We start from the raw sequence: 60,948 nt of genomic DNA, 5'->3' as shown, positions 1-60,948 counted from the left end.
CTCCCTTTGTGCCATTATGCGAATCCCCGCGGGTAACTTTGTCGTTGGTCCAAATAATTAGCTAAGCAAGGGAAATTGGCAACGTACGTCTCTTAGCCCTCGCTTTGATCCAGTTTGCGAGTGTACAATTATGTTCACTCCGGCTCTGAAACGCCCCATATTTCAATTCGTGACAATTGTACTAAGAAACGTCCGTCAATTTAAAACCAACATTAATATGGCGAAGTCAACATAGAAGTGTATATAAAAACGAATAGAAATAAGTTAGAAATGGTGCTACTAATGATCATGACGGCTCAAATACGTATCATAAAAGTAATGATGTTTCTGTTTGGTAAGCTTTTGGAAACGTTAACTTGCGCACATAACTTTTTTTCGATTTACCTGATATGGTAGGATGGCTAACATTCGATGTCTGCGGATGCGTTGTCTTCAAGCCAAGATATGAAATGCAATCATAATTGACTGTAGCCATATGAGGCACACAACAGTTTCATGATGACTCAAAACACAACCGTGGGATGAACGAGTGACAACTTTCCGGATTAGCGGACCGCATTAGCGGACCGTTTAAAATGAATTAATTATTCCCTCGTCCTGCAAGTGTCAACACGTCAGAAGTGTCCACTTAATTTGAGGGGAGAGGGTAACTATTTTAAGAGTTTGAAACGCAGCCCTCGATTGAGAATCCAAGCGTCGAATACGTACGTCAGTGAAAAAGAACGGCGGATATATTTTTGAGTGTCTGCGCTCAGAGTGTACAGGAAACCAACACTCCGCCGATTTACAAATAAATATAGCTACGTTTTGGTTACGTTTGTTGACAAATTGTTTATCTCAGATGGAGAGCCACAGTGGTGACAACATCCCTGCATCGAAATGCAGCTCAGTGAAATATTACACAACGTTACCCTCCGAGACTACACCAACTGAAGATGGCGAGCATTCTTCCGAGCAAGCTGATGGTACGGAGACGAGACCGAGAAGTGGAACTTCGACGCAATATATTCCAAAAGCGGGGGACCACTTACACTTTCAGATACCGAGAAAGAACAAAGAAAAGATAGGTACTTTCTCAATGGCTAAATAATTTAAATTAGCTGTAACAGTTGGCTCCCGAGTGGCGCAGTGGTCCAGGGCACTGCATCTCAGTGCTAGAGGCGTCACAACAGACCCTGGTTCGATTCCAGGCTGTATCAGTCCCATAGGGTGGCACACAATTGGCCCAGCGTCGTCCGGGATAGGGTTTGGCCGTGGTAGACCGTCATTGTAAATAAGACTTTGTTCTTAACTGATTTGCCTGGTTAAATAAAATAAATAATTTAAACGTTAATATGCCAGCTGATGTTTTTGGTGCTACTGTTACTGCGAAAGTTGTCTGGAAGCTAACGTTACTTTGGAGCGGTAGGTAGCCTAGTGGTTAGAGTGTTGACAGGGGTCAAAATCTGTCGTTCTGCCACTGAGCAAGGCAATTAACCCACTGTTCCCCGGTAGGCCGTTATTGTAAATAGAAAATTCGTTTTTAACTGAATTGCCTAGTTAAAGGTTAAATAAAATAAATATTTTACATTCCAATGGCTATATATTTTACATTCCAATGGCTATATATTTTACATTCCAATAGCTATATATATTACTTACTTGTAAACAGTGTTTCAGCTATCAGATCATTAATTTTGACCAGGGTCACTGTTCAGGTAGACTATTTAGCATGTTTTTCGCTGCTTAGTTAGGTCACCTGCTTTTATTGCACCTGGAAGGGAAACATGGTTTACTTGGCCAGGTAGGTAGTTATATAGCCATTGGAATGTAGAGTGGTGGTGAGCATTGTGTACAATAAACTTTAGAAGTGTATGTAGATAAACAGAAATATTGTGTAAAATGTGATATGCTGGTAGATCAGCACACTACTGTCGGCTAGCTACATCTTGCACACTGTTTCTGCAGGTTGATAACAGTGTTAATCTCTCTAGGACAAGGTGATTTTATTCAATATATTTGCCTGTATTTACCCCCCCCCCCCCCCAATAAAAAAAAAAATAATAATAATATGAAATGCTAATGTAAAGCGAAGGTATATCATAAAGAACTATAAATGCCATAATGATTTGGACGAGACTGCCGAATCGAGACAAAGGTAAGAATCTCTGGATTAACTTCCTGTTAGCAGTTTTTCATATGTTGTATATTATATATTGTGGTATTTATTATTATTATTATTATTATTTTTCCATCGCCAACCACCAGAACGATAGACAAATCAGGGAGCTACCACTCTCCATGATTGCTGTTGCATATCCTTCCCCACAAACTTTGTTCTACAGGACACAATTTATGCAGATGTGTCCATGTCATGAGCCCCAATGTCGTAAATGAGTGCACTGCCAAAATGTTCTTGATGGATCTATGAATATTGTAGAGGAAGTGTTATTCATGTCAACCAACACAGATGATACTACATTTCATAATGTGGTTTAATTTGTGTAAGGCCTGCATCCCAGCACATCATACATTGTGGTGCACAGTGGAAGATGTTACCACATTGAGACAGGCTTCCTGTTATTTGAGTCACTTTTGAGAGTGTGGTTTTTCTCACTTCTGTAAAAGTAGACTTCACAATGTCTCGTCAGAAATGGCACCCAGTCATATTTTCCTGTTATTTTGGCCAATGTAGCTTTATATAAGCCTAGCATCTGTAGTTGCATTTCTGGGAGAGAGAGAAATGGTTGAAAAAACACTGACTTGCTAACACGGAGGGGGTGTTCTTTGTGTTGCGTGATGGCTTACCAAGTTTGTTTTTGTGTGTGGGTCAATATAGATTGGGATTTGGGAAAGAACTGAACTGACCGACCTGACTGTCTCTCGTCTCTGTCCCTGTAGCGTTGTTCCAGTATGTGTCCTCAGAGTCCAGGGAGTTTGAGGACATCTTGACTATTCTGTCTTCCAGCCGCATAGAAGCCAGCTCCAACGGGACGTTCACGTACACCAAGCTAAGAATCGTCCACAACGAACTGCTGGAGAAGAATGTAAGCAATGCTTTAGGGTGACATTTTCGTGACACAAAAATGCCACTCATCCGCAGCAGCGCTGATGGTTAATCTTTTTGATCGTTGTTTGATTGACAGTTTGTAGAGAAAAGGAGGGAGCTGAAGCTGGATGGGAGGACAGAGAAGGAGCTGGAGGAGACCCACTGTTTCCTGACTGCTGACTCCATCAAGGTGAAGGACCTATAGTATCGCCACGTTTATATGTGTATTGAATGTACATATTACGTGTAATAATACTGTTACACGCCTGGTTATAGCTACCATGGATCTGTGAGAATGGACTTCTTGTGGGGCACAGCTGGATCACCGCTCTGGGAAATCCAGCTAAGGGTAAGGTCATCATCCGAGCCATAGTGGGCTATTTAAACCTGAGTGTTGAAGTGTTGGCAGATGCTAGTTTATCTTTGGTGTAGTTATTGTTTGTATGTGTATATAGGGAGATCTAAGCTGAAGTGAGGATTATACCTAAGTGTTGTGATATCATATTGAAAGGTCCCTGGCAATTCCCAGCTCAAGTAAAAAATGGTTATGAGGAGGAATAAGACTGAAATGTTTCCGTTGTATCTTCCAGGTGTTTATTTGTCTAAATACTCAGACTTACTGCAGATCAATCCTTTTAACCCTGGAGTCATGGGAGAGATCATCATATTCAAGGTTATCAAGGTAAGAAAACCTTGTTGTTTTTCGTAAAAAAGTGGTCAGAATATGAATGAAAGTAAACAAGCAAATCTCTCTCTCCAACAGGGTAAAGTAAAGAGCATCTATGATAACATGTCTAAGAACCTTTTGGATCCCACACTCAAGTTTGACAGCCATTTATCGAAGAATGCCAGCATAGTCACATCTCTCACCTCCTATAGAGCCTATGAGCTCACTCAGGTACTGGTACTAACTACATTGCATGTAGAGGATAGGTCTCTCATTTGGATTATAATCGATTATTATACCGGCAATATTTGTAAATATTAAGAGGGAAAATCAAACTAAAATGCACGTGTGGCGTAGAGGTTTCTTGTATTTACTGTACGTCTCATTCTGGCCACAGGGTGTGGGTGTATGTGATGAAATAAAATTTGATTTGATTTGACAGCAATACTTCTATGAGTATGACTTTGATGAGCTGAAGGCTCGGCCGAGGCATGTGTGCCCCTATGCAGTGGTCTCTTTCCAGTTCAAAGGCAAAGATGCTCCGTTACAAGCCAAGCCCATGGCTCCCCTAAGGTACAGGTCTATGTCAATTATGTATGAGTGTTGATGTAGAAATGTCAACCAATCCACAAAATTATTTTGTTTATGTTCTCTAACAGGTCAAACAGCCAAACAGGAAGTAAAGGTAATGTCATAATTTGTTATGTGGAAGTAGGATTATGATATTATTACCATGTGTAATTTACATTTTAATCATTAAGCAGATGCTGTCATTCAGAGCAACGTACCAGGTAAGTACTCTCATGGTGTTCATGTTATCTACTGATGGATGTTTTTGACTGTCATGCCCTTGTCTGTGTCTACAGGCAGGAGTAAATACACAGTGTGGAGTGGAGAGCTTGTGAATGAGGGTAGAGTAGTGTCCCAGGTCTCCTTCTGCTCCTTCTCTCCCCCCTTCCTGCCTTTCAAACTGTGAGTCATGTGACCTTTTTACATATCAATGTCGACTTGATAATGAAGTCACTATTATTTTTATTGTTAAAAAAATAAATAAAAAATCACCGACACCAAAAACATACAAACAACAATTTACAGACGCACACAAACAACAACTACATCGCCTCTGCCCAGACCCTCATGCTCACATTTCCATCCCTATTGCTTATGTTATTGTTTGCCACATGGCCTTAAATTGTACCAATTTGTTTTTCTTTGTTGCCCTTGCTATTTCAATAAGAAACCATTTGATTTTTCCATTGATTTAATGATGGCAGATTAATTAATTTCCAAGTTTTAAAATAACCTTTTTAAAGATCAGTGATGAGAAGATAATCATCCAGCCCATTGGGTATCTCACTACACCCCCATATGCCATGTCTTGAAATATGCAGACAGACGGATTAAAAATATGTTTACATTGCACATTGCATTTGGAAAGTATTCAGACCCCTTCCCTTTTTCCAAATGTTGTTATGTTACAACCTTATTCTAAAATGCATTAAATGATTACTTTTCCTCAATCTACACACAATACCCCATAATGACAAAGCGAAAACAGGTTTAAGAAATGTTAGCAAATGTATTAAACATTAAAAAAACATAAGTATTCAAACCCTTTGCTATGAGACTCAAAATCGAGCTCAGTGTCACGCCCAGGGGCCTGTTGCACAAAACTAGGATAAGGGATTAAGCCAGGATATCTTGGTGATCCTGGCTCAATTGATCCGTAATCCGGTTGCACTAAAGATGGATAGGGGGCAGGAGGATATGTTATGGTATAAATTACCATGGAGATTTATTCTGTGGAGCTAGCCTGCTCCAGACCAGGCTAAATTCCAGGATCTATTTAATCTCATCCCTAATGTCAGTCAGCAGTCACCACAAATGGAAACCAATAGTTATTTCACTGCTCACTATACATTGTTATCACATATAACTAGACCCACTGTTATTTAAACGTTTGTGATCATTAATTTCAATGATTTTGGATAAAAAATGATTTTTAGATGATGTTGCTATCATTAGATAATTTACAGTTTCCCATAGACTATAAGGCTATATATAAAATGCTAGAATATTAGGGCCACAGAGGGGAAAAAAACACAAGTCATAATATTGTAACCAGTTGTTTTAAAGGAGGACAGTTGTTAAAATGACAGATGTGGGGCATTTCGTGAAATTGTACTTCAGTATGGTTTCATAAACAAAGACATGCTGATGTGCCAGAATATTAAGTATCACATTGTCATAAGTATCAAAACTGTAAAAACAATATGTAGCTTTTCTGCAGAAAGAACCAGCCTCATAAATTTATGACTTTATCCTTTTTCTTCAGTGTGGCCCTAGTACTCTGTCATATAAACAAATACACATTCCATATGAATATAAAAACACAATGTGTAACATTATGTTCCTTTATTGAATAAGGACAAAACAAAGCAGGTAAACCATCAGCTCCTTTCAAAACTGAAGTCACAGTGACTCTACAAGATGGAAAGCACAGAATCTAAGCATATTATACAAAATGATACATATACAGACCTTTGAATGTGTATAACACACCCTGCATGTCTGCACACTAAAATAAATGCAGGACAAATCCATACACATCAACTGAACAGACAAATGAATGGATGCAGTAGCCTCCCTGCAGCCTTGTATTACACACAGTATACCGCACAAACATCATAAGAGGCCAAATTCGTCAAAAAACGAACCCAAAAAAAACCAAATTCCTCTGCCACCGCAGGACATATTTAACCAAAATTGAAAGCACACATACTAACTAAAATAATTCAACACATATTGGTCCCTCAGCAGCCGACCACTGTCGTCATCAGGGAAGATTGCCGGATTGTCCCAGTCCATGGCTGGTGGCACTCTGGGGGCCCTCTCCTTCCTCAGGCAGGCCACATTGTGAAGGACAGCACAAGCCACAGTAATATCACATGCCCTAACAGGGCTGACCCTTAATTTGTGAAGGCAGTGAAAGCGTGCCTTCAGGAGGCCAAAGGTCATTTCAACTCTGGCCCTGGTCCTGGCATGGGCATGGTTGTAGGCCTGCTGTGCTTCCTGGGGGTCTGTGAAAGGTGTCAGGAGAAAAGGCTGGCAGCCATACCCCCTGTCTCCCAGCAACACACCAGAGAATTCACCTGTCAACACAAAATCTCATCATTACTACCTCATAAACACAGTGATATTCTTGACACAGCCATGATGGTTATAAATAGGGGTTGTGTGGCTTACCTTGTGATAGGCACTGATAGATTTCAGAGGCCCGAAAGATTCTGGAGTCATGGACTGAGCCAGGCCATTTTGCCACAACATTGCTGATCACACAGTCAGCATTGCAGACCATCTGAAATCATAAGATGAGGAATATTACACCAATCAATGCACATCACTGGCAATGCAGAGTGTTCGTCAATGGACAATATCAAAAAGTTATGTTCACCTGAACATTAATGCTGTGAAAGGATTTCCTATTCACAAAATCGGCCTCATGGGCACCTGAGGGGGCTTTTATCCTTATGTGTGTGCAGTCCACTGCACCAATGACATTGGGGAAACCTGTCACACAAAGTAATGAGTATCCTACTATGTGTTAACAGTTGTCCTGTAATTTGTAGATCCTCTTACCTGCAATCCTATAGAACTCCTCTTTGATGTCACAGAGTCTTCTGTGGCCAGGGAAGGAGATGAAGACATCTGCTAATGCTTTGATAGCCAGACACACACTCCTTATTGTGCGGCAAATTGTGGCCTTGTTCAGCTGTTCTGCATCCCCCACTGAGTACAGGAAGGCTCCACTAGCAAAAAAGCGCAAGGCCACACAAACCATTTGCTCCACACTCAGTGCATGGCTCCGTGCAGTGCGGTGCTTAATCCTGGGACCCAGTAGTCTGCATAGATACCTGATGCCATCTGCAGAAAACCTGTATCTTTCATATAGATGGTCATCAGGGAAGGCCAGTGGGTCCAACCGGTCCCTGAAGACCCTTTCTCACCTGAAGGCTCTCCTCAGCACAAGTGCTTCTTCATCCACCACATCTCGCACGAATGGGCATGCCATTGTCAGAGCAGAAAGGAACACACAATTTTGGGCCTTCATATAGGCTAGTGGCCACACCTGGTGCTGGGGGGGGTGGGCAAAAGAGGGCGATGCCTTATAACGATGACTTGGTTGTACTGATTGCTGGGAAAATAAAAAAAACCTTAGAAAGATGCCACCGTCCTGTGTGCTCACAATAAGAGCTCATATGTCATGGCTCACTTGACTTTACGAGAATATACCTAATTTTTATTTTGAGCTGTGTCATCTTCTTGGAGCTGGGGGAGGAAAGAAAAATAATGATTAATACATTTGTGTTACAGTTAGCATACAGTGTACATTGAAGGCATATCTCACCTCCCTCTCAAGTTTTTTTATTTCAAGGTCCAGTTTCCTAATTGTCCTCTTTTTTATTTCGAACTCCAGTGCAAGATTTTCCATCTTTTTCTTCTTGTACTGAATGTCTATGTCTGCCAGTTCTATTTGGCACCGGAGGTGGTTGCCATACAACTTTCTGATAGCTTGTGAGCTCTGTGAACACAATACAATTAGCGCAGCTGGAATTTGGCAGGATGTGGTGTCCTTTTATTAATACGCACTATGTTGCCAGGCTGGTTTTCCCACTGTATAGCATCTGGGTCCTGTAAAAGAAATTAGATTTTTTGATTTTGATGAGGACTCCTCACCATTGTAGAGTAAATAGTACTTTCACAGTCTTAACATGATACCTCATGCCTTCTGGAATCCAGAGAGATGGTCTCCTCCTCATCATCGTCTCCATCATGTGCTGTTGCTGCTGCACTGGGGCCTTCACCCTATCACATTTAATCGGATTCATATTGAAGCTAGTAGACAAGACATGCCAGGCCTACAGTATGCCTTTGATGGAGTACTCACTGGATCAGCATCGTCTGGTGCTTGTGCTGGTGGCTCTAACAGGAACACAGTGCTGCCAGACACTGCAAGGCAATAGGTAAACCAAAGTCAGACAGTCCAAATTGATTCAATATGAATGTGGTTGTATCCCATGTAGAGATGGAAGGACATACCTTGAATGAAGCGGGTGGCATCTTGGGAGGAACCTATGCTCGTCTCTTTCCCCCCAGGGATCCCCTCTAAGACGGGCCTGCCTTTATTTAGCTCCAAGGCCATGTCCTCTGCTGGGGTAAGGTCAGCCTTTGGTGACCCACCACCCGTGCCTTGTCTGTGGGTATTCTTTTTCACTGCTAAAACAGTACAGACAATGTGTGAGCAGGCACCTTCTGGGTACAATATATGCTTGTGCTTTGTTAAATATTAGTCAGGGACCATACCATTCTGCAGAATGTTCTTGTATTTGATTTTGACCTGCTGCCATGTCCGTTTTGGCCCGTTCATGTTTAATCTACACACACACACACACACACACACACACACACACACTTAATGGAGTCACACTGCAAAAAATTACTTGGTATTTTTGTCTTGTTTTCAGTAAAAATATCAAAAATTTTATCATAGCTTTATACAGTGTGATGGAGTTACTTTACACAATTTCACTCATATCTGCAGTGCATTTCAATAAAAAAAATTAACCGTTTCATAATTACAGTACAACTGCATTTTTGGAGATGTGAATTAAATATTTGAATTGTAATTGTGATGTTTCAGCGGAGCGGTGAGTGTGTAATTGTGCACTACTTACGCATTCAGGCGGTCTGCAATACTTTGCCACGCTTTTTCTCTTTGCTTTATCACTGTGGCGGTGTTGCCTTTCTTCTTAATTATATCTTTTACCTCCTCGTATGCCTCCATGAGGATTTGTGCTTCCGACGGGGAAAAGTACGCGGCTCTAGTTGCCATGGTAAATCAGTTAATCTGTGATCTGTGGCGGGGTCTATTTGAGTGAGCCGTGAGCGCGCACCTATCCAGGATTGGTTTCACCTGGCTTAATGAATCCGTGTCTGCTCATCCTGGCTTGGTCTTTGTGCAACCAATTAAGCCTGGACGCACATGTTTTGGCTTCATTGAGCTCAGCTGAGTCATTTATCCCGGATGTCTTAATTCTACTTTTGTGCAACAGGCCCCTGGTCTAAGTATTTTGTGTTTTTCTTCATGTATTGGGTCAGGCCAGGGTGTGGCATGGGTTTTTGTATGTGGTGTGTATGTATGGGGATTGTAGCTAGTGGGGTGTTCTAGCTAAGTCTATGGCTGTCTGAAGTGGTTCTCAATCAGAGGCAGGTGTTTATCGTTGTCTCTGATTGGGAACCATATTTAGGCAGCCATATTCTTTGAGTTTGTCGTGGGTGATTGTCCTTAGAGTCCTGATGTCCTCGTTCTGTGTTAGTTTACACAAGTATAGGCTGTTTCGGTTTTCGTTACGTTTATTGTTTTGAAAGTGTTTGTGTTTAGTGTGTTTTTTCATTAAACATGAATCGCAATCGACACGCTGCATTTTGGTCCGACTCTCCTTCTCACCAAGAAAACCTTTACACTCAGGGGCATCCTGTTTCCATTTATCATCCTTGATGTTTCTACAACTTGATTGGCATCCACCTGTGGTAAATTCAATTGATTGGACATAATTTGGAAAGGCACACACCTGTCTATATAAGGTCCCACAGTTGACAGTGCATGTCAGAGAAAAAAACAAGCCAAGAGGTCAAAGGAATTATCCATAGAGCTCCGAGACCGGATTGTGTCGAGGCACAGATCTGGAGAAGGGACACCAAAACATTTCTGCAGCATCGAAGGTCCCAAGAACACAGTGGCCTCCACCATTCTTAAATAGAAGAAGTTTGGAACCACCAAGACTCTTCCTAGAGCCAAACTGAGCAATTGGGGGAGAATGGCCTTGGTCAGGGAGGTGACCAAGAACCCGATGGTCACTATGACAGAGCTCCAGAGTTCCTCTGTGTAGATGGTAGAACCTTCCAGATGGACAACCATCTCTGCAGTACTCCACCAACCAGGTCTTGAAAGTGGAGTGACCAGACAGAAGCCACTCCTCAGTAAAAGGCACATGACAGCCCGCTTGGAGTTTGCCAAAAGGCACCTAAAAGACTGTCAGACATTGAGAAACACGATTCTCTGGTCTGATGAAACCAATAAATAACTCTTTGGCCTGAATTCCAAGCGTCACGTCTGGAGGAAGCCGGGCACCATCCCTACGGTGAAGGATGGTGGTGGCAGCATCATGCTGTGGGGTTGTTTTTCAGTGGCAGGGACTGGGAGACCAGTCAGGATCGAGGGAAAGATAAACAGAGCGAAGTACAGAGGTCCTTGATGAAAACTTGCTCCAGAGCGCTCAGGACCTCAGACTGGGGCAAAGGTTCACCTTCTAACAGGACTATGACCCTAAGCACATAGCCAAGGAAACGCAGGAGTGGCTTCAGCACAAGTCTCTGAATGTCCTTGAGTGGCCCAGCCAGAGCCCGGACTTGGACCCGATTGAGCATCTCTGGAGAGACCTGAAAATAGCTGTGCATCAACACTCCTCATCCAACCTGACCGAGATTGAGAGGATCTGTAGAGAAGAATAGGGGAAGCTCCCCAAATACAGGTGTGCCAAGCTTGTAGTGTCATAATGCAAGAAAACTTGAGGCTGTAATCGCTGCCAAAAGTGCTTCAACAAAGTACTGAGTCAATGGTCTGAATACTTATGTAAAAACTTGTTTTTGCTTTGTCATTATGGGGTATAGTGTTTAGATTGAGGGATTGGTCCTATTAGTCACATGCATGCGATGCTTACATGTTTCACGTAAAGAGGGTTGAGGGAATAGCCTTTCGCTGGAGTAGGGAGTAGAGTGAGACGACGTGCGCCATATAACTAAAATGCTTGATTGCATTTCAAAGCATGATAGTCTCGTGTGCTGTGTAATTGCATGAACTAATTAATGATTGATACAGTATCTTGTATATTGAAATATAGGCCTAAGTTTGTTCCGGTATTAAGACTGAACAGGACGCACTGCACTCTTAGTCCTACAGCTCTCGATGGTGCTTATACAAGGAAACTATACAAAGCCTACTAATGATAGACATGAGTTATTACTATAATGATGATCATAATAGTTGTAATAAGAAGGAGATCAAGAAAAAGGAGGGTAAAAGAGCAAGCTCTGCATGCATATTATGTGTGGCAAACCGGCGCTGTTAGATTACAATATAATTGTTCTGCCTGTTTGGAACAGTGTAAACAGCAATAAATAAATGAGCAATACCACTGATCTAACTTTTTGTTGTTGTTATAAAGCCTTTATTAGACCATAGCAAAGAATAAAGGCAGCCGAACCTTTGAAATTGCTTTATCTGACATTTTGCTGTTGCATGAGGCTTGGTGCTCACGGAATCCGTAGGCTATTAAACAAACACTCAAACAGGCAACAGAAGCAAGAGCTGTCTTATTTCTGTAGATATATAAATGGATGATTTATAAAGCCAGGCACATTTTAACAGTTAGGCTATTGATTATAGACCTAGTTAAGTTGGTTTCCTCTCTCCTCAATTTTCTTGGACAACTAGGAAAAGGCAAGGGCTGTTTCCTCGTCTCTGGTGCTACCTCCGCCGCATTGTTCTCCATCCCAATATGCTGGTTAATTGAGCTATTATGCACATAGCAACATAGGGAAAGGTGCCATTTCTACAGCCCACTGAAGATTGTTTGAGAACTGCGGACAGTGACCGTATCGAACGCGGGAGAAAGCACGTTTGTTATAATATTAGATTTTTCTTTTAGTGTTTCACCATTATTTTTGCATAACACAAGCATATATCATTTCAGTATAACATGTCAGAGTGATGGACTGTGCCATCCCCATGGCTTCTGCAAAAGATTAGTCCAGTGGTTCCCAACCTTTTTTAGTTACCGTGGCATCAACTGAATTTTGCTCTGAAGTACCTCCTTGTGTGGATTTTACCAGGAAGCCTATGGTCTCATGAATCTTCTCAAGTGGGAACCACTGGATTAGTCTTCCGTCAAATCAGACGGATGCACCTTGAAAAATAATATTGTGACTGCTCGACTAAAGGAAACATCGGTCGACCAACAGCCTATCGACCAAACAATAGATCAGTCGACTAAATGGGGTCAGCCCTACACACACAACTTTTGGACTTTATAGCGTTCCCAGAAAGCATGGACTATTGAATCATTGCTAGTTTTACACTTAAGACATGACTCTTCCGTTGTGCTGTAGAATTTAGTCAATTTTGTCTCTAAATCCGATACCTTTGTTTATACTGGATTAAGCATACATTTTCTTTAATTAATTGAATTAGTTATGTTCCAACTTTCTCTCCATCTTGTACCAACAAGTCATTTTTAAGTCTTAGTTCCCAATAGTTTATATTTTTCTAAGACAGTGGTTCCCAAGCTTTTTATAGTCCCGTACCCCTTCAAACATTCAAGCTGTGTACTCCCTCTGGCACCAAGGTCAGTGCACTCTAATTTTGTTTTTTTGCCATCATTGTAAGCCTGCCACACACACACTTTACGATACCTTTGTTAAACATAAGAGTGTGAGTTTTTGTCACAACCCGGCTCGTGGGAAGTTGTAAATAGCACTTATAGGACCAGGGCACAAATAATAATAAAACATTTTGCTCTTTATTTAAACATCTTACGTATAAAACATATTTGTACAACGAAAATTGGGAATAACTCACCACAGATTAATGAGAAGGGTGTGAAAGGATGTACATAACGCTGCAATGTTGGGTTGTATTTTTTTATTTAACCTTTATGTAACCAGGAAGGACTCATTTGAGATTTTAAGTCTCTTTTTCGTGAGCATCCTGGCCAAGATAGGCAGCACCAAGTCATTAGACAAATACAGACAGACATGAAAAACGACAAGTAATCTAGTAAAAACCATAAATTCACAAGAGTATAACAAAATCCTAAAACAGCAAATTAAAAACATTAACAGGTCAGGGAATCAGTCAAAATCCTTCATCAGTGATTTAAAAACACCAATTGGGACAAGAGGTTTGGAGGTATTGGAGAGAGGCTCAGTCTTAAATTATTTTCCACACAGTCTGTGCCTGTATTTAGTTTTCATGCTAGTGAGGGCCGAGAATCCTCTCTCACATAGGTACGTGGTTGCAAAGGGCAACAGTGTCTTAACAGCTTGATTGGCCAAGGCAGAATACTCTGAGCGCAGCCCTATCCAGAAATCTGGCAGTGGCTTCTGATTTAAATTACATTTTCACAATTTCGATGAGGCTCTCTTGTTCAGATATCGGTAAGTGGACTGGAGGCAGGGCATGCTTGTGTCACCCGTTTCGGGAAAGTACCTGCGTAGTTGCACAACCAACTCACTCAGGTGCATCGCTATATCACATTTGATATTGTCCGTAAGCTTGAGTTCATTTGCACACAAAAACCATACAATGATGGAATGACCTGTGTGTTGTCCTTGTTAATGCAGACAGAGAAGGGCTCCAACTTCTTAATCAACCTCAATTTTGTCCCTCACATTGAATATAGTTGTGGAGAGTACCTGTAATCCTAGATTCAGATCATTCAGGCCAGAAAAAAACATCACCCAGATATGCCAGTCGTGTGAGAAACTCATCATCATGCAAGCAGTCAGACAAGTGAAAATTATGGTCAGTCAAAACTTTAAGCTGGTCTCTCAATTTAAAAAAAGAAAGTGTCAATACTTTGCCCCTAGATAACCAACGCACTTCTGTATTGTAACAGTTTTCTTCCGTTGAAGGAGAGGACCAAAATGCAGCGTGGTTAGTGTTCAACATGTTTAATTAGGACAATAAACATGAACACTACAAAATACAAAACAATAAATGTGAAAAAACCAAAACAGTCCTATCTGGTGCATAGACAGAAGACAACTACCCACAAAACCAAACACAAAACAGGCTACCTAAATATGGTTCCCAATCAGAGACAATGACTAACACCTGCCTCTGATTGAGAACCATATCAGGCTAAACATAGAAATAGACAAACCAGACATACAACATAGAATGCCCACTCAGCTCACGTCCTGACCAACACTAAAACAAAGAAAACACAAAAGAACAATGGTCAGGACGTGACATGTATGCTGTAAAAGTATTACATGGTTGCTGCCCATATCATTGCATAGTGCAGAAAATACACAAAAGTTCAGGGACATTGCTTTAACAAAGTTAACAATTTTCACTGTAGTGTCCAAAACGTCTTTCAAGCTGTCAGGCATTCCCTTGGCAGCAAGAGCCTCTCGGTAGATGCTGCAGTGTACCCAAGTAGCGTCGGGAGCAACTGCTTGCACACGCGTTACCACTCCGCTATGTCTCCCTGTCATGGCTTTTGCGCTATCAGTACAGATACCAACATGAGCAGCAGCTACGTTTGGCTACATATGTACTGTTAGTGGAATTCCCGCAAGAGAGTAATGGTTAATGTGATTGGATGTCATTTATTTGACTAGGCTACCTGTATTTGACATTGTGTTGTTATTTCGCTGAACACTAGATGGTTTAATTTGATTTTTGGCAGTGAAATGAGGCTACTCAGGCGAGGGGGAAAAACCACCCAAATGTAAAGGAAAATATAAATGGACTGTTTTGAAAATGTGAAGAGAAAATTTGTTAATTATTGTTTTTTTTAACTGTGAATCACATTTTTATTTGGCGTACCCCTGACGGCATTGCGCGTACCCCAGTTTGGGAATACCTGCTCTAATAGTTTGTCAGTTGGATATGCTCTCCGCAAGGTTTTGTATATCTTCTCTATCATATGAAAAAAAAATTCTGAATCAAATAAGATTCCCTCAAGGTTGCTCTGATGTCCAAAAGATTTCAAATAAAAATGTTGTGATATGTAACTTTTTTAAGTTGCATGTATTTGAAACTATCTACATTGGACCGTTCAAAATTACTTCTTAGTACTTTCATGGAAATACATTTATTTCCTGTTACCAAGTCATTTACAGTTTCTATGCCTTTCGTTTTCCATGTGGACCAATTCATTGGTGAATTCTGATGCACCTCGACTAAAGACATCTTTTTACGTTGTCTATTTTCAAAAGATAAAGTTAACACATTAACAATATTGTTGAAAATGAAACATATTCTACAAGAACCAATATCATTCCATAAAAACACAACCTTTTGGAACAATCCTTGGATACGTTTCATTTTCAACAATATTGTTTAGTGTTCTTAAAACTTCTTCGAGATAGGGGGCGCTCTTTTAATTTTTGGATACAAAACGTTCCCGTTTTAAACAAGATATTTTGTCACGAAAAGATGCTCGACTATGCATGTAATTGACAGCTTTGGAAAGAAAAAACTGACATTTCCAAAACTGCAAAGATATTATCTGTGAGTGCCACAGAACTGATGCTACAGGCGAAACCAAGATGAAACTTCAAACAGGAAGTGAGCAAAATTTGAGGCGCTGTTTTCCATTGTCTCCTTATATGGCTGTGAATGCGCAAGGAATGAGCCTACACTTTCTGTCTTTCCCCAAGGTGTTTGCAGCATTGTGACGTATTTGTTGGCATATCATTGGAAGATTGACCATAAGAGACTACATTTACCAGGTGTCCGCCTGGTGTCCTGCGTCGAAATTGGTGCATAATCTCCAGCTGCAAGTATTCTTCCATGTGATTCAGAGGAGAAACCAGACTTCCACGAACGATATATCATCGAAGAGATATGTGAAAAACACCTTGAGGATTGATTCTAAACAACGTTTGCCATGTTTCAGTCGATATTATGGAGTTAATTTGAAAAAAGTTTGGCGTTTTGATGACTGAATTTTCGGGTTTTTTTGGTAGCCAAACTTGATGAACAAAACGGAGCGATTTCTCCTACACAAATAATCTTTTTGGAAAAACTGAACATTTGCTATCTAACTGAGAGTCTCCTCATTGAAAACATCTGAAGTTCTTCAAAGGTAAATGATTTTATTTGAATGCTTTTCTTGTTTTTGTGAAAATGTTGCCTGCTGAATGCCAGGCTTAATGCTATGCTAGGCTATCAATACTCTTACACAAATGCTTGTTTAGCTATGGTTCAAAAGCATATTTTGAAAATCTGAGATGACAGTGTTGTTAACAAAAGGCTAAGCTTGAGAGCAAATATATTTATTTAATTTCATTTGCGATTTTCATGAATAGTTAACGTTGCGTTATGATAATGAGCTTGAGGCTATAAATAGGATCCCGGATACGGGATTGCTCGTCGCAACAGGTTTTAACTATGAAGTTGTTAATGTTCTTAGCTTGCAGAGTATGAGATTGCATCCCCCTAAAGTACGCTTTAAAGGCATCCCAAATTAGTTGAAGTTAGAAGTTTACATACATTTTGTAGGAGCCATTAACTTCTTTCAACCACTCCACAAATTTCTTGTTAACAAACTATAGTTTTGGCAAGTCAGTTAGGACATCTACTGTGTATGACATAAGTCATTTTCCCAACAATTGTTTACAGACAGATTATTTCACTGTATCACAATTCCAGTGGTTCAGAAGTTTACATACACTAAATTGACTGCCTTTAAACAGCTTGGAAAAGTCCAGAAAATGTCATGGCTTTAGAAGCTTATGATAAGTTTATTGACATAATTTGAGTCAATTGGAGTTGTACCTATGGATGTATTTCAAGGCCTACCTTCAAACTCCGTGCCTCTTTGCTTGACATCATGGGAAAATCAAAGGAAATCAAACGAGAAATAAATAAATTAAGACTTAATCTATGGGTTTCACATGACTGGGCAGGGCTGCAGCCATGGGTGGGCCTAGGAGGGTATAGGTCCACCCATCCACTGGAGAGCCAGGCACAGCCAATCAGAATGAGTCTTTCTCCACAACAGTGCTTTATTACAGAAAGAAGGTAACTAGTGTCATTGTGTGTCCGTTCTAGGCCAGAGAAGCTGGAGCTGGGTCTGGTGATGAGTATGGACCAGGTAACTCAGATGATCCCCTCGGCTCTGTTCTCCTGGAACCTGTACGCAGGCAGCCACCAAGGTACACATTACAAGAGGATCACATTACACAAGTGCTGGAGATCAAAGAATATATACGCAGTACTGTATGCTCAGCGAAAAATAAAAGACTGCATTGTCACACTGTGATCTATGCTCCCATGTTGTACGACATGGGTACCTTTTGTCATTCTTACTTGTGACTACACTGGCCACACGTGCTTGTATGCCATCATGCACATTGATTGATGTTGATGATTTTCACCAGGCGTGATCATGACACGCATGTTAAAATACCCAAATAAATTATGATAATTTCGGGGCAGGTCGACACACACATGAACCATTCATGGACATTTAGCTAGCTAGCGGTCGCTAGTTTGCTAGTTTGTCCTGGGAGATGAACATTGGGTAATTATTTTGCCTGTCATGCATATGGTCCTCTTTTTAGCTGGTTCTTTGTGGAATTTTGATATACAAAGTCATGTTTCTTTACACTGACAATTAATCCAATTTAGATTTCATGTGTCTATACATGTGCCAATTTCTGCGATTTGAAGAAGACTCACTGATACAGGGCTTCAAACGTCTCTAATGGTGTGTGTGTGTGTGTGCGCGTGTGTGTGTTATTGTAGTGTTGAAGAGTGGGACACACTGCAGTCTGCTGGAGGTGGTGGATAAGAGCAAGTCAGGAGACTGTCTGGCAGCACTGCTTCAAGGCATGGAGACACAGCGACTGGTAGGTCCAGGTCCAGCACATCTTAACTAGACCAACCCTCCTCCTGGAGAGCTATTGGGAATGCAGGCTTTTGCTCCAGCCCTGCTCTAACACCTCTTCTATGTGCAGGTTCTTGTCCACATGTTGGCTGACAAAGGATTCCTGTTCCTCCTGTCTTCAGTTCAGATGGCCACTCCAACTGGTAAGTCAAATCACTTTACATTTAAGTTGTTCTATGCCTGTGTAGTAACTATGTAATAACTTAGTATTAATGTGTGACATAGTTATTCTCTAATTATTTACTATTTTTATTTTTCAGAAAGAAGAGATGGGTTGAAAAAATGCCTTCGAGCGTTATTTGTTTTTCAGGAGTCCAGGGACGTGGCAAAATACAGTTCAAAGTGTCCAACTACGCAGGAGCCTTTACAGACGTCCTCCCGTGACCCCGCCATGCCCCAGCTGAACAGCTTTGTCCCAGCCCTGCATCACGCCCTGGTCAAGGTGCGCTGCAACCCGCCCGCTGACCTCTCGGCCGGGGTCGAGCGCCAGGCCAGGGACTACCTCAGTGGACTCCACCATGGAAAGGTATAAATGTGTGATTATATGATAATATAAGCATATTGATGACATGTTTTGTGTTTTGACTAGTCAAACTTTTAACTCGATTTTGACTAACCATATGTGTATGTTATTGACATGTGTTTTGGGATGATGCGTTGAATGTTATGTGGTGTTTTACTTTGTACCTTTTTTGTGTGACATGGAGCTTATTTCCATTCAAGAATACAGAAAAGTTTTGTATCATCTCCTCTCTAGCGCCGCCACATCCCCATGACTGAATATGACACCAAGCTGGATGACCGGGGGAAGCTGTTCCCGGCTCCCAAACACCACAAACTCAACACGGAGGGCTACCTGCGCTCCTACATCTACAACCCCAACCTCTACACCATGCCTGTTTTCCAAGCCAAGAAGATGGTAGAGAGTTACTGCACTGTGCCCGATGACAACAGCCCTGTAATGGGCTGGGAGGGCAGTGGAGCCAAGTCAGTGGTAGGATCAGAGGTAAATCCTTATGGTGCCACTGCTGTCCAGTCCCCGGGGGTCCAGGTCAACCACTCTCTCTCTCAGTTTCCCACTGATGCCAAACCTCAGAAGTTGAAGGAGCTGATTAACCTGATACTGTGTTGGAGGAACATAGAGGGGGACGTCCGGAAGAAGGGAGTGCCGCAGGGAGGACAAAAGCAGGGGGCAGGTGGGTTGGACCCCCGAGGACTGAAGAGGAAGACTGCAGAGAGGACTCTGAACTACCGGAAGAAGGCCTCACAGGAAAGAGGCAGAAGGGATAGGAGAACAGGTATGGAAAACCTTACTGAGGATTGGCCTTACACAGAACCAAAACTGGCTGCGCGCGTGCATCACCGTGCGTACATTTATATTGTCCCCCCACACCAAACGCGATCACGACACGCAGGTTAAAATATCAAAGCAAACTCTGAACCAATTACATTAATTTGGGGACAGGTCAAAAAGCATTAAACATTTGCACTTGCTAGCCTATTTGTCCTATTTAGCTAGCTTGCTGTTGCTAGCTAATTTGTCCTGGGATATAAACATTGAGTTGTTATTTTACCTGAAATGCACAAGGTCCTCTACTCCGACAATTAATCCACACATAAAACGGTCAACCGAATCGTTTCTAGTTATCGCTCCTCCTACCAAGCTTTTTATTCTCTTGACTTTATATTGCGATTGGCAACTTTCATAAATTAGGTGCATTACCACCACTGACCTTGTTTGTCTTTCAGTCACCCACATGGGTATAACCAATGAGGAGATGGCACATGGGTACCTGCTTCTATAAACCAATGAGGAGATGGGAGAGGCAGTACTTTTGGCGCGCGCGAGCAGTGTGGGTGCAATAATTGAATAACAGAGATTTCTAAATGTATTTTGCAATGCTCGCGCACGCGAAGCGAGTGGTTTAGTCAGCCTGTTAGGTATAAGTAGTGGAAACTAGATTAAATTAACTTGAAATCCAGTCCTTCAGATGTTCAATCCAGTTCCTTAAATGTGTTTCATGGATAGTTTGCTGGCTCACCTAGCAAAAGAGTTCCACAAAGTGTTAATGCAGTAAATGTCTCTTTTTTTCTCTTCCTTTTCTCTCCCTCCCAGCAGCAGCTGCTGAAAAGGGCCAGAGCCCTTCTTGTCTGTCCTCTGTGATGCTGCAGAGTGTTGGTCTGAGAGATGTGGACCTGAGGAGAGACCGCTCAGAGGCTGCTTTCAAGTTGTCTGAGGGGAGAGGAGGAGGAGGATGGTCAAGAGAGGGGACAGAGCAGACTAAAGCTCTGCTGTTTGATAGGATGATCAAGCTGGGCCTGCCGCCCAATCAGGACATTGACCTGAGGAAACGACATTCTGGGGGCCTGCAGGTCAAGGCTGACTTCTTGGAGGTAATAAATCGATACCTTTGTTTCCTAAACCTTTCCTAAACCTTTCCTCTGCTCAAGCCGTACCACTTAGAACCAGTTCAATGACTGTGAAAGTGCGGTAGAACGGCGTTGGAGGCGAAGGCTGACGTTTTACATGCTCCTAACCAACTGTTATTTTGTTCGTTTTTTTGCGTTGTTTGTAACTTATTTTTAACTTATTTTGTACATAAAGAACAGCAATTACTCACCACAAACTAGTAGAAGCTTTTTCCTTTAACCCGTCTAGGACTGGGAACCCCCCCTGCAACAGCCAGTGAAAGTGCAGGGCGCCAAATTCAAAACAACAAAATTCTCATACTTAAAATTCCTCAAGCATACATGTATTTTACACCATTTTAAATATAAAATTATCATTAATACAGCCACAGTGTCTGATTTCAAAAAAGGATTTACATCGAAAGCACCACAAACGATTATGTTAGGTCACCACCAAGCCACAGAAAAACAGTCATTTTTTCTAGCCAAAGAGAGGAGTCACAAAAAGCAGAAAGAGATAAAAATGAATCACTAACTTTTGATGATCTTCATCAGATGACACTCATAGGACTTCATGTTACACAATACATGTATGTTTTGTTTGGTAAAGTTCATATATATATATCAAAAAATCGGAGTTTACATTGGCACGTTACGTTCAGTAGTTCTAAAACATGCGGTGATATTGCAGAGAGCCACATCAATTTATAGAAATACTCATAATAAACATTGATAAAGATGGAACTTTAGATAAACTTCTCCTTAATGCAACTGCTGTGTCAGATTTCAAAAGAACTTTGCGGAGAAAGCAAACCATGCAATAATCTGAGTACAGCCTTTAGACAACAAAGCAGCCAAAAAGATACCCGCCATATTGGGTAGTCAACATTACTCAGAAATAGCATTTTAAATATTCACTTACCTTTGATCTTCATCAGAATGCACTCCCAAGAATCCCAGTTCCACCATAAATGTTTTGATTTGTTCGATAATGTCCATCATTTATGTCCAAATATCTTCTTTTGTTAGGGCGTTTGGTAAACAAATCCAAAAGCGTGTTCAGGTCGCGCTGAACGTCGGACGAAAAGTTCAAAAAGTTCCGTTACAGCCCGTAGAAACATGCCAACCTAAGCATGGAATCAATCTTTAGGATGTTTTTAACATAAAACTTCATTAATGTTCCAACCGGACAATTCCTTTGTCTGTACAAATGAAGTGGAACGTAGTTATCTTTCAGATCAACCTCGGATTTCCCACTTCAATACCATTATCCCAGAAACCCTAGACCCAGTCCAATTTGGATACTGCCCAAACAGATCCACAGATGATGCAATCTCTATTGCACTCCATACTGCCCTTTCCCACCTGGACAAAAGGAACACCTAGGTGAGAATTATATTTATTCACCACAGTTCAGCGTTCCACACCATAGTGCCCTCAAAGCTCATCACTAAGCTAAGGACCTTGGGACTAATCACCTCCCTCTGCAACTGGATCCTGGACTTCCTGACGGGCTGCCCCCAGGTGGTAAGGTTAGGTAACAACACATCCGCTTCGCTGATCCTCAAAACGGGAGCGTGCTCAGTCCCCTCCTGTACTCCCTGTTCACTCATGACTGCACGGAAAGGCACGACTCCATCACCATCATTAAGTTTGCCGATGACAACAGTGGTAGGCCTGATCAACGACGAGACAGCCTATAGGGAGGAGGTCAGAGATCTGGCCGTGGTGCCAGGACTACAACCTCTCCCTCAATATGATTGTGGACTACAGGAAATGGAGGACTCCAGCATGCCCCCATTCTCATCGATGGGGCTGCAGTGGAGCAGGTTGAGAGCTTCAAGTTCCTTGGTGTCCACGTCACCAACAAACTAACATGGTCCAAGCACACCAAGGCAGTCAGGAAGGGGGCACGACGAAATCTATGGGGACTGAAAAGATTTGGCATGTGTCCTCAGATCCTCAAAAGGTTCTACAGCTGCACCAAAAAAAGATGAGGCCTGTAATTTTCATCATAGGTACACCTCAACTATGACAGACACAATGAGAAAAAAAATCCAGAAAATCACATTGTAGGATTTTTAATGAATTTGCAAATTATGGTGGAAAATAAGTATTTGGTCAATAACAAAGTTATGACAGAGGTCAAACGTTTTCTGTAAGTCTTCACAAAGTTTTCACACACTGTTGCTGGTATTTTGGCCTATTCCTCCATGCAGATCTCCCCTAGAGCAGTGATGTTTTGGGGCTGTTGCTGGGCAACACACACTTTCAACTCCCTCCAAAGATTTTCTATGGGGTTGAGATCTGGACCTTGAAATGCTTCTTACGAAGCCACTCCTTCGTTGCCCGGGCGGTGTGTTTGGGATCATTGTCATGCTGAAAGACCCAGCCACTTTTCATCTTCAATGCCCTTGCTGATGGAAGGAGGTTTTCACTCAAAATGTCACGATACATGGCCCCATTCATTCTTTCCTTTACACGGATCAGTCGTCCTGGTCCCTTTGCAGAAAAACAGCCCCGAAGCATGATGTTTCCACCCCCATGCTTCAGAGTAGGTATGGTGTTCTTTGGATGCAACTCAGCATTCTTTGTCCTCCAAACACGACGAGTTGAGTTTTTACCAAAAAAGTTATATTTTGGTTTCATCTGACCATATGACATTCTCCCACTCTTCTTCTGGATCATCCAAATGCTCTCTAGCAATCTTCAGACGGGCCTGGACATGTACTGGCTTAAGCAGGGGGACACGTCTGGCACTGCAGGATTTGAGTCCCTGGCGGCGTAGTGTGTTATTGATGGTAGGCTTTGTTACTTTGGTCCCAGCTCTCTGCAGGTCATTCACTAGGTCCCCCCCGTGTGGTTCTGGGATTTTTGCTCACCGTTCTTGTGATCATTTTGACCCCACAGGGTGAGATCTTGCGTGGAGCCCCAGATCGAGGGAGATTATCAGTGGTCTTGTATGTCTTCCATTTCCTAATAATTGCTCCCACAGTTGATTTCTTCAAACCAAGCTGCTTACCTATTGCAGATGCAGTCTTCCCAGCCTGGTGCAGGTCTACAATTTTGTTTCTGGTGTCCTTTGACAGCTCTTTGGTGTTTGCCATAGTGGAGTTTGGAGTGGGACTTTGAGGTTGTGGACAGGTGTCTTTTATACTGATAACAAGTTCAAACAGGTGCCATTAATACAGGTAACGAGTGGAGGACAGAGGAGCCTCTTAAAGAAGAAGTTACAGGTCTGTGAGAGACAGAAATTTGCTTGTTTGTAGGTGACCAAATACTTATTTTCCACCATAATTTGCAAATAAATTCATTAAAAATCCTACAATGTGAATTTCTAGATTTTTTTTTCTCATTTTGTCCGTCATAGTTGAAGTGTACCTATGATGAAAATTACAGGCCTCTCATATTTTTAAGTGGGAGAACTTGCACAATTGGTGGCTGACTAAATACTTTTTTGCCCCACTGTACATATTACCTCAAGTATCCGATACCCCCTGTATATAGCCTCGCTATTATTTTACTGCTGCTCTTTAATTATTTCTTACTTTTATTTCTTATTCTTATTTTTTTTTAACTGCATTGTTGGTTAGGGCTTGCAAGTAAGCATTTTACTGTAAGGTCTACAGCTATTGTATGTGACAAAGTTTGATTTGAATATGTGTACATAACTTTGTATTGTTCTCTCTCTCTCTGTCTCTGTGTGTGTGTGTGTGTGTGTGTGTGTGTGTGTAAGAGCAGACAGCAGGGAGCACGAACAGTCTGGAGGGCTTCAGCCCCAGTTCCAATGGTGAAATGCCCAGAAGATCACAGTCCCAATATCAGGGGGAAGAACAGATGCCATGGGTCCTCATCCCCATCACAGGTATGGACCCTCACTGCACATACAGCAGAACTCGGGCCGGGCAAAAGTTTTTCCAATTACGATCACATAGTTAAAGCTATATGTTCCCATAGTATATCCCCACAGGTATGGACTATCACATAGGCTTTCCCTGTAATGTGCACTTGTTCCTTTGAAATATGTTTGAAGAAATGTATGCACATACAGTACCAGTGAAAGGTTTGGACGTACCTACTCATTCCAGGGTTTTTCTTTCTTTTATACTATTTTCTACATTGTAGAATAATAGGGAAGACATAGAAACTATGAAATTACACATATGGAATCATGTGGTAACCAAAAAAGTTTAACTAATCAAAATGTTTTATATTTGTAGCCACTTTTTGCCATGATGACAATTTTGCACACTCTTGGCATTCTCTCAACCAGCTTCACCTGGAATGCTTTTCCAACGGTCTTGAAGGTGTTCCCACATCAAATCAAATCAAATGCATTTATATAGCCCTTCGTACATCAGCTGATATCTCAAAGTGCTGTACAGAAACCCAGCCTAAAACCCCAAACAGCAAGCAATGCAGGTGTAGAAGCACGGTGGCTAGGAAAAACTCCCTAGAAAGGCCAAAACCTAGGAAGAAACCTAGAGAGGAACCAGGCTATGTGGGGTGGCCAGTCCTCTTCGGGCTGTGCCGGGTGGAGATTATAACAGAACATGGCCAAGATGTTCAAATGTTCATAAATGACCAGCATGGTCCAATAATAATAAGGCAGAACAGTTGAAACTGGAGCAGCAGCACAGCCAGGTGGACTGGGCACAGCAAGGAGTCATCATGTCAGGTAGTCCTGAGGCATGGTCCTAGGGCTCAGGTCCTCTGAGAGAGAGAGAAAGAGAGAATTAGAGAGAGCACACTTCATTTCACACAGGACACCGAATAGGACAGGAGAAGTACCAGGAGAAGTACTCCAGATATAACAAACTGACCCTAGCCCCCCGACACATAAACTACTGCAGCATAAATACTGGAGGCTGAGACAGGAGCGGTCAGGAGACACTGTGGCCCCATCCGAGGACACCCCCGGACAGGGCCAAACAAGAAGGATATAACCCCACCCACTTTTCCAAAGCACAGCCCCCACACCACTAGAGGGATATCTTCATGCTGAGCATGTGTTGGCTGCTTTTCCTTCACTCTGCAGTCCAACTCATCCCAAACTTTCTCAATTGGGTTGAGGTCGGGTGATTGTGGAGGCCAGGTCATCTGATTCAGAACTCCATTCACCAGCAAAGCACCATCACACCACCTCCATGCTTCACGGTGGGAACCACACGTGGAGATCATCCGTTCACTTACTCTGCGTCTCACAAAGACACGGCGGTTGGAACCAAAAATCTCAAATTTGGACTCATCAGACCAAAGGACAGATTTCCACTGGTCTAATGTCCATTGCTCATGTTTCTTGGCCCAAGCAAGTCTTTTCTTATTGGTGTCCTTTAGTAGTGGTTTCTTTGCAGCAATTCAACCATGAAGGCCTGATTTCATGCAGTCTCCTCTGAACAGTTGATGTTGAGAAGTGTCTGTTACATGAACTCTGAAGCATTTATTTGGGCTGCAATTTCTGAGGCTGGTAACTCTAATGAACTTATTCTCTGCAGCAGAGGTAACTCTAGGTATTACATTCTGGTGGCGGTCCTCGTGAGAGCCAGTTTCATCATAGTGCTTGATGTTTTTTGCGACTGCACTTGAAGAAATATTCGAAGTTCTTGACATTTTCCGCATTGACTAATCTTCATGTTATAAAGTAATGGACTGTTGTTTCTCTTTGCTTATTTGAGCTGTTCTTGCCATAATATGGACTTGGTCTCTTACCAAATAGGGCTATCTTTTGTATACCACCTTGTCACAACACAACCGATTGGCTCAAATTCATTAAGAAGGAAAGAAATTCTACAAATTAACTTTTAACAAGGCACATCTGTTAATTGAAATGCATTCCAGGTGACTACCACATGAAGCTGGTTGAGAGAATGCCAAGTGTGCAAAGCTGTCATCAAGGCAAAGGGTAGCTACTTTGAAGAATCTCAAATATGAAATATTTTGATAACACATTTCTGATTACCGCATGATTCCATATGTTATTTCATAGTGTTGATGTCTTCACTATTATTCCAGAAAAACCCTACAATGAGTAGGTGTGTCCAAACCTTTGATTAGTACTGTATATTTTCATTTCTGTGAGATAATTTGGCTGATATGTGAAACTATTATGATATTTACTAATACCTTTTACTCCTGTGCAGGGCTGAAGTCAAACAAGTACTGCCTGAGCCAGAAGGACAACCTTCAGGACCCACGCTTTGTTCCCCAGATCCCCATGGCAAACAGAAGCTACCCCCCCTGTGTCCCGGAACGACGGGAAAGAAGCATCAACTCTACGCTAGAGGAGCTCCCACAGCATAGCCTCAGTACTTCCCTAGAGGTGTCAGAAGAGCCCAGCCCCTACTCCAGTCCCTGCCCAAGCCCCTGCTCTTGCTCCAGTCCCATGGTGGATGAGCAGCAATTAGCTGAAACCCCCTGTGACCCCACAGAAATAAGCGGCAACCATAAGACGAGCACAGACAAGAAGACAAGCACAAACCAGAGCTTCTTTCAAATCCCTGGTGCTCCAGCGAGCACCAGGCTACTAGACAAGTGCTGCAGCCCCTCACCTGAGCCAAAGCCACATGGAGAACCTAGCCCTGTGGAGGCTGGGCAGGAACAGGTTGAAGGCAGCACAGGAAAAGTTATATCTGGCGTGGTTGCTGAAGATCCAACCACAATGGATGTTGGACAAGAAGAGGGGGAGGAGATAGAGGAGGAAGAAAAAGAGTTGGAGGAGGACGATGTGATTGAAGTGGTAGATGAAGAGGTGGAGACGGTTATAAAGCAGACAGAGGTGTCACCACCCTCTCTTGACCTCAGTTCTCCTGAGCAGATTCCCGTCCAAAATCCTCCCCCCATCCAGAACACTCCTCCTGTCCAGAGGCCCGTGCTGAGCAGAGTGAACTGTGTCCTGGACCAGCAGTTCAGCGACTTCTCTACAGAGATGCAGATCCTCCTGCTCAGAGAGAGTGTCCACTACAGCTCCCCGCTGATCCCTAGCCAGAGTCCTCCAGGCCATCCCCCCATTCTGCCCTTCTCTGAGTATGTCTCCTTCTACAACTCCTCCCCGCCTATGCAGGACTACGTCAGCTCCCTGAGAGACCGCATGGGCACCGTCATAGACACACAGGAGCAATGGATTCCTAGCATGGTGGCCACTGACTCTCCCCTGGTCTTTTCTAACAATAACCACCACCATGCTAGCCACGTTCATAGAACTACATACAACTGGTACCCTTCTTCTCGTGGCCCTGTTTCTCACTCTGTCCCTGTCTGCCCCTGGTCGTGCTAGTTCAGACTCTTACAGTTCTCTACCTGTGTCTCATTCTGTCCCCAACTGCCACTCTCCTGCCTCTCCTTCTGGCCCCGGCCTTAACCTTGCTAGTTCATCCACTTACAGTTCTTTATCAGTTTCTCAGTTTCCCTCAGCTGTGTCTCAGTTTAATAGTAATAATAACAATCATGTTATTATTCGCTCTTCATCCTTCCCCGGTCCTGGCACTGCCTCTCCTTTTACCCCTCCCCTCTACAACAACCCAGCCCAGACAGAGCTGCCTCCATCTCAGCTGCACTCTAGTCTAGCGCCCCTCCCCATCCCCATCCTCCTTCCCTCAGCCAGGGCTTTGAAAATGGGTCGTGTATGGGTATTCCAGCATGACAATGACCCAAAACACACGGCCAAGGCAACAAAGGAGTGGCTCAAGAAGAAGCACATTAAGGTCCTGGAGTGGCCTAGCCAGTCTCCAGACCTTAACCCCATAGAAAATCTGTGGAGGGAGCTGAAGGTTCGAGTTGCCAAACGTCAGCCTTGAAACCTTAATGACTTGGAGAAGATCTGCAAAGAGGAGTGGGACAAAATCTATCCTGAGATGTGGCCAACTACAAGAAACGTCTGACCTCTATGACTGCCAACAAGAGTTTTGCCACCAAGTACTAAGTCATGTTTTGCAGAGGGGTCAAATTCCCTCATTAAAATACAAATCAATTTATAAAAATTTTGACATGCGTTTTTCTGGATTTTTTTGTTGTTATTCTGTCTCTCACTGTTCAAATAAACCTACCATTAAAATTATAGACCGATCCTTTCTTTGTCAGTGGGCAAACATACAAAATCAGCAGGGGATCAAATACCTTTCGCCCTCACTGTATGTATTTATTTATTTAATGGCACATGAGACACCTGTCTGATTTGCACCTGTCTAAGTGGACTAATCCATTGCGTAGGCCACGTGGATGGCACACCAGTATCACCAGAAGTACATTTAGCCTACCGTTAATTCACATAATTTCTCATCTACAATGTTTGTTTGGTTATGGTCATTTCTGTTAATGCATTCAATATATTATTATTAAGAGTATATTACTGTTCTCATTGTCGGAGTGGACATGTTAGGGGAGCGCACAAGCTATGCTACACTTGTGAGAAACAAGTTTTGGTTTATTTCATTCCATTTACGAGTTTTGTCAATTTTCTTCATTGTCTTTTTGTTTGAAGCGCTCATGTCAGTGTTGCGCACCTGATTACGCATAGAAGTAGGCCTAGGCTACCTGGCCTGCGTGCTAATGTTGGCCAATAAATGTGCCCATTTGAGGATCTGATTGTCTGATAGTACCCGCAAAACATTAGTCACAACGTCAACAGTGAAGAGGCAACTCCGGCATGCTGGCCTTCTAGGCAGATTTCCTCTGTCCGGTGTCTGTGTTCCTTGGCCAATAAAAAGAAAAGATTAAGATGGGCAAAGGAACACAGACACCGGACAGAGGAAATCTGCCTAGAAGGCCAGCATGCTGGAGTCGCCTCTTCACTGTTGACATTGAGATTGGTGTTTTGCAAGTACTATTTAATTAAGCTGCCAGTTGAGGACTTGTGAGGCATCGGTTTCTCAAACTAAACACTTCATTGTACTTGTCCTCTTACTCAGTTGTGCACCGAGGCCTCCCACTCCTCTTTCTATTCTGGTTAGAGCCAGATTGCGCTGTTCTGTGAAGGGAGTATTACTGAGTGTTGTACGAGATCTAAAGTTTCTTGGCAATTTCTCTCATGGAATAGCCTTCATTTCTCAGAAATGTCTTTGTTTCTGGCCATTTTGAGCCTGTAATTGAACCCACAAAAGCTGATGCTCCAGATCTTCAACTAGTCTAAAGAAGGCCAGTTTAATTGCAAAAGGGTTTTCTAATTATCAATTAGCTAATCCAAGTTTATCATTTTAAAAAGGCACATTCACAGTCACAGATGGCTCGAGGGAGGGAGTTCAAGAGCCTAGGAGCAACCCTGGAGAAGGCACTGTCACTGAAACTCTGGAGCTTGGACCTGGGGATGACAAGGTGGGCAACTGTGGTTGAGCAGAGAGAGCATGAGGGCTGGTACTGTAGGAGAGAAGAAGTTCAGAGAGGCAAGGTGGAGGAGAGCTTTTTAGGTCAGGAGGATCTTGTAATTAATGCGGTGGGAGACAGGGAGCCAGTGGAGTTCACAGAGGATGGGAGTGATATGCTGCCAGGATGATTTAGTGTGGGTTAGAAGATGGACTGCTGAGTTTTGAACCATTTGGAGCTTATCGAGGGAGTTTGTGTTAGTGAGTTGCAAAAGTCTATTCGGGAGAGGAGATGAAAGCATGGATTAGAGTTTCGGCCGGCAGGAGAGGGAGGGGCTGACTTTGGCGGATTTGCGTAAGTGGAATAATTTGTTTTTTACAATCTGATGGATGTGGTGGTTGAGGGATAGGGTCTTAAGGTAGACAAGCATACATATTTCTGTCCAAATACTTTTCACAATTGCCTCATACATCATACAACCTTTGGATTGCTGCCATTGAGTTCTGATTCATCATACCACTGTGAGGACAGTGCCGTTGACGACAAAATGTTATCCCTCTTCCTCTTCCTGAGTAGTAGCAGGGGGTACACTCCAACCTTGTGGAACCTATGTACCTGGAATCATTAATGACAAAATAACTTCCAGAAACACAACAAATATCAGTCAAATAATGACATTTAGATTTACAGTCTTAAATGAGACAACAACAAATAAGTGCATAGGGCCTATCATTTCCCTAAGCTAGAAATGCAGAAATCTTTTAAATGGAAAACATAATAAAGCTCACCAGCTTGTTTGCTGCATTAACCAAGGTTGCATATCTTCCATGTTTCATTGTCTTATTTGCCCATTCATCTGTTGCCTTCATTTTTTGGGCCTCTAACTTGACCTTTAGCTGTATTTTTGCACCACAGAACTGGCACTTCTTTGATGCTCCTCCTATTGCTGTTTTACAACTAGGACACAGCTTACGGCTGGAGCCAGGAGCCATTCTGCATGAAAGGTGGATATGAAAGTGTCTGAAAAAAATAGCCCTATACACATAACTTTGACTGATGTTGCACCAGGGAGGTCCACTCTGGCAATGGGGCTTGAATTGCCAATGAGAACTAGAGATTGTGAGATAAAAAAACTATACTAACAATAGCAATGAATAAAGAGAGTTTGGCCAACTAAGGAGCTGACGACGAGTTCACATTAAACATCAAGCCCGACCCTTCTCAAACCCATTAAAGAAGTGCTATGTGTGTGTTTGACGGTAATGTGGGTTTCAATGACTCAATCATATGGGTCAGATCTGATAATGGACCTCACCTGGTACTTAAACAAAGCCTGAGACTTTAACATTACCCCACATGCCACACTGTAATGGAAAAATGTGCCATACTAACTGTTGTAACCTAGATATAGGCTGCCTGCCATAGCCTCAGGAGCATAGTGCAATGAGTGTCGTTAGTTGACAGATGAAACAGTACCTGGGCCAGTGAGATTTGTTTACTTATTTTAAGCTACACATTTTGAATAATCTCCTCCAGTTGGTTTGCATGTTTAAACTACAACCTGGTTTGGTTTTTGAAAACAAAATAAATGGGAAGAAAGATGACTTAATTAAAAGTGAAAAAGTCTCCACTTACTTAAAATGCAGCCAGAGGATGGATCAAGAGGATGGAGAGAGAGAGCAAGAGACTAAAGGTGTCAGCCGTAGGTCTGAATAGAAGGGTGGTAGGTGTGAAGGGTCTTTATTTGGAGCTGCAGTGTAAACAGTTTAGAATTGTATTTGACTGTGTATGTAGGATACTTATTTTAATAAACATGTTTACTTGAGCATTAAGGTGTACTTCATCTGAAAGTGGATTACATCACAAAAACTACAGGTGATGTACAAAAATGTAAAGAATGTGAATGGTGGATAATAAGATGACCATTGGATAGATACACATTCACTGTGGATGGGAGCATTGCTGTCTGGTGGGCCCAATTCATCCATCGTTTGCCGTTTTAGATCTTGTGGAGCAAACAATTGTCTTTAGAAAGGCTTTGAAAAGACAAGTTGAACTAGCTGATAGACGGGGGTGTCAAACTCATTCCACAGAGGGCTGTGGGTTTTTGGTTTTTCATTTCAATGAACACCTGGACAACCTAACCAGGTGAGCGGAGTTCCTTGGTCATTTTTGACCTTCATTTATCAATCAAGGGTGGTGTCACGACTCCCGCAGAAGTCGGTTCCTCTCATGTTCGGGCGGCGATCGACGTCACCGGCTTTCTAGCTATCGCCGCTCCATTTTTCATATTCATTTGTTTTGTCTTGACCCATACACACCTGGTTTTCATTCCCTAATCATTCTACATGAATTTAGCCCTCTGTTTCCCATCATGTATTTGTGTGTAATTGTTTGTTTGGTATTGTGGATTATTGTCGGGCGCTTTACTTTTGTCATGTTCCGTGTTTTTGGCATGTTATTGTTTTTAAGTGCTGTGTATTTTGGAGCGGAATTAAAGTGCGCCTGTTTACGACACTCCGCTCTCCTGCACCTGACTTCGCTTCCCGTACACACCTTTGACAGGTGGAGCAAAAACCTGCAGACACTCGGACCTCCAATGGTAGGAGTTTGACACATGTGGATTAAAGTAATTAACCACTCAAACGATTTTAATCCGGTGTGTAGATGTTGCCCAGAACAAAACCCTGCGCCCACCATGAAACTCCATTGACTGCCTAGCTCGCTCTAGCTAGCTAGCTGAAACTGTTGAGTAGGCCTATAGCTAAAATGTTCATTGAAAACCTTAACAGATCAGTGAAAATGCATAGTGGTTTGAGAAATGTCGTAAAAAGCTAGACATCAATCTCCATAACATTACATACTTGCGATTACAACCACATTGTTATATTGCATACTTCACTTACCGGAAAAGAGAATGATCGGGTACGTTCCAAGTTGCCTTTGTTGTAGTCATGATGCGCAGTTGTGTTGTAGGTCAACATACACGGATTCTGCACAGACTAAGAATATACATTCAACTACCTGGAAATGCGTTTTTTTTTTCATTAATTGTACTTTTTTTTATATAATCCGAACAACGCATAAAGTAACCTCCCTTGTAGCCGACTGTGTTGACGTGCTGGCACTGTCCTGAGCCGTCTCCTCTTGAGAGGTCTCACCATGGAATCTCTTCCTTTTCCTCTGGCGGCTGTGTTCCTTGCTAAATTGAGGTGCAACATCATTTGCGTAGCAATCAGTGTTTCCTCAGACAGGAGAGACTCCCATTCATCTCCAAGAGCCTGCATCTCTTCCTTTAAGGCTCTGATATTGGCTGCCTCTGTGTCAAGTGCGATTTTTTTTCAGAGAGGCTCACTGGATGTTTACTTTTGTCAAAAACAAGAAAAGAAACCGTTACTTTTACTAGTACATTGTAAATAAAATATTCTTAATAATGATAGGTTAATAATTTAATATTTAATTTTTTTTTACCTAATGTTCTAATATTTCTTTAGGGCCCCTGTCAGTCATAGGCCCTTAGACTCATCCTAACTTTCCCCCCCATATGGTGCCCCTGTGTACTATGCCAATTGGCACTGCCCTTTCTCTCGGTTCTTGAGATTATTTGATCTTAACAAACCGTGCCTTGCCTATGTCGATAAGATCTAGCCGATAATGTGGTTAACATATTTATCAAACGTGATATCTTTGTAATTAAAAGTCTAATTTCATATCAGCATCAGTCTCATCATAGTAGAGCTACATTTTATACTCATTCAAGTCACGAGTGTGTCCCGAAGTTGAAGGGTTTATTCATCCCCTTGCCAATGGAACAAGTTGGTGGTGGCAAGGGGTTCGTTTGGGATTCAACAAAAGTCTGCTGGCAGACTTGAACCGACAGCCTGTTTGGGAGAGGGAGACAAACAATGACTTATTATAGATTGGTATATGAGAAGCTACATCTCTGCTGTAGCTTGAACAGTAGGTCTAAATTTAATCACGTTCTTGTTCTGCTCTCTTCCATTAGTCCACTGGGCCTTATTTCGCCTCCCTTTTGCTCTGTCTTGGCTCAGCCGGAGCAAATTTAACAGGTTTCTCTACATCAGCCTCTGTCATTTCTAACAGAGCTGCATTTCGAAGAACTGACACTAGAAGGGAAAATATTAGCAAAAAAGTATCAGTACATTTCGATTCAACAAGAGTGGTGATACATCCCAATTCTCCACACTTTTCCTTAAGTATGCACTTGTACACTCCTTCTCATGGGTTTTAAAGGCATTTAATATGTGTGGGTATTGGCTGGAGGGATTGATGGATTTAATTGACAATTAAAAAAGTACAAGGCTGCTCCAGCCAGAGACAACCGAACATGCACAGCAAAATGATTGAGGATAAGAAGAAGGCAAGGTGGAATATACCACATTTGTTGTGGTTGTTAGAACAGTGGGTGCTGTGGGTGGGCTCTCTCTGTTGTCTTTACACTAGCAGATTTCTAAGAGCTTCTGTATAATAACAGCCATTTCATTTACAAAAGGTCTTTGCTTTCATTTACTAAATCATAAAACAGAAAAATATCACAGTAATGGTTGAACCTACCCACTATGATGTCCTTCACATGTTGCGTCTTGATGCCCTCTCCCGCACCAATTTAATTGGGTGGCTAGGTCAGATCCGAAAATAATAACGGAGATCGGAAAAGAAAATGTTAATGCAGACAATTGGGTGGGCAATTGTCTTTCAAATCTGCCTGTTATACTTTCAGAACATAAAAGTTCAAGTCTTACCAGACATGTTTCTGCACACTAATACAGTTCCAACGTAGCACTAACACCAGACTCAACTAGTCAACTCATTTTAGTTGAATGAGTTGTGTTTGAGGTAAACTAGAATAATTAACCCATTCCATCGGGGCACTGCAGCCAATTCCTATTGTATTCCAACACTATACACACTTTAACTGCTGCTGGGTGAGCTCGTGACGGTAGATCAAATATAAGGAACAACTGATGGGCTAGAACACAAAGGTTATTAAGAATTATACTGTAACACAGTTCTTGTGAATCCCTCTATGTAGCCCATGAAAGGGTTAGCAAACATATTTTAAAAAATGTTTAATGTGCCCGGCCAAGTCTCTCATTTGAAGTCATAGCGCTCCTACAATGTAAGTTGTGGCAGTATGGGTTCCCTGTCCTCCTCATCCCTCTGTGGTTCTTGGCCCGGTAGAGCGGTTGCAGTTGCACTTCTTACTTGTACAAGTTTAGTCAGATGCGCCACCTTGAGCTGAAGCTCCCCCAGCTTTAAGGTTGATCCTTTCAACTGCTTTTAGATGAAAACGTTAAATTCCATTAGTACTAATACAAAGCAGTTTTCTGATTTCAATAGAAAGATGAGGCCAAATATACCAGTGCAATTTGATGGGATAAGCCGTTGGGTGACCTAGGGAAAGTTGAGAGACCGGTGTGAGTACCATTGTGAGAAAGGGAGTAAAGAGTATTGTTGTTATTTTGAATTTCATTCATTAAATAGCTTACATTCAAGAGAGTCTTCCTCATGGGGCAGCAGGTAGCCTAGTGGTTAGAGTGTTGGACTAGTAACCAAAATGTTGCAAGGTTGAATCCCTGAGCTGACAAGGTAAAAATCTGTTGTTCTGCCCCTGAACAAGGCAGTTAACATACTGTTCCTAGGCAGTCACTGAAAATAAGAATTTGTTCTTAACTGACTTGCCTAGTTAAATACATGGGCGTGGTGGCTTAAGGAGAACAAAAATATATATATTTTTTAAATCACATTGTTGTTCACAATGTATTTGGACAGATCACTAAATACTCTACGATCAAGTTTACTTTAGGAGAAGTAAGTGGTTAGTCAGTTGGTGGAAGGCCTAGTGAGTTAACTTTTATAAACCATCTGTAAGGGACACTTACATCCTGAAAAGGTCGGCCCTTGATGCCCGACTGACGCTGCTCTTGTCTCCATCTCTGGTCTCCAACTGGGTCTTGTGGCTTGAAGTGAACAATCATTCATTCATGTTGTTGATCACACTGTAAACCATATAGATACTCAAACTATCAACACTGCAAATGGTTAGGGTTAAGTTTACTTTAGGGTAAGTAAGTGGTCAGTTGGTAGTGGAATGCCTGGTAAGTTAACTTTTATAAACCATCTCTGTAAGGGGCGCCTATATTTTGTAAAAGGGGTTGGTGGAGGCCGAGGTGAAGATGAACGTGGGGGTGGGTATTCTTCCTCCTCCGAGGACGGCGGGGGTGATGAGGACAATGAGGGTCTAAATATGTAAATTAATCATTATTAGAATTTATACAGTGGGTTGGTCAAAACAAGCATAGCAATGGGTAGACAGGCTACTGGTTTTCTGATCTGAGAAATCCCTGCACATCCACTGTCCCATCAGCCCAGTCAGGCAATTCATTAACTTGTTTACACTCGCTTACCACATGCATACCACTTTGCAATTGAAAGAAGGCTGAATACTTATGGCAAACCATTCATCATGCAAAAAAAAAACAACACACATTTTAAAACACTTGCTGCAATGTAGACGAAACAAATTAAAATGTGGAGAAATTCATAGTCAAACAATTATGTGCTCACTTGTTACATTTTCTGAAGTGTTAAGGTCTGATGTTACAAATTACATCCCACCGCTTTACAATGATTCTGTAAATAGAAGCCTGTTAAAACACATGGCGCCATTCAGCATGAATGAAGATATCAGCGCCAGACACCAACTAGTGGGTATGTGTAGTGATATTAACAATATCAGAACATCATCCGGACATCAGGACATCCAAACATCAGAAGGGCTGTACACTGAGCCTTTTTGGAATGACCTGTTTGGAAGAGCAGGCGTGCAGCAAACTCCTTACAGCTTTTTGGGGGGGGTTTGGAGTTAACCTTTTCTTGACAGTCAATAATTGTATTCCTGTCTTATATAAGGAGGCCACCATTCCAGCCCATCTTTAAACCACTCCTGTGCCACTGGTCCAGTTGTGTTTTCCTTCACAAATAGAACAATGAGGTACATATCTAATACAAAAAACAAAAATATTTTATTCAGTAAATCAGTTGGGTAGACTTGATTATACTACCTGGGACAGGTTAAGAGATCCAAAGACAAGACAGTGTGGATAGATACAATTATTTGCAGGTAACTGCTCACTGTATTTTGGAATGGCAGATCACAGGGCAGCTCAGGAGAACAGGCTTTGGTGGACGGTGCGGCTGCAAGCAGGGGAAAAGGTGTGTTTGTAAGACAGCTGTTTGTCTACTGCTAATTACAAATACAACTCAAAATAAACATAGAAAAAAGGCTAAATATACAGATTCTTATTGAATCATTCTTAGTGGCCTACGTGAGGCTAACTTGTGACATGTAACTGTTTGCAGTTAACCATTTAGCTGTGGTCAAGTAACTAACAGTTCCACTTACTGAATGTATTGAGATGATGTGAGGAGGGCCAAACAGATCAAGGCAAGAGGCTGAGAGATGATGGACAAGAGGCTGAGATATGTTGAATGGGCAAGAGACAGAGATGTTGGATGGACAAGAGGCTGAGAGCAGTTGGATGGGCAAGAGGCTGAGAGCGGTTGGATGCGCAAGAGGCTGAGAGCGGTTGGATGGGCTGAGAGCGGTTGGATGGGCAAGAGGCTGAGAGCGGTTGGATGGGCAAGAGGCTGAGAGCGGTTGGATGGGCAAGAGGCTGAGAGCGGTTGGATGGGCAAGAGGCTGAGAGCGGTTGGATGGGCAAGAGGCTGAGAGCGGTTGGATGGGCAAGAGGCTGAGAGCGGTTGGATGGGCAAGAGGCTGAGAGCGGTTGGATGGGCAAGAGGCTGAGAGCGGTTGGATGGGCAAGAGGCTGAGAGCGGTTGGATGGGCAAGAGGCTGAGAGCGGTTGGATGGGCAAGAGGCTGAGAGCGGTTGGATGGGCAAGAGGCTGAGAGCGGTTGGATGGGCAAGAGGCTGAGAGCGGTTGGATGGGCAAGAGGCTGAGAGCGGTTGGATGGGCAAGAGGCTGAGAGCGGTTGGATGGGCAAGAGGCTGAGAGCGGTTGGATGGGCAAGAGGCTGAGAGCGGTTGGATGGGCAAGAGGCTGAGAGCGGTTGGATGGGCAAGAGGCTGAGAGCGGTTGGATGGGCAAGAGGCTGAGAGCGGTTGGATGGGCAAGAGGCTGAGAGCGGTTGGATGGGCAAGAGGCTGAGAGCGGTTGGATGGGCAAGAGGCTGAGAGCGGTTGGATGGGCAAGAGGCTGAGAGCGGTTGGATGGGCAAGAGGCTGAGAGCGGTTGGATGGGCAAGAGGCTGAGAGCGGTTGGATGGGCAAGAGGCTGAGAGCGGTTGGATGGGCAAGAGGCTGAGAGCGGTTGGATGGGCAAGAGGCTGAGAGCGGTTGGATGGGCAAGAGGCTGAGAGCGGTTGGATGGGCAAGAGGCTGAGAGCGGTTGGATGGGCAAGAGGCTGAGAGCGGTTGGATGGGCAAGAGGCTGAGAGCGGTTGGATGGGCAAGAGGCTGAGAGCGGTTGGATGGGCAAGAGGCTGAGAGCGGTTGGATGGGCAAGAGGCTGAGAGCGGTTGGATGGGCAAGAGGCTGAGAGCGGTTGGATGGGCAAGAGGCTGAGAGCGGTTGGATGGGCAAGAGGCTGAGAGCGGTTGGATGGGCAAGAGGCTGAGAGTTGTTGGATGGGCAAGAGGCTGAGAGATGTTGGATGGGCAAGAGGCTGAGAGTTGTTGGATGGGCAAGAGGCTGAGAGTTGTTGTATGGGCAAGAGGCTGAGAGTTGTTGGATGGACAAGAGGCTGAGAGATGTTGGATGGACAAGAGGCTGAGAGATGTTGGATGGACAAAACGCTGAGAAATGTTGGATGGGTGGGGTGGTGCAGGTGTGGGGGTGGACTCAAATGGTCAGTCGATGTATATGAGTGGCACAGCAACAAATTGTCTTCCATGACGTATTAGGAAAGCCTTACCTTCTACCAGTCCAACATTGCAGTAGTATGCTGTGTCCAACAGGCCATTTACTAAGTGTATGCCAAATGTAGAAGAAGGCATTTGGGTATTCAAAAGACTTGATGGGCAAATTCTGAGTACACCAGATATGCCTCCTCCTCAACAATGGTATTCCTGATCTTTGCGACCTTCTCTTGAATAAATACATGGCTCTTTGCTTGGTCTAGTTTGAGGGTGAAAAGCTCTGTCGCATTGAGTGTACTGCCGCGCACAATGAAAGATTGGTGGCAGAGGCCCTGATGCATGTTCTCCTCTTGCACCCAAATGCTCTACTCTCCGCACTCCCACAGCTGCGTTCTCAGAAAGCCTCTCAACAACCGGACTACAGGAAGCTCCAGGTTCTGACAAGCCTCTTTTAACTTTTGCATAAAACTTTCAAACTCGAAGGCACCGAAAGAGTCGACTCCCATGCACCTCGACGTCTTGTGCAAGATACACAAGCATTTCGCTACACCGGCAATAACATCTGCTAAACACGTGTATGTAACCAATATAATTGGATTTGTCCAAGAGGCCATCTATAGGTGTATGCCAAATGCAAGGCATGGGATATTCAAAGAAATACTCTTGATGGGAGAATTCTGAGTAGATCAGAAAAAGCTGATGGTTTTAATCAGCATTTCTCATCTGTTACCTCATAATAATTCCAACCACAATACCATACATACTAGGTATACATCGAACCAGGGGCCGGATTCACAAAACACTACTTATGAAAAAACGTAAGAAGTTTAAGGAAAAAAATAAGTTCATACGATAGTTCGGAAATGCAATTCCTCAAAATGTTCTCAGGAATTCATAGTTTTTAGGAACTTTGTAAATATAATTCCTAAGAACTTTGTAAATATTAGTGACATGCTTGAAACCAATAAATAAGCCTATATGACATGGATTATAGAATTTGGCCCACTATAATAAAGCATTTCAATTTCATTACATTTATTTATCTGCTTTATGTCTCGAATATTACTTTTTTTGTTGGCTCGCAAAGCCTTTATACACAAAAACAAACGTTATGTTTCACACATTATACCCATCAGACTAGCTATATCAAAAACAAAAATGGATAACAAAGGCAAGCGCAATACAAACTTCAGCAAGCGAGAGCTTGAAGTGACGGTGGAGGAAATAGCAGCCAGGAAAAGGTTGCTGTTGGGGAGACTTGATAACTGCGGGGTCACTGCAGAGACCAAAAAAGAGAGGATGGGCGAGATTGCCCGAGTTGGTCTCTGGCGTCAGGGGTATGGCAAAGGACAGTGACACCGTAAAATCAAGTCGGATGCTAAGAAGGGAGCTGAGAGAAGAAGAGAGTTGAAGAAGACTGGAGTTAATAGTGAGGCTATATACAGGGGGTACCGGTACAGAGTCAATGTGCGGGGGCACCGATTAGTTGAGGTAATATGTACATGAGATATTAAAGTGACTATGCATAGATAATAAATGGAGAGTAGCAGCAGCGTAAAAGAGGGAGGGCAATGCAAAGTCTGGGTAGCCAAAGGCTTCTCAACAGCTTCTACCCCCAAGCCATTACTCCTGAACAGCTATTAAAAGGGCTACCCAGGCCCCTCTTTTACGCTGCTGCTACTCTCTGTTTATTATCTATGCATAGTCACTTTAATAACTCTTTACGTGTACATAATCCCTCAATTACCTCGACTAACCGGTGCCCCCGCAGATTGTACCGGTACCCCCTGTATATAGCCTCGCTATTGTTATTTTACTGCTGCTGTTTAATTAATTGTTACTTTATTTCCATTATTTTACAAAACACATTTTTTCTTAAAAGCATTGTTGGCTAAGGGCTTGTAAGTAAGCATTTCACTGTAAGGTCTACACCTGTAGTATTCGGCATATGTGACAAATAAAATGTGATTTCAGAACCTCCCAAACCATCCGACATTTGTCATCGGACAGTTTTGTGGAAACCGCTAACCATGGCCACATGACTATCTAGAAGACTTTGTTGCTGACGTCTTGCAGTTGGATATGGGATTCCTGTTCCAAGGCGAGATGTTCCTTTCACACAATGTCCACAACCTTGGACACGACACATCCATTGTCTCTTGCCCAATCTATTGTCTCTCAGCCTGAAGATGAAATGTGGTTTTTGTTGTTGTGCATTTACCCCCTTTTTCTCCCCAATTGGTTAGTCTTTTCCCCCATCGCTGCAACCCCCGTACGAACTCAGGTGAGGCGAAGTTCGAGAGTAATGTGTCCCCCGAAACACGACACTGCCAAGCCGTACTGCTTTTTGACACACTGCTCGCTTAACCCGGAAGCCAGCTGCACCGATGTGTCAGGAGGAAACACCGTACAACTGGCATCCGAAGTCAGCTTGCCCACCACAAGGAGTCACTATTGCACGATGGGACAAGGAAATTGCAGCCGGTCAAACCCTCCCTTAACCCGGACAACGCTGGGCCAAATTGTGCGCCGCTTCATCGGTCTCCCGGGTCGCGGCCAGCTGTGACATAGCCTGGGATCGAACCCGGGGTTGTAGTGACGCCTCAAGCACTGTGATGCAGTGTCTTTGACCGCTGCACCACTCCGGAGAGCCTGAAGATGATATTGACAACCATTAGGAAAATCTGAAGTATTTGTGGATGTGTAGGGGTTCACGCTGTTACAACATGGTAGGTATGGGACCAAAACAGAAGAGAAGTTTAGGTTAAATGGTTTCCAGATCTATGCACGGCTACAGTGCCTTGCGAAAGTATTCGGCCCCCTTGAACTTTGCGACCTTTTGCCACATTTCAGGCTTCAAACATAAAGATATAAAACTGTATTTTTTTGTGAAGAATCAACAACAAGTGGGACACAATCAGGAAGTGGAACGACATTTATTGGATATTTCAAACTTTTTTAACAAATCAAAAACTGAAAAATTGGGCGTGCAAAATTATTCAGCCCCTTTACTTTCAGTGCAGCAAACTCTCTCCAGAAGTTCAGTGAGGATCTCTGAATGATCCAATGTTGACCTAAATGACTAATGATGATAAATGCAATCCACCTGTGTGTAATCAAGTCTCCGTATAAATGCACCTGCACTGTGATAATCTCAGAGGTCCGTTAAAAGCGCAGAGAGCATCATGAAGAACAAGGAACACACCAGGCAGGTCCGAGATACTGTTGTGAAGAAGTTTAAAGCCGGATTTGGATACAAAAAGATTTCCCAAGCTTTAAACATCCCAAGGAGCACTGTGCAAGCGATAATATTGAAATGGAAGGAGTATCAGACCACTGCAAATCTACCAAGACCTGGCCGTCCCTCTAAACTTTCAGCTCATACAAGGAGAAGACTGATCAGAGATGCAGCCAAGAGGCCCATGATCACTCTGGATGAACTGCAGAGATCTACAGCTGAGGTGGGAGACTCTGTCCATAGGACAACAATCAGTCGTATATTGCACAAATCTGGCCTTTATGGAAGAGTGGCAAGAAGAAAGCCATTTCTTAAAGATATCCATAAAAAGTGTTGTTTAAAGTTTGCCACAAGCCACCTGGGAGACACACCAAACATGTGGAAGAAGGTGCTCTGGTCAGATGAAACCAAAATTGAACTTTTTGGCAACAATGCAAAATGTTATGTTTGGCGTAAAAGCAACACCCTGAACACACCATCCCCACTGTCAAACATGGTGGTGGCAGCATCATGGTTTGGGCCTGCTTTTCTTCAGCAAGGACAGAGAAGATGGTTAAAATTGATGGGAAGATGGATGGAGCCAAATACAGGACCATTCTGGAAGAAAACCTGATGGAGTCTGCAAAAGACCTGAGACTGGGACGGAGATTTGTCTTCCAACAAGACAATGATCCAAAACATAAAGCAAAATCTACAATGGAATGGTTCAAAAATAAACATATCCAGGTGTTAGAATGGCCAAGTCAAAGTCCAGACCTGAATCCAATCGAGAATCTGTGGAAAGAACTGAAAACTGCTGTTCACAAATGCTCTCCATCCAACCTCACTGAGCTCGAGCTGTTTTGCAAGGAGGAATGGGAAAAAATGTCAGTCTCTCGATGTGCAAAACTGATAGAGACATACCCCAAGCGACTTACAGCTGTAATCACAGCAAAAGGTGGCGCTACAAAGTATTAACTTAAGGGGGCTGAATAATTTTGCACGCCCAATTTTTCAGTTTTTGATTTGTTAAAAATGTTCGAAATATCCAATAAATGTCGTTCCACTTCATGATTGTGTCCCACTTGTTGTTGATTCTTCACAAAAAAATACAGTTTTATATATTCATGTTTGAAGCCTGAAATGTGGCAAAAGGTCGCAAAGTTCAAGGGGGCCGAATACTTTCGCAAGGCACTGTAGGTATGTGCGAGGGAGCGCAACACCACATACCTTCAGAAACAGGCCCGGATGACCAACGGTTGGAGTCATGATGATGGTCGCTTCTTGAAGGAACGAAAAGAATTGCAAGAGAAACACACATGAATACATATAGAACAAATACTTATTGGAAGCAAGCCTATATCCTGCCAGAGATTGAATGATTTTAGTTTAATGGAAACAGTTATACAGTACAGTGTATGATAGAGAACACAGTGAAAGTCTAGGGAGCGGCAGGCAGGGCTAGTTTTCAATACCCCTTCTACATGTGCAGTACTTTCAATTACATCAGAAGACTACATGAATACTGAGGTTACACGCCAAATGGTACTCTATTCCCTTCATAGTAAACTACTGTAGACCAGAAACCTATAGACCCTGGACAAAAATAGTGTACTATATGGAGAATAGAGTAGAAACATCGTAAGGCTCATCAGTAATGTTTCCCTTGTCGCACAGATGGATAACGTTGTGTGAGACTCGTCGTCTTATCTGCTTGGGGTTTCCCCCCCAACCTAAGACATTTCGATCGATATCGCCTGAACCTAATGTAGCTACGGTTAGCTAGCTATATAAAAGGAATGAACGACGATTATATGAGCTTGTCATGCGGCCCTGCATGGCGAGTAAAATGCAATAACTAGCAACAAGTGAGTGTTCTCCAGTCCAAAGTTTTAGATAGTTAACGTTATCGGTGCTAGCTACATTAGTTATTGTAGCTAGCAACCGTCCTTAAATTAACATTATCATTACAACTCTGCGGCCCGATAGCATAAACGTGATTGAACGTAATTGCATTTTAATCTAATATGTGCGATAGTTTGCTAGCTATCTACCGTTAGCTAACGCTAGATTAATTTGCAGCTACAGCTAAGCTAACGTTACCGTTAGCTATACAGGCGACCGACGGTACAGTAGCTACCTAGCTAGCTACACTAGATGATATAACGCCAGCTATGATATTTTAACGTTAATGTTAGTTAGCATTTGCAAATTAGATGTAATAATAATAGATAATTACCAAATTTGACAGTTAACGTTAGCTTTTTCACCTTCAACGAGTAAACTACTGGCAACACAGGCAAACAGTCAAATAATTAGCTTTTGCTCATGACTGTACTGTCTTTTTCTATTTACCTGTAGATGACAACCCTCATTTATTTGAATTTATTTGTATTATTTCAATACATTTATTGGAATTATATGACTGGATAATTTGATGTGGTGGCTGCATGCATTCTATACTGGATCCGTTTGTAATTTAAGCCTATTTCGTAAAAATTGCTTTATTAATCCTAGTCCAGATCTCCCCATTTTTTTTATACAATTTCTTCCTCCATCAAATCCACTCATGTATGCGTTACCCTAATCCCTTTATATATTATAGAGAACATCATATTTGATGTCTGAATGTAGCCTACTTGTTTATTGATTAGTTAGCTGAAAATAAATATATATTTTAGTCATTTTAAGATTTGCATTATTTTTTAAAAAGTGTACGAGTAAAATGTGGTGGATGTCAAATGTGGTCTCTCGCTTGAGAATCCCGTTTTGAGAACTCATTGACTTCAAGTGTCAAGCATTGTTATAAGATGCAATTTGGATGGATGATTCAGTGATTTCATTTCTCATTGTCAACTAATTTCTTCGGATTTCTCATCTTCTACACAGTTCAGTTGAGGTGGCCACTTGGTTTATAATTTGCCAAATTGACTCCTGCACTTTTGTTCATTTATTTAAACCTATGGGCTTTATACAGATTTTCGGATAAAAAATATTGCCAACCATGACCCGATAAGGTTTGGGTATGCGATGCTTATAATGTGTGAAACGTAGACGAGGAATGATTATGCATTGAGAGAAGGCAGCCATTCAATCAAGTTGCATTTTAGATGTTCTCTGCCGGTCGTTAGTTATTTTTGCATTGACTGGCATTGTCATATTCATATGTGTAAACATACGGAATTGTAATTGGATGCATTTTACCGCCATATCATACTTTGCTATGATTGGTTAAGACCACCCAAATGGTTAGGTCATGGTCAGTTTTGATCCTGGTTGGCGATACGTGAACATGCCAGTTATAAAGAGCTACGTTAAGAAATATCCTGTAGTACTGCATTTTATTATTTTGTGCAAAACAAGACGGGCATGTAAACCAAAACAACCCAAGCGATGGTCGATAGTTCCAGAACCTTGGTTTCTAGGGATGCTGTCCATGGTTCTGAAAACAGCGCACGTCTGGTCTGTGCATAGAATGTCAGATCAAAACATTGTATTGGGCCGCTGTCCATGGATCTGAAAATAGCGCTGAAACGTTGTAGCATTTGCTACAGCAGAACAGAAACAACAAGAATTATTTACCCTGGATGGTCCAGCATCAACAGTTATTTATTTATGATACTGAATTGCACATTTCACGGGGCAGAAGTTGTTCCCCTAGGTTATCATACATGCAGCCACAACGATTCTCTCTGTCTCTTTCCATTGTGTTTTTGTGGTTCTTGATTTCTTCATTTTTGTATTTTATCACGAATGAGTCGGTCTTCAGTTTGCGATTTCCTTCATTGCCTCTTCGGCCAAAGTGCAACTGCAAATCACACAAAACCTTATTCAGGTGGCGTTGAAACTCCGGAGAATATTACCCATCTCCTGTTTTGCAACAGTTGCCAGATCGATGTTCATCCCCTTTTGTGACAGCCATTCCAGAAAGCACTTCACTGCCCAGTTGGTTTGTCTTGATGTAGCTAGCTTCTTAATTTCTCTAATTTGCTATGTCGTCTATAGCAGCGCTAACGTTACGGATCTCTGCATGTCTAATGTTAAAGCTAATGTTTTTCTCATTTTCAAAAGCTGCATTCACCCAATTGTGTGTGGTTATCCTTAGATTTATTATTCAGACTTGCCTAAAGGGAATTGTTGATATGTTGTCAATTTTGTCTTGTCGATAACATTTACTCTGGATAAATCCGGTTCTGGAGTGTCTTAACAACATTAAACCAACATATTTAGATTGAAAGTGTCAAGATTTTTTTTTTTTTTTGCGTGATAGGCAAATATACTTAATGAGATCGCCACATTTGCATATTTTAATCAGACATTTCAGAAAAATCATAATACAAAAATGTATTATTGTGTCTACATTAAACTGGTGAAAGTGGATTGTGATATGATTACGGGGGGGGGGGGGGGGGGGGGGGAAATGACCCTATTAGGGTGTGATACCTGGCCTTAAAAAAATATTTGTCTTCCTCTTATGAAGTTCAATTACAAATGTTTCCTAAACCGTATCGCAAGCGAGGCGTATTTGTGTTTAGGCAAAAAGGGACCTTGAATGACGACTGTAAACGCAGGTAATTGAATTTTAGTAATGATTATACAACATTAAGTTAATATTTTTATTTAAACTTTTTTTTGACTAGACAAGTCAGTTATAAGAACAAATTCTTATTTACAATGACGGCCTTCACCGGCCATACCCGGACGACGCTGGGCAAATTGTGCTATCTATGGGATCTAAATCTATGGGACTCCCAATGCAAAAAATCTAGCTCTTGTAAAAAATAAAAATAAACTCGCAGCATAAGGAGTTGACTGTATCGTGTACTTACTTATACACTGGCATTTCGTTTAGCTAAATCTTTAATGTATTCCATTGATAACAATAATACTCAAATAGGCTATGAGCTGAACATATTTTGGCCCCATTAGATTTAGGGCCTCGCGTTTTCCTATTATTACGGTAACAGCGGGCATTCCTTGTCACGTGATCAACGAGAGCATCTTTTTGGTCCATTTTGGATGATAGCTGAGTCCTTGTAGCTAACCACGACCCGAAAATGACAAAACTGCAGTTTTTAAACGTATTTTTGACCGAGCGGCTTATGCTCGCTGCCCAGGAGATCTACAAATCTGTCGAAGACACGATTTTGGAATACCAAGAGGAGATTGCGCTCAGGGAGAGGGAGAACGACCATCTGAGACGCAGACTCCGAGACGCTGGGATTGAAATATGGCCAGGTTAGTAGCTAGCGTAGGCTATTATGCTAACGCTAAAGTTAGCGCCGAAGCCGCACGCTAAAGCATATTGGTTGCGAAACTGTTGTAACGATACATGCATTGCCAAGCAACTAAAAGGCAATCATTAAAAAATATATGTTTGACACCCTTGTATTAATGTTGCGAGAACTAACTAACGTTAGCTAGTTTTTCAGAAAGCTAATAATGGTAGCTACGCTAACGTAGCTCCTTCACGTAACTAGCTAACTAGCCACCTTTGTTCGTTAGCCAGCTAACTAGCTAGCCAACAAGTTATCTAGCTAGCTGCAGAGATTCAGGCTCATTTGACTCAGCTGTTTTGTTTATCATTTCTGAAATCTAGTTCCTTTGATACGTAAATGTGATTGAGTGTTTTTCGTCGATCGTAAATCATGACTGCCAAGTCCCTCCCTCTCTTCCATCCAGATCGTCAGTCTATGGCACTATTGGAGGAGGAGGATGGCGAGCATCCTCGCCGGGAGTGGAGCCCCAGCATGGGCCATGAGGAGCGAGTCCCCATCCTGATCAAGGAGAAACGGGAGCTCAGGTCCAGCCAGGGGGACGAGCAACTCCGGGGCCACGGCTCCTGCAGCACCCCAGAGTCCATCTTCACTCCTCCCCGCGTCACCAACGAATACCCCCAGGACCCTCCCCACTCCTCTAACCTGCCCCAGAACCCGTCGGTGGAGAACAGAGAGCGGGACCCTGGTCCCAGAAGCTCATCCAGACACGTCAAGTCAGAAGTGTCCCACAGAGGCTCCTCATCATCTTCGTCCAACAGCGTCCCGCAGCCCCTCGCCACTGTCAACCCTAACTGCTCCAACGAGAACAACATTGACATCATTGGAGTGGAGAACGGAGGACAGATGTTGGTGTCTGGGTCTAAAGGACGAGCTGGTGGGAGCAGAGGTCAGGCCTCCCATTTAGGTGACCAGGGCAGTAACGCGGCCGCAGAGTGTGGAAAATCCCCCCTCCAGGTGCACGTGTCATCGTTCTGCTGCAAGGTGTGTGGGGAGGCATTCAGCCACGTTGGACACCTGCATGTCCATGTCCAGGTGCACACCCGGGAGAAGCCGTACCGCTGCGGGGTGTGTGGGAAGTGTTGCAGCTCCTCCGGCAGGCTCCAGGAGCACGCCAGGAGTCACACTGGAGAGAAGCCGTTCCGCTGCCAGATCTGTGGGAAGGGATTCACCCAGATGGCCCATTTGAAGGTCCACATGCGGATCCACACGGGAGAGAAACCATACAGCTGCCCAGTGTGTGGAAAGTGCTTCAGCCGCTCCGACAAAATCAAACGTCATCTCCAGACCCACAGCCGTGAGGGCACTTACTTCTCAGGGCAGTAAGATGAGGGAGACCACCGGTGGTTGTGGGTGGTAATGAGCGACTGAGTCTGTATGAATGAATGAATGAATGAATGAATTACTGATTATGGGACATTTTTTAAAAGCTAAAATTGCTGCCATTAAGACGGCTTGTTATTTTTCTCTTTCTCTCAAAGAGCTAGGGATTCTGTGACTTTCTTAGAATGTTTTATCTCCTAGTTAACACTTCTCTCCATGCCATAGTTTCTCTCTCATGCAGTAGATTTGTATAGTCGATTTAGTATGTGTCCATTTACTTTTTGTACTTGTCACTGAATGGGATAATAGGGAATCTTTAAACACCAAATTGAACGACTTAGTAGCTAGTCTTTCTGAATGATTTAGTCTTTACTTTTAGTAATGAACTTGGTAGCATGATGATAATGAAGTCTTCCACTATGCGCCTTGAAACGGAGATGCGTTCAGGCTTGCAACAATAAGCAGCATTCCAAAACGTGGTGGTCTTGCCCCAGACGATTTGCACAGGGCCAATTTACACATTTCTAAAATACATTTTATTTTATTTTTTCTCTTCATTAATTTTTAAAAAGTATATCACAGCTTCTTCTAAAACCCACAAATCTTATCTCCTCAGTCAGCTGGCTGAAGTACATAAGATGTTTTTATTTGTAATTCTAATTAACAATGGCTAACCGTATGGGCATTGACTAAACTGTTGTCCATTCCTTGAGTTTACAAATATGGATATAAGTACACATGTTCACCATTTGTTAGTTAGGGTTGGGTAGGTTAGGCAATAGCCCTGCCTGCTCGATTCAAGGTTTCTGTACAGTCACCTAAAGCCTCCCTGATACAACTGATGCTAAAGGACCATTTGCCTCTCTCGTCATCATTGCAGAACTGTGTACTGCCACCTGAATTTCAGTCAACTAACTTATCTTACAATTAAAAACATACTTATCAGTGAGGATTCAATGCAAAGACTGCTATTTTGCAAGATATGTTGCCTTGATAAGGATTGTTTGCTAATTCTGTATATGACCACTATCTATCCCCCACCTCTGATGCATATAGAGTGTGTCCTCTCTATGACCCGCACTACAGAATTTGACCAACACGGTGCAGAGACCAACAGATTCCCCAGCTGAGCCATACAGTATTACCCTGTATCTGAGCTGCTTGTTCCCGATTGTTGGCCCTGAGCTCAGCACTGCACATACTGTATATTCACTATAGTAAAGATCTGTTCTTGATGGCCAGTTTAAGTGTAACATACGTTTTGTTACAGATAGATCAAGCCTACTCCTGGAATCAAAAGCACTTTAGTTTATATTGCAAGTGCTTGTAATCTAGGGGTAGACTTAATGCAAGTCTCTACCTTTTTAGAAGTTTTTATCAGAACTTGAGCAGTGCCTAGCTGAGAACGAGGCTCATGAACAAGCAGTAGGCCTATGGCCCGGACCAGAAACAAACCATTGCCCAATCCCTAGGCAAGTGTCTTGGGCAATTGGTGCTTGTGGTTGTTACTAGTAGACAGGGTCTTTATCTCCTCTCAGGACTGAGGCTACTACAGTAGGCCCTCTAATTTAACCAGCATTCCTCCCCTTCTCTCCCACACAGTTTATTCTGGGACACCGCTGCTCCCACACACACACACACACACAGAACTGTACAGTGTTGTATCATTATGTAATAAATGTAATTTTTTAAATAAAGTAGTCTGAGTACCTTGTCTAAATTGTCAGGTTCCTTCCACAGGAGGCATAGCTGAGCTTTAGATTGAATAATGCTAGAGTGCATTATCTGACAGCGGATCAAATGAAAGTTTAAACACATTAACTATCCTTAACCTAGAAGTACAGTAACAAACTTACTTTTATATCTTATGTTTAACTCTGCATTGTTGGAAGAGGACCTGTAAGTAAAAGTTACTGTTAATCTACACCTGTTGTCTACGAAGCATGTGACAAATAACATTTGATTTCGATAGCCACTGCAGAGAAGCTCAATCCCCAATCAAGATGGTGCTACCCTTGCCTATCCAATCCTTTCCGATATACAAAAGTGGTTAGGGTTTGATTTGGGATTCAGGGTTTAGGTACCACATACATCTATTCCAGAATGTATCTATAGAGCCTCAGTGGTGTCAAAACCTAGCGGAAAAACAAGGAAGTGGGTCCAATTGTTTTTCTAGCATACATTTTTCACATAGGGGATTTTGGAAATACTCCAAAGGCTGTGTTTTGTGTAGGCGTACGTACCCAGGCGTGATGTTTAGATAACCATGTAAATCTCTCTCAGACATGGTGACTTATCAATATAGTTGCCTCTATTTACTCTGATCCGAAAATGCTAATTAGTGTCGAAGCAGACATCATGCAAAACTACAAATCCCCGCAAGCTCCTGCATGTCATCTCTAGCTGACGTCTTGGCTAACAGGTATTGTGTCAATTTAAAACTTGCACAAAACAGTTCACAGAATTGTCAATTTCAAAGAAATGTAGCCAATTTATGAATTACTACATTTAGCTAATATTAGCTAGCTAATCTAGATAGTCTTACCTTTGCCTCGATTCGCCAGTCTTGCCCAGATCGTGGCATTTGTAGTTATTTAATGATAGCCACATTAGGAGAATGCATTTCATTTTTGGGGGTAAATACAGGCGAATGTATTGACAAGTCTCCTTTTCCTAGAAATTTACAAGGCTATCAAAACGTCATGCCAGGGTAAGCCTACCTGAAACACAGATGTTATTTGAAGTGTTTCTAAAATCCCCTATGGAAAAACGATTGGAACCATTTCCCGGTTAGATCACTAGGTTTTATGGGTATTATGACACACTTTTGTACTCTAATAATCTATTGTATTCCATGTGCTAATTAATTTGTCTCTGATGGTACAATTATTTCAACTGCCCAGGTTCTCAAGTACTTACGGTAACTAACAGCGGGCCAATTTCTGATTGCGTCACATTCTCAAGGCGTTTTGTTATGTCGAAGATTATCTATTATATTGACAAGATGGTCTACAGACCGCTTTAACAATGGAAATACATGGAAACATTCTAGATCTAGCCCATGATTTAATGTAGAAAATATCACAGGAGGTTGGTGGCCCCTTATTTGGGGAGCACGGGCTGGTGGTAACAGCTGGAGCGGCATAGGTGGAATGGCATTGTAATGAAACGGGCAGGGAGCAGGTCTGGAACCCTCAACCTCCTAGCCCGAAGTCCAGCGCGCTATAGACTGTGCCCCAAAAGCATGCTCAAGTGGCAGTGGCGATATCTACACTTTTTAACCCAGGTTCGTTTCAATTTGTTTGCCATTCCATTTGTTCCATTCCAGACATTATTATGAGCCGCCATCCCCTCAGCAGCCTCCACTGATTTCAATAAACAACCAGAAGTAATGACGCTAGCAATAGCCTAAACCACACGTGTCAAACTAATTCCACGGAGGGTCGAGTTTCTAAAGAATTCCCCTCAACTGGCTATCTAGGTTTTATTTGAAAGGAAAAAACAAAAAACCTACGGACCCTCGGCCGTCCGCTTCAAGCCAAGCCTCCTCCATGTCCACTCTTTTCTCTCTCCCCACTCGTGACATTTCAGTCGCATCTCACCCCTGCACTTATTTGTCCATCAAACATGTAGACAACTCGTTTAGCCACGCTAATTGGTGGAGTAATTTAATTAGCTAAAATGTAAAACTGTTGATTTCACGGGTACAAAATGAAGGAAAAGGAACTATAAGAACCGTTACTTTTGGGGTGTTAAACCGGTTCAGAACTTCATGCTGGTTGGACCACTGGGACAGGACGAAATATATAGGGGTTCTGCTCAGAGAAGAACTATAGGAAACCGTTAACAACCCAAATATTATGAAACGTCCATTAGATCAAATAACGCTCACCTATCAAAATAGTAATTCACTTTTATCTTGGCCAAATTTGACACTCTCGTTGCCCCTCATAACAAATCAAAAAAATAATACTCACTTGACACTTTGTGTGCTTAGCGCTATAAACCTAGGCGGAGTCGAACCTCCCGCTTCGCCTCTTTCCTCTCCGCTTGTGTTTAGCGGGTAAATGTGCCCTGGCTACCATAGACCCTCAAAATGACGAAATTACAATTTCTAAATGTATTTTTGACAGAAAAGTTGATGTTAGCTGCCCAAGATATATATAAGAAAGTGGAAGAGACCATATTAGAATACCAGGAGGAAATATTCCAGGGAAAGCGAGAGAATGACAAACTGAGACGCAAGCTTCACGATAATGGGATTCCATGGCCAGGTTAGTAGCTAGCTTGCTCTAAGAAAAATAACCCCGGGGTTTTATAAGGCGATAATTTGTGAAAAACTGGGCCAAGGTGTTCAGAGCATGCTATAGATACCCGATTAGCACAGATGGTCGCCTCTGTCTAATTATTGTTTTGTTTAACGCTGTAAACATGAAAATATGGCATTGTGGGAATCCTAACCTTATAAAGGTGTGTAGTAATTTAACCTTTTCGTTTTTTGACTTCTTTATCGCTGATATGAAAGATGAGGGCCTTACGGTAACAAAACCGTACTACACCACGCATCACTTAACGTTCAGACCGAGTCGGGGCTCTTATTAAAACAGAAGATACTTTCGTGAATAGACGCTATAGTTAGTATCTATGAATAGGCTAGTAGATAGCTAACGTTTGCTGACTAGCAAGCGGTGCTAGCGAGGATAATATGCACACATTATGTAATTTGTTATTTTATCTGAAATACGCCGTTATGCTTCAGCTAACCAACAATTAACGTGCCATATGCCAGTGGCTATCTTGGCAGATTAGCTAGATAATTTAACTCTTTGCAGAGACTGCTAGCATTCATGCCTAGCAAATCCCATAGGTGTCAATACATTCTGTGTATTCTGTTTCTCGCTAGCTGTGAGTTGGTTAACGCAAACTCAGACCTGGGTGGTAGCAGGTCGTGATGCTCAAGTAAAGGTGCCTAGCTAACAACACCACGTTTTCCCTTCTTGACTTTCAGACCGAGAGCCCTTTTCTCCTGTAGAATCTGAGGAGGAGGAGGGAGCCATTGGGCATAAGCAGGAACCAGACCTCGGACAGACTTTGGAGAAACAGGAGGGAAGGGCCAGAAGGGAGGAAAAGCTGTTTAGGGGACTGGCCCCGCTGTCTAGATTCGTTCCTTCTGATGGAAATGATGACTATGATCAGAACCCACCTCAACCCACCTCACATCAGTTCCAAATACAAACTCACACTGGGAAGACTATAGAGGGAGGCTTTCTATCAAGCTCAACAACCTCCAATCCAATCAAAACAGAGACTGATAGATTGGGTGTCTGTTCATTGGATGATACATCAAGTGATCCAAACACTTTCTCTTCAGGGAACCTCGACCTTTCGGCAGCACAGAGTGAGAACAGTGTAAGTATGATGGGGGTGGAAGGTGGTGACGAACTACTGTCAGGATTTGAGGCTCTACAGATACCGCTACACACTGAAAATTCAAATTCCCTTCAAATCCACCACGACACGTCATTGTGTTGCAAGGTGTGTGGGAAACCCTGTAGACACATGGGCCATTTAAATGCACATGTGCGAATGCACACGAAGGAGAAGCCATTTCTCTGTGGCTTGTGTGGTAAGTCCTTTAGCTCGTCTGGGAGGTTGAAAGGCCACCAGAGGATTCACACAGGGGAGAAGCCCTACCAGTGTAATATATGTAGGAAACGTTTCAATCAGACGGCGCACCTGAAGGTACACCTGAGAGTCCACACAGGGGAGAAACCATTTAGTTGTCCCGTCTGTGGGAAAAGCTTCAGTCAATCCAACAAGGTGAAAAGACACCTTGTGACACATTCTAGAGATGGTTCGTTCCTACCAGGCCTATAACGGAGATGTTTGTTCAATGATGTTTGTTTAAGGAGATCTTTGTTCAAATCCGTTCTGGTGTAGGAAATATATTTAGGCTACTGGTTTATAATGAGGATTTTAACATGTCTTCCCAACCATACAGTGCTTTTGAAAAGTATTCAGACCCCTTCACTTTTTTCACATTTTGTTATGTTACAGCCTTGTTCTAAAATGGATTAAATACATTTTCCTCATCAACCTACACACAATACCCCATAATGACAAAGCGAAACAGGTTTTTAGAAAAAATAATTAACTGAAATACCTTATTTACATAAGTACTCAGACCCTTGCTATGATTCGAAATTGAGCTCCGGTGAATCCTGTTTCCATTGATCATCCTTGAGATGTTTCTACAATTTGATTGTAAATTCAATTGATTGGACATGATTTGGAAAGGCACACATCTGTTTTATATAAGGTCCCACAGTTGACAGTGCATGTCAGAGCAAAAACCAAGCCATGAGGTCGAAGGAATTGTCCGTAGATCTCAGAGACAGGATTGTGTCGACTCACAGATCTTGGGAAGGGTACCAAAAAATGTATGCAGCATTGAAGCTCCCCAAGAACACAATGGCCTCCATCATTCTTAAATGGAAAAAGTTTGGATTCACGAATACTCTTCCTAGAGCTGGCCGCCCGGCCAAACTGAGCAATCGAAGGAGAAGGGCCTTGGTCAGGGAGGTGACCAAGAACCCGATGGTCACTGACAGAGCTCCAGAGCTACTCTGTGGAGATGGGAGAACCTTCCAGAAGGACAACCATCTCTGCAGAACTCCACCAATCAGGCCGTTATGGTAGAGTGGCCAGACAGAAGCCACTCCTCAGTAAAAGGCACATGACAGCCCGCTTGGAGTTTTCCAAAAGGTGTCTAAAGGACACTCAGACTATGAGAAACAAGATTCTCTGGTCTGATGAAACCAAGATTGAATTCTTTGGCCTGGATGGCAAGCGTCACATCTGGAGGAAAACTGGCACAATCTCTACGGTGAAGCATGGTGATGGCAGTGTCATGCTGTGGGGAGGTTTTTCAGTGGCAGGGACTGGGAGACTAGTCAGGATCAAGGGAAAGATGAACGGTGCAAAGTACAGAGAGATCCTTGATGAAAACCTTCTCCATAGCGCTCAGGACCTCAGACTGGTGCAGAGGTTCACCTTCCAACAGGACAACGACTAACACAGCCAAGACAACGCAGGAGTGGCTCCAGGACAAGTCTCTGAATGTCCTTGACCTAGCCAGAGCCCGGACTTGAACCCGATCAAACATCTCTGGAGAGACCTGAAAAAGCTGTGAAGCGATGCTCCCCATCCAACTTGACAGAGCTTGAGAGGATCTACAGAGAAGAATGGGAGAAACTCCCCAAATACAGGCGTGCCAAGCTTGTTGCATCATAGCCAAGAAGACTCGAGGCTGCAATCGCTGCCAAAGGTGCTTCAACAAACTACTGAGTAAAAGGTCTGAAGACTTATGTAAATGTGATATTTAAGTTTTTTTATTTTGATACATTTGCAAAAATGTATAACCTGTTTTTGTTTCATCATTGAAGTATTGTGTGTAGATGAGGGGTAAAAAAAATAAATTTCAATCAAGTTTAGAATAAGGCTGTAGTGTAACAAGATGTGGGAAAAGTCAAGGGGTCTGAATACTTTACGAATGCACATTGTCTATGGAATACTTTACCTCAATGGCGTTGTCTATGTAAAGAAATTGTCAAATTTATTTTTAAATTGGTAAGCCTACAAGTACAGAAATATAATTTACTGTAATACATTTTGTTAGTCAAAGGACTCAAACATCCAAACTATTCTCTTCATTGACTGACATCTATCTATTGGTAATGCATTTCAATGTTATTTACTTTGAATATTCTTCAAGCATTTGACTCCTTTCACACTGCATTTTGATACCTTTTGAAAAATCAAAATAATGCTATTTTGTCATTTTAGACCTTTAGGCAAGTAGCCTAGTATAGGCTAGTGACCTTCATAAACAGAAGTGCTATGTGATTTTGGTGAAAACAGTTATTGGACAGTTTGATGTGAATGGGATGTTTTTGTGTTGTGTATTTTAGTAAATAAAGGTCAGAATTGTTGAAACAAAACATCAGATTTTTTTCGTTTTTATTTAGTTGTGGGTGTTTTTGGATGATAGTCGTCCCTTAAAATGTTAAGCCTAGATGTCAAGAAGGTTTTAGAATCTGCGAAGTCGGGTAAATGATGGTAGCTGCTGATTCAATGCCAAGAAACAACGCTCCAAAGTGGGAAAGCTTCATAATCACTCAAAATCAGCTTCACAGTGGTCGGCTGACTTAATATTCCTTTAGTCGAGTTCAGTATGTAGAACGTATAGAATTTATTCTGGGAACAGACAACTATACAGGCTATGTGTGGTTTTGTGGCCAATCCACCACCTCAACTGTTCACCCCTCTTCTGAATTGTGAGGTCCCTCCCAGAAAATGTTAAACCATTCATAATAAATGTAATAATCAAGAAAGTCTTGTATACATTTTCTACCTATGTGGGTTCCAGGACTATAAGAACACTGATGACTTCTGGTGTGGAAGGAAAGCAAGGAGGAAGTGGAGGGTGTGGTTCCCAGTACCTGGGTGGTGGGCAGGAAGGTCATTTCACCTCCAGCCAATGGCAGGAAAGTCCTGAAAGAAAGACACAAGCCAGGACCCAATTGGACAGCATATGACCTTATTAAGGTCAAACTATTCTCAGGTACTGAAGCATCTAACCCACCACGTACAGTGCATTCGGAAATTATACAGACCCCTTGACTTTTTCTACATTTTGTTACATTACAGCCTTATTCTAAAATTGATTAAATTTGATTTTTTTCCTCAATTTACAGTGCCTTGCGAAAGTATTCGGCACCCTTGAACTTTGCGACCTTTTGCCACATTTCAGGCTTCAAACATAAAGATATAAAACTGTATTTTTTGTGAAGAATCAACAACAAGTGGGACACAATCATGAAGTGGAACGACATTTATTGGATATTTCAAACTTTTTTAACAAATCAAAAACTGAAAAATTGGGCGTGCAAAATTATTCAGCCCCCTTAAGTTAATACTTTGTAGCGCCACCTTTTGCTGCGATTACAGCTGTAAGTCGCTTGGGGTATGTCTCTATCAGTTTTGCACATCGAGAGACTACATTTTTTTCCCATTCCTCCTTGCAAAACAGCTCGAGCTCAGTGAGGTTGGTTGGAGAGCATTTGTGAACAGCAGTTTTCAGTTCTTTCCACAGATTCTCGATTGGATTCAGGTCTGGACTTTGACTTGGCCATTCTAACACCTGGATATGTTTATTTTTGAACCATTCCATTGTAGATTTTGCTTTATGTTTTGGATCATTGTCTTGTTGGAAGACAAATCTCCGTCCCAGTCTCAGGTCTTTTGCAGACTCCATCAGCTCCATTCTTCCAGAATGGTCCTGTATTTGGCTCCATCCATCTTCCCATCAATTTTAACCATCTTCCCTGTCCCTGCTGAAGAAAAGCAGGCCCAAACCATGATGCTGCCACCACCATGTTTGACAGTGGGGATGGTGTGTTCAGGGTGATGAGCTGTGTTGCTTTTACGCCAAACATAACGTTTTGCATTGTTGCCAAAAAGTTCAATTTTGGTTTCATCTGACCAGAGCACCTTCTTCCACATGTTTGGTGTGTCTCCCAGGTGGCTTGTGGCAAACTTTAACCGACACTTTTTATGGATATCTTTAAGAAATGGCTTTCTTCTTGCCACTCTTCCATAAAGGCCAGATTTGTGCAATATACGACTGATTGTTGTCCTATGGACAGAGTCTCCCACCTCAGCTGTAGATATCTGCAGTTCATCCAGAGTGATCATGGTCCTCTTGGCTGCATCTCTGATCAGTCGTCTCCTTGTATGAGCTGAAAGTTTAGAGGGACGGCCAGGTCTTGGTAGATTTGCAGTGGTCTGATACTCCTTCCATTTCAATATTATCGCTTGCACAGTGCTCCTTGGGATGTTTAAAGCTTGGGAAATCTTTTTGTATCCAAATCCGGCTTTAAACTTCTTCACAACAGTATCTCGGACCTGCCTGGTGTGTTCCTTGTTCTTCATGATGCTCTCTGCGCTTTTAACGGACCTCTGAGACTATCACAGTGCAGGTGCATTTATACAGAGACTTGATTACACACAGGTGGATTGTATTTATCATAATTAGTCATTTAGGTCAACATTGGATCATTCAGAGATCCTCACTGAACTTCTGGAGAGAGTTTGCTGCACTGAAAGTAAAGGGGCTGAATAATTTTGCACGCCCAATTTTTCAGTTTTTGATTTGTTAAAAAAGTTTGAAATATCCAATAAATGTCGTTCCACTTCATGATTGTGTCCCACTTGTTGTTGATTCTTCACAAAAAAATACAGTTTTATATCTCTATGTTTGAAGCCTGAAATGTGGCAAAAGGTCGCAAAGTTCAAAGGGGCCGAATACTTTCGCAAGGCACTGTATACAGTTGAAGTCAGAAGTTGACATACACCTTAGCCAAATACATTTCAACTCAGTTTTTCACAATTCCTGAAATGTAATCCTTGTAAAAAATCCCTGTTTTAGGGATGGTAGGGGACGCCATGTGTGACTGACGTGTTCTCCGTTTGCTCCCGTGGTATTCTTAAAGTTTATGTGAATTCTGCAGCAGAACCGTATTTATTTTCAAATATTAATTTGGTGATCCCTTTCCGTAAAAACCAAGACTACTTTGCTTCCGAATGTCAGCATGTCGACCAAACATAAGGCCAAGAGCATGACTTTGAGAAAACCCAGCCTACAAGACCCGCTCTCATCACCGCCCTCCCCTGAGTCTGAGGCCCCGGGGACGCACACTTTACCCGGGGGCGCGGCTTGGCCTGGCGGCGCTGAAATGAACATTCTCGAGGCCATCAGGCTACTACGCTCTGAGATAGTTGAAATGAAAACACAGGTGGTTGCTACGATTGAGGCCAGAATACAGGAGGTTTCTGATACTTTAAAAGCAGATTTAACCATCCTGCGGAACGAGACTGTGCCGGCAATTACATTACTCAAAACAACAACTGCGTCACACACTACAACGATTGCAGCACTGGAGGCCTTCGCTACTAATGTCTCCGATTTAACTACATCCCTGGAGACTGAAGTTAAACGCCTAGCTGCGGATTTGAAAAAGGTGAGGGAGTGCTGTGTGAGTTTAGAGGGACTCTCTCGACGCAATAATCTGAGACTTGTATCAGTCCCAGAGTCCGCTGAAATGCATCGCGCCACGGATTTTGTTTCAGGGCTGCTGAAGGATGTTCTTGCCTTAGATGAAAAGCCCCTGATTGATTGAGCTGCGCCCAAAGCCCCGGGATGGGGAGAGGCCCCGTGACATAATTCTTTGAGTGCACTTTTTTCATGAGAAGATGGAGATCCTCCGACGAGCCCGCAATACCACTCTTGAGCTTTCAAGGACAGAGCTTCTCCATCTACCAGGACTACTCCCCCACTGTTTCCAGGCAGCGCGCAGCTTTCGGACAGGCCAAACGAGTACTTCGGGACCATCCAAGTGTGAAGTATGGACTGCGATTCCCGGCCCGTTTATGGATATCTCATGAGGGTAAAGACCACACATTTGAATCTCCGGATGAGGCTATGGCTCACATTCAACGTCACATCAAGAAGTCTTGAATATGCTCACAGTGTGGATTGTAAGTACCCCACTTGTGGTACAATTAAGTTTAGATATAACAGGCTAGTCTTGTATAGTTGGTGAAACTATTCAGGCTTATTTGATGTGATCTAATGTTTTGATTATCTAGTGTGCGTGCCTTATCTCGCTCACCTATTTAGTTTGTTTACACATTGTCTCAGTGACTCAAAATAGTTTTAGTTATTTGTTTACTGCATCCGTTTGCATTGACCCAGTAAACAGTAAATGTCTCCTGAGGCTACACGGTTTCTGGGGCCTCACTTTCATTTTAAAAGTTTTGAGCGTCATTTATGCCCAGCAAACGTTCAACGTTGCGCACACATAGTTTTTTGGTATTGGTTGTAAGCTGTCTCAGCTACAACTAGACTACTATTATAATTACTATTATTTTTGATTGTCTAACTACGATTTCCTTACTTCAAATTAGATTTTTGGCTGAGAGCCTTTATACATTTTATTTATTTTCTCTCTCAATGCCTGTTATAA

At 42.5% G+C, this 60,948-nt stretch overlaps 3 protein-coding genes across 4 annotated transcripts; all 3 read left to right on the top strand.

The window, feature by feature from the left end:
* Positions 1 to 708: 708 nt before the first annotated feature.
* Positions 709 to 28,901, top strand: LOC139413241 (protein TASOR-like). Of its 2 annotated transcripts, none has more exons than XM_071160381.1 (17): positions 709 to 1,067; positions 2,881 to 3,026; positions 3,126 to 3,218; positions 3,305 to 3,377; positions 3,619 to 3,710; positions 3,792 to 3,926; positions 4,138 to 4,268; positions 4,355 to 4,380; positions 4,562 to 4,667; positions 17,602 to 17,705; positions 18,298 to 18,401; positions 18,510 to 18,582; positions 18,700 to 18,965; positions 19,197 to 19,737; positions 20,559 to 20,833; positions 24,590 to 24,713; positions 26,989 to 28,901. In XM_071160381.1, the coding sequence occupies exons 1-17, from the start codon at positions 842 to 844 to the stop codon at positions 28,119 to 28,121; spliced, it is 3,648 nt and encodes a 1,215-aa protein (XP_071016482.1). In that variant the 5' UTR covers positions 709 to 841; the 3' UTR covers positions 28,122 to 28,901. The 2 variants fall into 2 exon arrangements, with proteins under 2 accessions (XP_071016482.1, XP_071016481.1); XM_071160380.1 differs by having other exon boundaries at positions 20,556 to 20,833; positions 26,989 to 28,899.
* Positions 28,902 to 47,243: 18,342 nt separating this feature from the next.
* Positions 47,244 to 50,571, top strand: LOC139413239 (uncharacterized). The gene is made up of 2 exons (XM_071160377.1): positions 47,244 to 47,501; positions 47,946 to 50,571. The coding sequence occupies exons 1-2, from the start codon at positions 47,321 to 47,323 to the stop codon at positions 48,863 to 48,865; spliced, it is 1,101 nt and encodes a 366-aa protein (XP_071016478.1). The 5' UTR covers positions 47,244 to 47,320; the 3' UTR covers positions 48,866 to 50,571.
* Positions 50,572 to 52,917: 2,346 nt separating this feature from the next.
* On the top strand, positions 52,918 to 56,318 carry LOC139413240 (zinc finger protein 287-like). Its single transcript, XM_071160378.1, has 2 exons — positions 52,918 to 53,136; positions 53,871 to 56,318. Exons 1-2 carry the CDS (start codon positions 52,959 to 52,961, stop codon positions 54,737 to 54,739), a joined length of 1,047 nt encoding a protein of 348 aa, XP_071016479.1. The 5' UTR covers positions 52,918 to 52,958; the 3' UTR covers positions 54,740 to 56,318.
* Positions 56,319 to 60,948: the final 4,630 nt, after the last annotated feature.

Source organism: Oncorhynchus clarkii, chromosome 7 (assembly GCF_045791955.1).
Source record: "Oncorhynchus clarkii lewisi isolate Uvic-CL-2024 chromosome 7, UVic_Ocla_1.0, whole genome shotgun sequence".
NCBI classification, from domain to species: domain Eukaryota; kingdom Metazoa; phylum Chordata; class Actinopteri; order Salmoniformes; family Salmonidae; genus Oncorhynchus; species Oncorhynchus clarkii.
The sequence above is the reverse complement of the archived record's forward strand: the minus strand, read 5'-3'. Positions and strand labels throughout refer to the sequence as shown.

Coding starts and splice junctions, on each gene's coding strand:
- LOC139413239 (XM_071160377.1), top strand. CDS start 47,321: ATGACAAAACTGCAGTTTTTAAACGTATTTTTGACCGAGCGGCTTATG. Junction 47,502..47,945: donor TGGGATTGAAATATGGCCAG/GTTAGTAGCTAG, acceptor TCTTCCATCCAG/ATCGTCAGTCTATGGCACTA.
- LOC139413240 (XM_071160378.1), top strand. CDS start 52,959: ATGACGAAATTACAATTTCTAAATGTATTTTTGACAGAAAAGTTGATG. Junction 53,137..53,870: donor TAATGGGATTCCATGGCCAG/GTTAGTAGCTAG, acceptor CTTGACTTTCAG/ACCGAGAGCCCTTTTCTCCT.
- LOC139413241 (XM_071160380.1), top strand. CDS start 842: ATGGAGAGCCACAGTGGTGACAACATCCCTGCATCGAAATGCAGCTCA. Junction 3,378..3,618: donor TCTGGGAAATCCAGCTAAGG/GTAAGGTCATCA, acceptor TGTATCTTCCAG/GTGTTTATTTGTCTAAATAC. Junction 4,269..4,354: donor AAGCCCATGGCTCCCCTAAG/GTACAGGTCTAT, acceptor GTTCTCTAACAG/GTCAAACAGCCAAACAGGAA.